Below are 72089 nucleotides of genomic sequence, written 5' to 3' on the forward strand. Positions count from 1 at the left end.
CACACCACACTATACTGGTGCTTTGTGATGCCTCACTTTTGATTTGGAACAAAATTGAGAACCTTCTTGTACCCTAAAAGCAAAAGGAAAAAATTAAATTCATCTCACTGTCAAAGGGTCAAGAAAACCTTGCCGCCAGAATATGATAAGATGAGAGACGAATTTGCATACACAACAAATTGGTGACATATTACATTATTTTATCACTTTTTTGTTACTTTTAATTTTTTTTGGGTGACATATAAATCTTATTTTAATTAGTCTTCGACAGTACAAATGCTTGTTGCTTTAATATAATTGACTTTCGAGATACATTTTGTTAGTTTTCTTTCCAAAATATGAACCTGGTGAGTCGCGTCCTCTCCTCTTAAGAGGCCTTTATCTTCACGTTCTTTTCTGGGTCAGCACGTTACAGAGAGAATGGGGTGGGTACCTGCGAATACACTCCGACGCTCAAGTCAGAAAAAGGGAATTGTGGAACTCTCTCAGTTCAATAATTGAAGAAAATCATAAAAATCTCTCCTAGAATAAACGTACCTTTCTCTCTCTTCTGTTTTTCATATTTAAAACGATAAAATAAACCGTTTACCTAAAAATCGGGTTGGTTACAGAAGTTGACCATCTGGAAAATACAACCGTTAGGTCGTGTTTGGTACTGGGTCAGTTAATCCCGCGATTTGTGGCCCTAACTATTTGATCTTTTGATTATTAAGATTTAATATGTTCAACTTGACTAAATTTGACCAGATGTATTCACCTCGACAATTGATTAGTGTAAACGATACATACGATCGCTACATTACGACCGCAATATATCTCGGCCTCTTAATGGTCGTCTGGGTTACCAGTCGACCGTTGGCGAGCTTAGGCTACACGTCCTCTTAAAGGTCGTTCGTGTTCTTGAATCGTCGTGACATCGCTCGACAACTGTTTACTGCCATCGACACATGCATGAATTGTCGTGACATCGCTCGACAATTGTTTGCTGCCATCGACACATGCGATCGCTATATTACGATCGCAATATATCTCAGCTTCTTAATGGTCGTCCGTGGTACCAGTCGACCATTGGTGGGCTTAGGCATCCTATGATACACTTATTTATTGCTATGAGTAAGCATTGCACTGTACAAAGGAAAAAAATATATTTTAAAACATTTATACACTTATTTGATATATTATTTTTCACTATTTCATTATAAAAGCATGTCAAATGAGTGTAATGTGTTAACTTATCAATGTTCCTTTTAAAAATAAGTTTTGACATTAAGTTTATATATCACTAGTTGATGACATACTTCCTAGTCATGGCCAAACATAATCAAGAAAAATTGGAGTCATTTGTGGAAAGTGGGCTCAGGTTCAGACTCTTATCATCATGGATCACCAGTGAGTTCTTAGTAGATTATGTTTATTTTGGACCTTGTATAATAGAACAAGTAGTCTAGAGTTTCTTTTGGACCTTGTATTTGAGCTTAGGTTGTAGTGTAGGATTTTGGGTCTAGAGGAGATGAACCCTAAAGAGACACATAAATCTAGGTGTAAAATCCCTAGCTTGGAGAACAAACCTTCTAGAAACTTGTGGACCAAAGTGGTGTCCAGGTTGCTTTCTTTCGTGAGACATGTGCTCTTGTCATGTGACATGCTCTAAATGGAGATGATTTCTCCTTAGTAGTGACAATGTGTCATGCTCCTAACAGAGAGGATTTTTCTTTAGTAGTGACCATGTGTCATCCTTCTAATGGAGATGATTTGACCTTGGTTTCCAAGTTAGAGATTAGGGTTTTGCTTATACAATTTGAAGACAGTTTTAGATTTGTCTAAGCTTATAAATAGATGTATCACCCCCTTGAAAATTCACCTTTGAATAGAGTTGTGTTATGCTGCTAAATTTGTGACATAACTTAGGTCACCAAGACTAGAATATCCCTTCTAGGTTTTCTCTAGCCACCCTACCTCTTAAGTTAACCCAACCTCTCTTGAGAGCACATAAAACACCAATATAACATTTCTTCCCTTGCTTGAGTCATATAGCTTGGAGGAGTAGCCAACATCTTTCCACATCAAACCCACCATATGTGCACCATATTCCCACCATCATTAAGCTTCTGCAACCACTAACCTATTTGGAAGTCTCCACCTTACTTGAGTTATATAGCTTGGAGGGCTTATTTCATAATTTGGTAATCAGAGCTTATGTTATTGTGTTTGTCTTTGTTCTTAACCTTGTCTTGTTGTAGCTATCATGGAATGGTGCAAATCAACCTCCTTTACACACAAAACAATTATGGCAATAAACGGTAACAATTTTCAAAGTTAAACTACATCTATCTCAGAGTCTAGTTTCCAACAAGAAAATAATAATTGCATTTAGAGTTTTGTGAGAAAAGTTATGAGCAAAATAATCAACAAAGGTCAAAGCTACTAGAATGTTATTATCAATGTTTTTCGGGGTTTAATAATTTTGGCTCCTCTTTTGTGTCTTTTAAATGATTTAAATGTGTTGGATAAATATGTTCACATGTGCCTAGACTTTTTTGTAGTCTTTTCTTCATATTTTCCATTTGGTCATATCATAGGACAAATGAATATGCATACACATGAAATTAGTGACATATATTAGATTATTTCATCTCTTTTTATTACTTTTATTTTAATTTGAATGACATAAATCTTATTTTTATTAGTCTTTGAGAATATAACTGTTTGTTGATTTAACATTGTTCATTTTTAGATACATTTTACGTTAGTTTTCTTTTATTTGTTATTTACTATTATAAGTAGCCTTACATTGTTTAAAGTGAAAAACAAATACTTTAACACATTTTTACATTCATTTAATACATTATTTTTCACTCTTTCATTAAAAAATCAAGTCAATTTAGTGTAAATGTGTTCACGTACCATTGTACCTCTTTGAAAATAAGATTTGGAAACAATCCTTATTTCATAACATCATCAGTCTTGACAATCGTGTTGAACTCATTTACACTTAAGGACTGACATTCTAAATCTCACATAGTCAATTTTTCAAATGTCATATATGATTTTGAAATAACTCTCAAGTGTTATTGAATTTTTGTCTTTTGAACTAGCAAAATGCACAATCTTAGCTTGAATGGTAACACCATTGTTTTGAACTCTACTTCTGTCATCTTCTATCTTTGAATTAGAAATATAAGTTGTTTATATAATACCTACCATATGTTGTTAGGCTCTCGAGCTAGCCTCGATAGTGTTTTGGAAACTACAATTTAAGAGTTGTTGAATATAGTGAAAACTATGTATATGATTAATCTCCCCTTGTGTTAAATATACACATAGGGCTAAGCCCAAAATACAAATAATAAATAATAACAAACTAACTAAAGATAAATATAAAATAAAAATAATAATATTTAACACTCCCCCTTCAAGCCAATGCATACAAATCGTATGTATCAAGCTTGTTACTAATATAATCCATAAAGACTTAATGAAAATATATGCTTCTACACTCGATTGACACCAAATTGTTAATGATTTATGAAGACGACATAGAAGACGAAATATCAACCCAAAAGACTCTCCCTAAGCAACAAATCTGGGAGGTTGCTCCATGTAAATCTCTTCTTATAAATTGTTGTTGATGAATGCATTTTTGACATATAGTGGATAAAGTGATCATTGTTGACATCCAGTAGATAAAGAGGTCATTCTTAAAGAGTCACCACGGATATAAATACACGAACAAAAGCCATCTTTGCCACGAGAGAAAAAGCATATATAGACGAGTCAAACACAATGGTAAGAAAGGGAGGTCAAAAGAGACAGTAGCGGAAAAAGCCAATGAACATAAGAGAGAAACCTTAAAAATCCACGATTCTCCAAGCAAGGCACCTGAAAAAGGAAAAAGAGCAACCTCGAGGCTCTGAATAGTTGCTTGAGAGGAAACGGGATGTGCGACCATGTAGGACGAACCTGAAAGAAAAAAAAGAGTGACCTCGATACTTTAAATTGTTGCTTAAGAAAACGTGTCATCATCCATAATTTTAAAAGATGCTAAGAACGTGTAGAAGCTCCAATGAAGGCGTCATTGACGGCATGATGGTTGCCTGACCAAGACGATAAAAAATATGTGATCGTTAGTTGAAACTAGAACTCCAATAGTGGCGGCAACACTACTGACAATTTATTTTTCTCTCAAAAGAACCTTAGGATCTAGATACAATGTTGAATATAATGAAAACTATGTATAGGATCAATCTCTCCTTGCGTTGAATATACTCATATGGTCCTCTATTTATAATAGAAGAAATATGAGTTAAGCCCAAAATAAAATAAGAAATAATAACAAACTAACTAAAGATAAAAGATAAATAAAAAAATAAAGATAATATATCTAACAACAAAACATTTCTCTTAAACCAAGATTAGAAAGTTTTGTTATATTCATTAAGTTTCTTTCATTAATGCATTTCTTGTGTTCAAATTTATACTTACAATGTATATGTATTAATAAATTATGAAAATTCATTTTTTCTAACTATTTGATCAAACAACTCAAGATTTAATACAAACGATTAAAGTTTAATCATTTGTACTAAATCTCAAATGGGAACTCAGGTTCACACTCATTGCCAACATCTAAAATTATGATAAGTTTTAATATAAAATAAAAATCTACCTAGTAATAATTTATAATTTAATCAAATTACAAATTAAGCAAACATGCCATAGATCTAAAATTATATAAACATAAAACATCTAATAAATCTAAAATTAATTTAAAATAACTCACATTCTACACAACCAAAAATCTAAATTTAATATATCAACAAAAAATCATAAAACTCACATTCTACACAACCAAAAAAATCATAAAACTCACATTCTACACAACCAAAGAGAACATTCATGCAAATAAATGATTGAGTTCCTCCAAAAATAGTCATGTGCCTACACTATAGCAATGAGGATGTGAAATAACCTCAATGGAGAAAAATATCTGAAGAAAACGAAGTTTACTAATACACCATACACGAAAATGGCCAAAAATGCAGCAGATAGTCACCAATGGAAGACCTAACGCCCTTTGAATGTTTGTGGCCATTAATTGTGTAGTTCATACAAGGAAGAAAGTGAAAATATTTTAGATTGTTTTTAACGAGATTTACATTTGACTTTTAAACGCTAAATGCAAATTTTCGTCACTTAATTATAAAAATGTCATAGCATATTTTTTTACTTTTAATTTCTATGGATGATACGTCAATTTGGTTGGTGACGTGGAAGTTTTTTTTATTAATGACTCTTAGAAAACATCCTTGCTTTAATTTTTTTTTTCAGTTTTATCATATGATTTGTTTAGTTTTTCTTTATATGTTAGTTAGGATAAAAAACGTAAGCTAGGGATTAATGTGTATAATACTGTCAAATCATAAATTATTATACATGATAAATTTTATGGACAATACCATAGAAAATTTGTACTTGAAGTATGTGTGAAAATTAGTGAGACAGTTACAACACTACAATCTTATCTATTGTGTTTGGAGAAACTCACAACACCTAAAATTTATATCAAGAATAGTTTGTGTAATTAATTAAAAGTGTAATGCTTTTTTAGATACAAACCATTAATTTTTCTTAAAAAGCAAGTCTTTATTTTTCAAATAATCGTTTCATTCCATGGTTTGATTCTAAATAAGAATATTATTCCTATATTTAAAGATAAGAAATATTATTAGTTTTGCTGGTTTAAATGGAGCTTTGTTTACCCTTTTCAAGTTATTTGGTTTAATTAATATATTTGTACATCTTTAAAAACATAATGCGTTTCTTTTTTCATTTTGTTACATCAACTTAAAATAACAAAATCTCAGAGCATATATAATGATTTATAATTACATGTGGAAATGCCAAATAAAAATTATAGACCTGAAATAAATTATAAATGACAACAAAAATTTTTAAGAAACAAATGCGTGAAAATTAAGATAAGAATAAATATTTTAATTTAAAATGGTACTTAACATTTTAGAAATTTGTTTTAATTTTATGAACTGATGCCAACACGCTTATATTTGTAGGGCCAAAATTGTGCATTACGCAGTATAAAAGTAAATTTTGATATGCTATGCTTTTCTTTATCCTTTTTTCTCTTCTCTTGTGAGACATGCTATAAGTTCTTTTGAATAATAATTAAAAAATAGAACAGTAAGGTCTAATGGTTCCCTTAAGGTAGTAATTATTCAACTTGCAATTATTGAAAATCTGTATATTTCTGGAACAAAGTGTGACAATCCCTAATTTGCATATAATTTTGTTCTCTTAGTGGTCTAAACATAATCATAGTTTTTTGTTAATTAGTTTTAAATAAATCAACAATTCATTGCTTCCCTTTCCACTCCTCCATGGAACACTTTTATTGGGTTCAATAATAAAATATTTTATTACCAATTCAAAGAGTAAGATATTTGGATTAACTTTATGGTCATTTCCTCCACTGTATATGTATTAAAACGAACAAAAAAACAGAATTTTCTTTAATTTATGGTCCATCTATTATTATACATGAATTAAAATGAAAAGAATACTTCTCTAAATTTATTTATTTCCACAACAAAGAAAACATAAATTTTAATTTCTGTACAATAATATTAACTAAAACAAAGATTAAAAATAAATACAATTAATTAACTAGACACTAACTAAAATAAATATTAAAAATAGATGAAGTTAGAGTCACTTTAGTGAATACTAACTTTATTTTTTTAATATTTATATTTATTTAAATTAGCAATGACTTAGTCAATATTAAGTTATATATTATCCATGAGTATTGGTGAAAATGAATATAAATCGAGATTATTTTTAATTTAACGAGTCATATTTAAGAATGATAAATCTCTCAATTTAGTATTTTCTTCTCTGACTTTATATACAAATATCATCACACTCGTCTTTATCTACATTCATAAATTTCTTCATACTTTTCCTTTTCATTTATACTTATCAACTTCACCCAAAATCATCTCCTTCATCTATATTATCTCCTCATCTCCTTCATATATATATTCATCTACACTTATCTCCTTTATTTATTATAATTTTTTTCTTCTATTTTTTTCATTTATATTGGTTGAATATGGAGTCACTACAAGAAAAAATCGAATTACATACAACCAAAATTCGTATATAAGGCCCAAAATCTGTATATAATACTTGATTATATACGGATTACATACGGACAAAAATTCATATATAAAACTATCGTAGCTAGGTTATATACGGATATATCCGTATATAACTTACATACGAATTTATCCGTATATAACTTACACACGAATTTATCCGTATATAAAGTATATACGGATTTATCCGTATATAACTTATATATGGGTCTGTATATAATGATTTAAGAAGAGCTAAATAAATACCCTACATGTAGCAGAACATGCACAATTCATACAAGCAAACTTGGACATTATACTGAACATTCACAATTCATATATGCAGAGCAGATTTGGACATTATACTGAACATTCACAATTCATATAAGCAGACCTGAACATTCACTATTCATATATAAGCAGAGTAGACCTAGACATTATACTAAACATTCACAATTCATATAAGCAGACCTGGACATTATACGTTGCACATTGACATATAAAACCAATAAGCTTTTCACATACACTTAATCCACAAAAGAAACATTGTACATGAATACATAAATATTGTTTACATCAATATAAGTGCAAGAGACATTAGGTAAGTTCATAAATTGGCTCTAGTTCTAAATAAGTTCAAGAGTAATGGAAATAAATTCTATAAAATGCCTAATAATCCATATAATCTTCATTTCCATCTTATGGTTGTTGATCTGGTTGTTGCTGGTCTGGAGGTTGTTGTTCTGGTTGGACATCATTGGGTGCTTGATTTTGAACTTGAGGATTTTGGCGGTTGAAAATGTCTTGTGCAGCTGCGGCTGCCGAAGGCGGAAGGTATGGCAGGATGATACCAATAAAGCCTTCAAACTTTTGAAGCTGTTGACCATATTGTTGTAATTGCGATTTAAGGTTAACAATTTCTTCTGAATTTTGTTGCTGAGAAGAAGAAGATGCATGTGTATGTTGGATGTAACTATCGACACAATCATCTTGGGAATTGACATTTCTAATGTCGTATACGCGTCCCTTGTATTTTCCACCAGCATCCTCTAACCAACATCGGTTTCTCAATCTTTCCTCCTCCGCAGGGTCTAGAGAACTACATGCTGAGGCACCAATAGATGTAGTCTCAGATCTTATTTAAGAAAATTTTGCTTGAAATTGTTCCTATTAAATGAATAAATATTATCATTAAATGTAAGGTTTAAAAGCCTCATACATAATAGACAATGTATAATGTGATAGAGTTAGTAGAAACTAACATGGGTCCGCCTAGACCTTTCGTCCACAAATTCCCCTGTTGATTAACGAATATGTGTCTGCTGAAATATTTCATCAACATGCACTGACCGACCAAGCTCCTGTTACTGCAAACAAAATGAGTAGTTAATAAATATTTGTAAAGTTTATGATTACAAATTTAAGAAATAAAATGTACAAGTTACATACCAAACGAATAGCATGCTCATGCACGCTAATAGATCCTCCAGTATGCAAATAACCACCCTTTTTCAGATGTCTGATTCTTCTTTGTTGTTTCACACTTTTGTCTATAAAGTGGCATGTTCCACTTTTCTAGAAGACCATTCCAAGTATCGTCCCCCATCCAATTAGGGTTTTTTTTCCTTGAGTTCTAGCTGTTTTATACATCTTTGAGAATCTATGAGATGCCTTGGTGTGAAATTTTTTTTTACCTTTTCCTCAGCTTCAGGCTTCCATGAAAAATTTCTCTGTTATATTAGAAATAATAGGTTTGAATAAGTAGGAGTGTTGAAATCTTTATAACATATATGTGTGGTCTAAGGAATAACTAGTTTGGTGTATGAATGAAAACAAGAATCTGACTAATTGATCTTGATAAAGTTGCTCAGTGTAAAAGGATTGGGATTGAAAAGTGACTACCTTAAAATGGTCGAAGAAAACATCTTTGGCTGACTTAGGGATTTGTCCCCATGTTAGCCATGGCTCATCAAACTGTTGCTTGATGGTGGCTGTGATTGCCTTCGATGCAGTTTTTGTAGGATAAAACCTAAACCAAAATTAAACTCAAACATTAGAATAATACAACAATGAATTGTCTATATATATTAATTGAGTTAAACTTTTTGTTACCCTCCTCCAACGGGTGTAACCATTGGACGATTGTTGGAACATTCTTCCATGTCATTGACGACTGAACTAGAATGTGGATCTGCATCCTCTGTACCAGGTGATGGTGGAGTTGATGGGTTAGAACCAACATTAGGAGAGAGTGATGTCATTCAATCAGTAGGCACTTGGTATGGAGTAGGTGTCAAGTCAGGCACTTGTAATGGAGGTGGAAGAGATGTACCAATGGAGGTAGGTATAGATGTAGGAACTTGATGTGGAGTGGGAGTCAAGCCAAGAACTTTTAATAAAGATGGAACAAATCTACCAGTGGAGGTAGAGGTAGGTGTAGTTGGCTGACTGCTTGAACCAATTTCATTATTGAAACGTGTCATCAACTTGACTACATAAGATTTCTTCTCCTTCGCCCTTATCAGATTTTCTTGAAAGTGGAAGAGGAGGGCCAGAACCACCTGATGCCATATTCTTGAACATAATAAATCAAATTATAAGTCATGGAAATGCACAACACATTGTGACACGCTATCAGGACCAGCAAGAAATAGTACATTTAAAATAATTATATTAAAATAATTATTATAATAAATTATATTAATTATAATAATCTAGTTTCCATTCATGCACGTTTCAACTAAGAAACTTTATTATAATAATTATATTATTAGTTTAGGCACGTTGCAAATACCCCTCCAACCATCAATAATCTCACATTTTTAAAATAATATTAGGTGTGTTGCAAAATAGAAGCCTAAAAGGCCTACTACATTGGAATACTACATTTCTAAATTGGACAACATTATAAATGGAGCAAAAATAAATCAGGAACATGCCCTAACTCTATTCAGTGCTAGAACTTTGAAATTCATCTTCATTGTCATCTTCACCTTGTCCCTCTTCATTGTATTGTTCTAACTCAATTGTATCTTCATCCATTTGTCCTTTAAATGATGAAATATTGTTGGGGTCCACTTTTTCAAGACCAGCTTCTACATCTTGTAATCGGACAACTTCTTCAACTTCAATGACGTCATTTACATGTGACATTTCCTCCACTTGTTATGGCACATCGACTTCTACATCATTAGAATCAATGCGACCTCTAGGCTTCGTCTTTATCACAACACACCAACCACGTTTGTCCGTGCGTGATGTAGGATATGGTACATAATACACTTGTTGTACATTATGTGCAATTATAAAAGGATCAAACAACACATATCTTTTATCCATTAGAATATCCACAATGCCATACTTTGAATCCACCCTTCTACCTACGCTCGATGGATCAAAGAAATCGCAATAAAATAATACAATTTTCTTTTCACTGGTTGTTGAATTGTATTCCAACTCATAGATGTGTTTAATGACATCATAGAAATTATCTTGACCTTCATTGCAATTGATCAAAACATGAACATCAGCTGATCTTCATCACTTATCTGTATATAAATCATTTTTTAAATTCCATATACAACATTTGTATATAATACCTAATTTATATACAGATTTGAATCCATATGTACTATTCCGTATGTAATTCCATTATTTCTTGTAGTGGGTATTATACTAGATTTTTTTTGAAGTTATTGTTAGTAGTGTTAAGAAATTAAAGTCTAATTTAATCCTACAAAATCAGTTTGTAAGGGGAGGCTTATACTCACTGATATATGATGAAATTGTCTTATTTGTAATCAATGTGGGATCTCCAATATATTCGTTTACGCGAAAACATATACATCTCGAGCATGAGACGAGTATGAGACTAAATATTAATAGGTGGTATAATCAATAACCAGGTAACACGATAAGACCAACAAATAATAAATATTTCGATAGTGAGTGACACAATAGGCCGAACAAACAACAAATCAACAAATCTCGTTAGGATATACTTACTCATGATTATGTTAAATTAACTTAAAGTTTAACTCAACCCAACAAAATTTATTTATAAAGTGAGATTTGAATTTACTTGTATATTATGAAATCACTTTAACTATAGTTAATATGGAATCTCCAACAATCAACGTTAATCAAATCAACACAAATTAACTAATATTAGAAGAAGAAAAATTATTCAATATCAGCTTAGCTAACACCACCTAGAGTTAGTCTTAAAAAGTAATGCTAACAAATTAGGTGAATAATTTTGTGCCATGCAAATTCGATGGTAACCAAAGTTGATTTTCTTACCTAGTTTGTATGTAAGTTGTATCTTACAAATTCAATTTTATATTATTAATTGATTCTTGAAATTTACTATTCTTAGTAAATAGATTTCATGGTAATCTCTTCTCAATTATCTCTTAAATTTACCCATTTCAAAATAATATTTTATATTAAATTAAAAAAATATTATCAAAAGAATACCGACCATTTATTTATTTATTTATTTTAAATCCAAGTCATTTATTAACTTTAATTCATGTTTACAATTAAGCATAAAGCTGATGAAACTATTGAGAGGTATAAAGCACGACTTGTGGCTAAAGGTTTAACTCGGTCTTATGGTGTAGATTACCAAGAGACGTTCACACCGGTAGCCAAGCTCAACACCGTGAGAATACTTTTGTCGCTAGTAGCAAACCAAGATTGGTTTCTTCTACAATTTGATGTGAAAAATGTTTTTCTACATGGAGAAATTTTAGAAGAAATTTATATGGATTCTCCCCTAATCATAAACTAGTTGACACACCAATTGAACAAAATCATAAACTCTTTCAATGCTCAAATTCAACAAGCATAGAAAGAGGAAGATACCAAAGGCTGGTGGGAAAATTAATTTACTTATCTCATACATGTCTAGATATTACCTATGAAGTGAATGTTGTTAGTCAATTTATGCATGACCTACGAAAGCTTCACATGAATGTTGTTGAGAGGATTTTGAGATATTTGAAGTCCACCCCTGAAAAAGGAATTTTGTTCTCAAATCATGGAAACTTAAAGGTAGAAGGGTATACTGATGCAGATTGGGCAGGTTCAAAAGATGATAAAGATCTACCTCTAGATACTTTACTTTTGTAAGGGGAATCTTGTAACTTGGAGGAGTTAAAAACAACTTGTAGTAACAATATCTAGTGCTGAAGCAGAATTCAGAGGCATGACACTAGGTGTATGTGAACTTAAAAATGTGTTATCAGATTTGGGCTTTAAACCAAATGAAACTATGAGTTTGTATTGTGAAAATACGTTAGCTATAGAAATTGGTCACAATCCTGTGCAACATGATAAAACAAAGCATGTGGAGATTGATATCAAAGAGAAGCTTGAAGCTAGAATAATTTCTTTTCCCTTTGTAAAATCAGAATTGCAGTTGGCTAATGTTCTAAAAGGAGTGTCAAGCAGAGTATTTAATGAGTCTCGAGTCTCTATTCAAGTTGGAAATGTGTGATATCCATGCACCAACTTGAGTGAGAGTGTTGATATATGTAAAATATTCTGTTAGCTATAATTTAAGCATTATTATAATTTATACAGATATCATTCCTTTAATAGATGGGGAATCATAGGACCCTTGTACGTATATGGTACACTAATCTCTGAAATAATACATCATAATTATTCTTTAAACCTTTAATATGTCGCTTCATTTTTATGGAGGTATTATATGAGATTTTTTTTAAGTTATTGTCATTAGTGTTAAGAAATGGAAGTCTAATTTAATCCTACAAAACCGGTTTGTAAAATGAAGTTTATACTCACTAATATATGATGAAATCATCTTATCTCTAATCAATGTGGGATCTCTAACATATTCGTTTATGCTAAGATATATACATCTCGAGCATGAGACTGGATATTAATAGGTGATCTGATCAATAACAAGGTAGTACGATAGGATCAACAAATAATAAATATTTCGATAACGAGTAACACAATAGGCCGAACAAATAACAAATCTCGTTAGGATAGACTTACTCATGACTCTATTAAGTTAACTTAAAGCTTAACTTAACCCTACAAAATTGACTTGTAAAGTTAAATTTGAATTCACTTTATATATTACGAAATCACTTTAACTATAATTAATATGGAATCTCCAGCAATTAACGTTAATCAAATCAACACAAATTAAACTAATATTAGAAGAAAAAATATTATTCAACATCAACTTAGCTAACACCACCTAGAGTTCCAAAGTTTGGTTTTCTTACATAGTTTATGTAAGTTGGATCTTACAGATTTAATTTTATATTATTAATTGATTCTTAAAATTAACTATTCTTAGTAAATAGATGCATTGTAATCTCTTCTCAATTATTTCTTAAATTTATCCGTTTCAAAATAGTATTTTATATTAAATTAAAAAAAATTATCAAAAAAATACCGACCATTTATGTATTTATTTTAAATCCAAGTCATTTATTAACTTTATCATAATTCATGTTTTAACCAAATATAATTTATAAAAATAAGTACATCAATCATTACATAGGAAATAATACTATTGTATTTTTAAAAAATGGTGAGAGTTGATTGAATCTTGAAATATTATAGTTTTAAAATTGAAAGACTTAATTAAACTGTGTATTAAGAAATAGAACAAAGTTAATAGAATAAATAATAATAAAAATTAAAACCTTTTTTTATATATATAGAGAGATTGATAGTTATGTTTATTTGTAGTAAATAAGATTCTTTTTGTTTGTCTGTCCACATACTCTAATATAATGCTCTTTGAATAAAAACTCACCCAATTCTTTTTGTTTAGTTCTTACATCAAATTATATGTGTATATGTACACCTTCATTTATTATCGTTTATTACACCAGCTATATGTGATTAAGTATCAATTATTTATTGCACAGTACACTCACACGAGATATCTATATATTGTAACTCTTTAAATAATTAAAAGATGTTATTGTGATGTATAAAGGGTTTTAATAAGTATTTTAAAAATAATTAAAGAAGTTAGATAGAAACATAAAATTGACGTATGCAATATGAAAAAAGGGACACAAGATGTTTGTGTAATTTCGTGAGAGAGAAAAAATTGAGGTGGGTAAGTGGTTGATGGTTGTTATTGACAAGAAAAGAGAAGGGAGAAAAGTTTCTAAAGATGCTTTTTCTTCATAAATCGAAGTGATTCTTACTCTTTCTTCGCTTACTCACTTTCTCTCTCCAATCTCTTCGCCTATATTCACGCCGTGCTCACTTCCAAAGGCAAAATCATAACACAATCCACACACAAAACAACACCATTCCTAGTTTTCTATTAATCCAAACAATCTCCTCTCTTTCTCTCTTCTGCTTTGGTCACAAGCACAAAGAAAAAAAGAACAAAACATGACTGAGTTATCCTTCTCAAACACTTCCACCAAGAAGAATGAGTTATCCAGTAACCTCTTTTCCATCTTCTTCAACTTCTGTTTCTCCATTTGTTCTCATCCTTTGTACTTCTCCTACTTCATCTTCTTCTCCCCTTACCTCCTAAGGATCCTCTCTTTCCTCTCCCCTTTGTTCATCACCACAGCCCTTCTCCTTGTTGCCCTTCTCACTTTTACTCCCAACAATCTTGTTCAGGACAAGTGCGGTTCTGAGCCTTCTGAGTCCAAATGGGGCATTCTTCTTTCTGTCTTGCAATATTTTCTTGCATGGCTGCACTCCAAGGCTGATGAGATGGATGAGGACATGGGGTTGCTAGGTGAGGTTGAAGCATATCTTGTCATGTTCCAAGCATCAATCTTTGAAGTGTTTGAACCCAAGTCAGTGGAAGAATGTTCAGAAGGATTCGAAGCAGTTGATGTTGAGTGCTTAACTGAAGAAAGAGAAGATTCTTGTCCAATTGGAGATCCAAAGGCTAGTGCCAAATTGGATGAAAACCCTGTTCCACAACCAAAGTTCGATTTTCCATTGGAAGATTTGCCTATATTTAGTGCCCGACAGAGTTTTGAACAAGATTGTCCCCAGAGGAAGATACATGTGGAGAAGCAAACAGTGTTGGATGAAGACAGTGTTGAAAAAGTTGATGAAGTGGAAGCCAGTGTGCCAATTGTGGAAGTCAAGAGCCTAGAAAGCTTGTTCCAAGAAAATGAAGGGTTGGAAGATTTGTGTTGTGAAAAGGAGCAGAAAGAAGTGAAGCCACTGATTGCTGAGTTCAATAAAGTTGAAGAAAGTAAAGAGAAATTGGGGTTGAGAAGTGGATCCAAAGTGAGTCCTATGAGTGATGGAGAATTTGGTTTTGCTGCATCAGGGAGGGTGAAGTCTTTATCACAAAGACTGGAAGCAAACATTGGGAGTCCAGAAAGCAACTGGGTGTACAGTGGAAAAGGCATAGGAAATGGTGAAGCATTTGGGTCCAATCATGGGGGTTTTGGTTCAATGAGAGTGGAGAAAGAGTGGAGGAGGACCTTGGCCTGCAAGCTGTTTGAGGAAAGGCACAATGCAGATGGGAGTGAAGGAATGGACATGCTTTGGGAGACTTATGAGACAGAGTCCAACAAGGTTCTGCAGAAGAGCAAGACCAAGAAAGGGAAGAAAGGTGAGGTTGAGAAAAATGAGGATGAGGAAGAGGAAGAGGAGGACATGGAGGGTAAGTTGTGCTGCTTACAGGCTCTCAAATTCTCAACAGGGAAGATGAATTTAGGAATGGGAAGACCTAATCTTCTCAAATTCTCCAAGGCCATCAAAGGCATTGGATGGTTGCACCATGTTGGCAAGCATGGCAGAAAAAGTAGCCATTCAAATTAGATTTTGCTTTTTTTTTTTTTTCACTTTGATAAGACAGAAATTGTGCATTTCTTTGATGATCATCAGAAGTAAATATTTTGTATGTCAATATAATGCCTTTTCCTTTTCATCTTCTTCACAATGTCATCCTTAAAATGACAAGTTCTGCTGTTGTCATCATAAGCAACTACCTGTCTTACACAAGTTTTAGTCCAAACTTGTTAACATGTTCATTGAATTCTGTGTTCATAATTTGGAAACAGTTTTATCTTTGGAGTTTGAAGGGGAAGAAAAGGGGGTGAATTTCATTTTCATATTTTGATAATACTTGTATATATTAAAGAGAGAAAATGGTATAAATTTGGTTAGGATGATGCATACAAAGAAGATAACTGGAAACATCAATCAGAAGAGTATGTATTGTGTATATAGTATGAATTTTAGTTTAAAATAAAAAGAGAAAGACTTTGAAGATTTGATGTGTTTGAAGGAGTCTCGTGACACTGATTCATATAGGCATATTCACTTGATAGAGTAAAACTTGTTGTTATTGTTTTATATTTATTTTTCAATATCAATTTAAAATATAATTGTTAAAATGAAAAGTAATGTTTCTACTTTCTTTTTCTACCCTACAACTTAATTCCAATTTTCTCTCTAAACACTAAGAACAAAGAAAATTAAAAAATTTTAAAAATATTTATAAATATTTATAAATTAAAATTAACTTATATATAGATTAGTTTGTAAATAATTTATATTAGTTTTTCCAAATTTTGATTTTTAATCTATATATAAATAAAGTTTAATTATGAAAAAACATATTTTATGTTTTTCTTTCTATATGGGATACATTTGATAGGAAAAATAATTAGTTTTCAAAATATTTATGTTGGAAGACATTTTTCTCAAATTTGTTTTACTTTAAAAAATTATTTTTAGTGGTAAATAACGTTTCTGAATAATGATTTTTGGTCAAATTTCTTATGGAAACATTCTTGTAGAAGAAATCAAAATCTAGCTTTTCGGAAATTAAACTAAAATTTTCACTAAAACAAATACCATATAGTATTCTTACAAGGTCATTTAATGTGATAATGAATTAAACATTTAGTAAAAGCAAAACATTTCAATTTATGAAAAGCTATACAAGGGACATTTACGGCAGTATATTTCATCAACCTAGTAAAAGCAATAGTTCATACTTAACAAAATTTAAACATTGATTAAAATTATAAATCTCAAAAGATTAATGATTTCTAAAAAGAAATAGAACTTAACAACACAAGTTAGTTTTGTCTTGAAGACTCAGTTTGAAGGAAGAATATTATTGTGGTTGATGATGAAGAGATAGAAATGATTTAGCATTTGCAGGGTTGAAAGAAAGATATAATTATAAGATGCATGCTTTTGGCAATAATGCATGTAAGGTATATCTCTCTCACATGCTATGCTGTTGTTATGAGAGGGTGGTTGCATTTTGAAAAATCTTTATCAAAGTTGTTTTTGTAGTACATTAATTCATGCACCCAATTTCTGAAAACGGTTAAGATGTCATTTCCTTCTATCAAAAACACTTAATGATGTGAATTATGATGTAGGGTAAGATCAAAGTTGCATCTTCTCACTCTCTTTCATTTTCTCAAGGATCTCAATCATCTCATCTCATTGCCAAACACAAGTTCCTTAGGAGATCAAAAGGAATCATATTTCTTACAATATATATATATATATATATATATATATATATATATATATATATATATATATATTTGAGAATTTATTTTGAAGAAAAAAATAGGTTAAGTATTTTTTAAAATTATTTTTATAAATTGTGTTTATCCCTAAACTAAATTAAATATATATTTATTTTATTAGTGTATTTTATGAAAGTCATGGAATTTACTATATGACAAATAGAGTTTTACATGTATTATAACAAAATTTGCACATGTTGTTTGGTTATAATAATATTTTATTTTACTTTCATGAATTGCATAAATGAAATACATTTATAATTTAATTTAAGAACCAAACAATTTTTTCGAAAAATAATTTAAAGAAAAAAATATGTTTAAAAACTAAACTTTTATATACAATGATATTATTATATATGTTATGTTTTTTAATCGTTAATTTAGATTAATTTTAATCTTCTTATAATAATAGTGTACAATAGTATCAAATGTCTTATGTACGATGGTATCATATTTTTAATACAAGTTAATGAGATATATAAAGAGATAATTATAAGAAAAGCCAACTATTGAATGAAAAAAAATATATTTAGTTACTAAAGAACAAGAGATATTGTTATTCTTTGTCAACTTTAAATAAACAGTAATAAAGAACTATTTAAAATTATTACGTAATTATTCGAAACAAATCTATCCTATCTCAATTTGACGTTAAAAAAAACTACTATCACTCATTATAACATTTAAAATAAGAATTAATCACAACGAAATAAAAATCACTAAAAAGGAAAAAATACAAGCAAGTTTGTCTAATCCAAAATCTTTTAGATATAGCAATCCAAAACAATAATAGAACAAGCACTAGTACAGTAAGGCAAAACGACAGCGGTTGATTTTCGTTATAGGCACCAGTTCTTGAACCGAGGCATATGCAGGCGAGGAAAAAAGTGTACTACTTTTGGCCTCGGGTCACAACCGAGGCATAAAACGAGAGGATTTGACATCGGTTCTACCATAACCGAAGCAATAAGGTTTTTGGTTTTTTTCTTTTTTTTTTCGAAGGACTATAGGCCTCGGGTTAGGGGAACTGAGACCGTATGTTCCACCCTACTGCCTCGGTTGTAGCTTGAACCGAGGCAGTAGAGGTCTTTTTTTTTTCTACGCAGAACTTTCTGCCTCTGGTGTGGTCATAACCGAGGCATAAGTTTCTTTTCTACCTCGGTTTTGACACTAACCGAGGCATATGTGCTTGTTTTTTTTTTAAAAATCAGGTCTGTTTCTGCAACATTCCCAACAACAGAAACAGACCTGCATATATATTTACAGCCAGAACAGTCGAAAATAATCCAAAACGCATATTTTTAATGAAAATTATAATAAAACATAAATACATTCAATTGAATCATAAATCAACTTCTTATAAGCATAAATCAATCCAATTATAATCATAAATCAAGTTTGAAGCCTAAATCAATGTAATGTACAAAGTTAAACTAATAGTAATGTAGATAAGCATCAAACAACTTAGAAACATAAACTTAGAACTTACTATATCCTAATATCTACTATATACTATTATATAAATGAATTACATATTTAGCCAGTGCTTTCCTCACTAGTTGAAGTGACTTCTCTGGAATTGGAGCAGTCCTATTGAATCTCTGCATAAAATACAATGATTTAACTTAGTGTATTTGAAATCTAAACTATAAGGAAAATAAAATTGAAACCTAAATAATACCGTTTCCCATCCACTGGTGTAATGTGCACGAATAATGGTCATCATCCAAAACATGACGTAGTAACCACATTCATATGACCCCGTTTGTATATTGCACTACAATATATCATCATAATTATAAAATGTTAAGTAACATCAATTGAATGGAACCAAATGTAACAAAGTATGGACTAAAAAACCAAACCTTAAGGGCAATCCATGCAAGCTTTTTAGCTGTAGCAGTAGATCTCCCAGATAACATCATATGTGTTGCAAGGGAACTATTAAAAACAATTCCTTTAGCATACATTTATATAAAAAAAAAAGTCGAAACATTGAGATTCTTACCAATCTACTACATGTCTAAGAGGGCTGGGAGGAGACTTTTGCAATGAACAAAACCAGACAGCAGTGTTCTCCGGTATGGAGATCACAAGTAGCTGCCAATGACACCTGAAATTGGTAATAACTTATGAATCATATACCAAAATTAATAAATGAATGTGTTGAAGTTAACAAACTTCACTTACCCATGTATATAAGGGAGAAAATATATCTCCTTCCCCATTCCAAAGTAGGTGGTGATTTGGATATCATCAAATTTATTTCTTTCATGAGTCATAGAGGGGTCAATGAACCCATATACATCGTTGAACCCCTTCTTGTTACTAACATCAAACATATACCTAAAATGAAGAAATAATCTGATATAAGTAAGCTGATGAAATAAAATTATATAAAAATGTTTGCTAAAATATATTGGGTATTGCTCCCTTCACTACCACCACTTCTCCCTCCACCTCCCTAACCTTCTGCAAAAAAAAAAATTTAATTACAAAAATAATTTTTTTTACTTTTAACCCTATTTATTTATTTACTTTAAACTCAAACCCTATCTTTCTACCCATTTTCACTTTTCACTCAGCCCCACTTCCGAACTCTCCTTCTCTCTCTATTTTTAGATTCTCACCCCCCAACTCCACCACATCTGTTCTTCTCATCTCCCATCTCTTATTTCTCTCCTCCATATCTGTTTACGCAGCCCACCCCAACTCTCCAAGTCTCATTTTCTTGCTTCGGTGGTGCAGTGGTGCGACGGTGCGGAGGTGTGTGTGATGGTCAGTGGTGCTTCGCGTTTTGGGTCTACGAGAGGTTAGGATCTTCCTTTCGTTTCTTGCTTCGCATGATAATTTTAATTTTTTTTTTTGTAAATGTATTGAATATGTTGTCTTTGTTGTGGATGTTGTGGTGGTTCGTGTTTTGTTTATGCTTTTTGTTTTCTCTGTGTGTGCGTGTGTTCGGAGGGAGGAAGAAGATAACAGGCCATGAACGGATGTCTCATATCCGTTTGGCCCTGAAACAGATGTTGATATCCGTCAACGGATATCCACATCCATTTCCGGGCCAAACGGATATGCGACATTTGTTCAAGCTGGATGTTTTTTTTTTAGTTTTTAGTTTATTATTATTTTTTAGTTTTTAGTTATTTTTATCAACTAATTTTATTTTAATTTTTTATTTTCAATTAATTTGTTACGTAATTATTTTATTTTAATTTTTTTAGTTTATTAATTTATTGTATTTTTAATTAATTTATAGAGTATTTAAATTTAGTGTTTTTTTATAATTTTTTATTTATTTATATCTAAATTAAAATTATTTTATTTAATGAAATAATTATTATTAAATTAATGAAAAAAATAATATTAATTTAATGAAATAATTATTAATTTAATTAAAAATGTTTTTGTCAAAAATGGCAAGAACACGAGGTGCATCTTTTAGTTTTCGTGGAGAGAGTTCTCGAGGAGAGAGTTCTAGAGGAGAGAGTTCTGCACAGGGTGAAGGTAGAGACGACCTACAGCTTTAGCTCGGAGAAGACGTGCAACTCCTATTCAGGATGACCCTATAACCGAGGATCGAGCATTTGAGGAGGAGACATATCAGGCCTATGAGGGTCCTGTTTAGGAGGAGGCATTTGAGGCCCCTGACGACGATAATGAGGAGGAAGAACATGTCGATGTTCCTGACATACGGGAGGAGGATGTCGGTGGATTTCCTGGAGGTCCACGTGATGCTTCATTGCTGACGCACTATGTTCAACATGTTGCTTATGGTATTTTGCAGGGTCGGGTGAGTGCATAACTTAAATTTTAATTATTAAGTTTTTTTCGAATACAATTGATATTAAATATTGTTGTGTAGGATCGAGGGGAGATATTGAAGTTGATCTCCCATGGTAGAAAAGTGAATAAGTTAGGACCGTGCGCCGAATGTGTTGAATTCCTCTTTGATGCCTCTCATAGATATTTGTTATGATTACGTTGATAAGGGCTTGTTGCTCGGTTTCATAGAGAGATGACACTTTAAGACGAGTAGTTTCCATCTTCCTGTAGGGGAGATGTCGATCACTCTTGACGATGTCTCCACTTTACTTCACCTCCCGGTACTAGGACAATTATGTGATTTGGAGGAGTTGGAGTTTGAGGAGGCTCGTACAACCCTTGTAGACCTGCTCAGCGTTGATGGTGGCGCAGCTGGTGCTGAGATGGAGGATGCACGTGGTCCAAAAGTTAGACTCAGCTGGCTTAGAGAGATATATGTTCAGAGGTGTTAGTCGCAGCATTGGGACTATGCTGCCAGAGCATATCTGTTGCATCTAGTAGGATGCACGATTTTTGCAAATAAAAGTGTCACTTCTATATGCGTGTCTTACCTACTATTATTTAGAGATGTACACGCGTGTGACAGATATGCTTGGGGTGTTGTTGTACTCGCCCATTTGTACGAGCAGCTCGGGGATGCGAGTCTGGCTTCCACGAAGTAGATGACTGGATTTCTAACTTTGTTTCAGGTATAGACATATACCCTTCACATTTATTTGATGTACTTATTTTCATGTTCAAAGACGAAAGATATTTAATTGAATAATTACATTTTTAGAGTTGGATATACGAGCATTCCCTAGCATGGGAAGGAGGCGGTTGGTGTCTTCTTATGATGACACCACACCACGTGCGGCTAGGTGGCAGGCCCTCGGCAGAGTTCGACTCTTGTAGAGATTCGATCGCAGTTGGATGGCCTGACATACAGTAGAGTTGTATGGCATCCATACATGGGACATCGGGGCATTCGTCCATTCTTCGGCATCTGTACGTATTCTAGATGGATTCGGATTGGTGACACCTTTTTCCGTCATTTACCTGAGCGTGTGATGAGGCAGTTTGGGTTTACCAGGAGATTCCACGACCACCCACTGCCGTTGCAGATGCAGATGTAGTCGCTGTTGATTATGCGTGGTTGCACTTCATGAATCACGTTATTATCAATGTGAGACAGGCATCATACCCTTCTGAATGTGTCGATGGATACATACAGTGGTTTAGGAGAGTTTCACATCGCTATATTATTCCTGCTCCACTTGACGTGAGACCGGCTCTTGCGCTTACACAATGCCCCGATGTTCCACAGGAGGCACGACCCCATCGTAGATCCTCTCCACCTTCACCATCTGGCATCGTGGTATGTTATTTTTCACTGCTTATGTTATTAAATTTTCTCAACCATGTTTATTTATTTGTTTGATATAATTATAATGCAGGCTAGATTTAAGCGAATGGCGAGAATGTTAATATCGTTGATATCCTGTCGTCATGTGATCGAGGGTACTATTGCACATCAGGTGTTGGTGGACCTGCTTCAGATTGCTAATGAGGGCATCGACGAATATTCTCCGACTAGGAGAGGGCAGAGGCATATGCATGGTAGATGGTCGACGTCCAATTGATAGGACTTTGTATTTCATTTTTTTAACAAGTTATTACTCACGAGATTATGTGTTATTTGGGATACACTAATGTTTACCTTAAGTGTTCGTTAAATAATTTTCTTTTCCAAAATTTGGCCTTAAGTAAATTACTACATTTTGTATGTTTTACATTGTTAATGTAGTCGTACTTTTTAATTTTAACATTTGTATGATAATGCATTTAATATTTTAGCATTGTTAATGTAGCTATACATTTTCATTTCTTAAAATTTTTTGTATTTCCTCAATATAAAATTTAGATCGCATAACCAATGTTTCCGACAATTAAACATATATTATCGGAGTTTATATCGAGCTCATAATAATGATATTAATTATGTTCCATCATAGTCAGTTGCCTGGATTTCAAAATTATTGGTTCATAAAACTTAAAATTGAATTTACACCTTAACAAAAAGTAATAGTGTATTTTTACATATCTTCATAAATATCACGAATCACCCAAGTCAATATAAGATGTCGTTACGCCCATCAACTGTGCAAATGCTTGCATCCTGCTAGTATAAATAGATGACCATGCTCGTGCCTCAAGATAACAGTGGGTTGAGGATATGATATTCACCATGGGCAAAGGACAACCTTCTTGTAACTTAACCTGCCATAATACAAATTACAATACTTAATTGAGTCATAAGTAATTTTCAAATGAAATCACAAAATAATACAATTACCTGCACGAAATGACATCCATGAACATGTCCTATACAAATTAATCGATGTTGAGTTTATATCAAAAAGTGGTATGGAACGTAGTGGAAAGATAGTATAATTTTGAGATGATGACATACACACTAAGATGACATTATATCGGTTAGAAATTGCATAACCAATGTCTGGTAATGTCATCCACTTATTCCTGTTAGCCTGTTATAAATAAAAGAAGTTGTTAGATAAAATAAATATAATAAATAAAATACATAAAACAGTGTCGACTGTGACTGCACCAACAAAGAGTTCCTTAGGTCTTCTAGTCTATCATACCCTCCTACTAGGCTTGCATATTCATCACGCCATTGACTGAGTTCTTTGTACAAATCATTTCTGATAACGGGCCATGAATCTTCTCTGAGTCCCAACGACACATCAATGCATCTATATCCACAATGACCATCAGCCACAACATCAACAACATCCACAATGAAAGGGTGAGTAATAGAATGAAACTGGTCTATCATTGGAACTCTCTTTTTCTTCATTACATTTGGCTTTGATTGTAATTTACTTTTCACAGTTGAAGATTCTATGGTTGAATGAAAGGCATCGACATACTCAAAATATGATGGATCCCGCGTCGTAGACCTTTCTCTTCGTTGAACTTTACTTTTTTTAGCACCCTTTGTCTTGACTTTATGTAGTGGAGGGACCATTGATGTCAATTTAGGACAAGTAATGTCAAGTAACTTCTGCTTGATGGTGACTTTACCTCCAATGTCAACCTCATTGAATCGTTCTTCTACTTTTTTCAACTCATCTTTAATGGATAACTCGGGCTCAGTTTCATTTAATTCAACATTTGAGAAATGCAATCTTCGCCACATGATATGAAATTCACCCAGAGGGATCAATCCAACATTATACCGTGCTAATTCACATGCACAGGGGACACCAAATGTACGTCTCAATGCGCATCCACACTTTGATGAGTCCAATCCTATCTGTTGCACTCTTTTCAATTCCTTAGCAATAAGATCCAATGGATATCGAGAGACACGCCCAATAAGTTTTCTATATTTGTATCCTTTAAAAGGGTCACTCGTGAGCAACATACTTCTTTCAAATTATGCCTTAATTTTGTTGTGTTGTAGGATAACGACGTTATGAATGTTATCCCAACAAGAACACAAATCACCCATATTATTGCCCAAAACTTTCTTCAGAATCCAATGAGCATACTCAACCCTAAAATAAAAAAAAAACATCAACAAGTGCAAATAAATATTTATCTACAAAACAAATAAATAAAATAACATTACAACATACCTATTTGTGGTTGTGTTCCCTAAATGCACTACTCGGTTCGTCTAGAACTTTACAAAGTATGTACTATACGGAATAATCCAAGTCTGATTCACATATTCAAAGAACAAAGGCCATGAAATGCTCGCGTATTGAAGACCATTCACATACTCAACAAACAAGCTCTCATCAGCACAATCCATCACATTTTCCCATGCATCCATCAACACATCCCAAACCTCACTAGAATAAACTAACATTTTGCATTTAGCTTTAACATTTTTAAGGATGTGGAACTGACATAACATCTGATATGACTCAGGGAATACATTAGCAATGGCATTCATCAAAGCCAAGTCTCGGTCAGTGACAATGACTTTAGGACCACCCTCAGATGTTAAAAATAAACCTTTCAGCTTTTCCAAAGCCCATATGAAATTACTCTACCGTTCAGTAGACAAGAAAGCAAATGTTGTAGAGAAGTTTAACCATGTAGACGTCTTGCCCACAATCTCAAGCAACAGAAGTCTATATCTGTTTGTTTTATATGTGGAATCCATAAAAAATACAACATTAAATGAGTTTAACAATTTCACTGCATCAGGATGTGTCCAAAACAGGCCAGTAACAACCTTTGAATCATCGGCACACCTACTCCAATGAATGTACTTATCTCGGTCCAACAACATCATAAGTTGTTGTAGTTCAATTCTGGACCCTCTCAATGATTGTTTATACGCTTGCCTTGCGTTGTAGATTTGTTTAATCGTTGTGACATTTCGATCATTATTTTGTTTGAGGGTTAATAAAATATTTACAGGTGTAACTTTACTCTTTGTCATATCAACCAGTAATGACTGCTCACTCATATTTAACCTGCCAGCATAAGGATGCCTAACTAAAGTTTCAGCCAACTCATGGTTATGATGTCCACACATCACCTTCAACACCCATTCATCCCCGTCTGAACATGGTTTACCCTTTAATCTAAATGAACGGTCACATTTACGAGTGTCGTATACACTAGGCAACGCATCGGCTTTGTATTTCCGATATTTCCCTCCTCTTTCACATCCAAGTATGACGAACATTTTTCTTCCCCGTACACCAGTAGCTATATCAGATCTTACTATTACCACAACAAATCCTAAATCATAAGTCATCCCTCTTACCCAATCAATTAAGTGCTCTCGTGAACGAAATATTTCATTTGTGGTAAATTTATTTGTTAAATCTCCCTCTCCAACTTCGCTAATGAATGAAGAGAAATCGGATATCAAACTAGAACCAACTTGAGAATCCATATGAAGATATTCATCCATTTTAAACAATAATCACCTATAAAGTTATAATAAGTCTTATTAACATAATTAATAATTAACCAAACAAATATAAAAATATTAATATAATAAAATTATATATTTCATATAATTAAACTAATAAATAATTTTTATATAATTATAAAATTGTTAAAGAATACAAAAACCATATATAAAAAATATATATTATACAATAGCGTGCAAAATACATAAAAATATAAATATAAACTAATAACAATAAAGATCTTCAAAAATACATTATTAAAATACATCAAAAATATATTCAAAAATAATACATCAAAACATATAAATTACATTATTAAAATATCTCCAAAATTAATATAAAAAAATAAACTAATAAAAATAAATTGAAAAATAAACATGTAATCTTTAAACGGATGTGAGCATCCGTCAGCGGATGTCAACATCCGTTTAAGGCAAAATGGATATCGACATTCGTTTTCCCTTAAACGGATGTTGACATCTGCTGACGGATGCTCACATCTGTTTAAAGATTATACGTTTATTTCTTTTAGAGTTTATTACGCACCTTCGCGACGAATCCTTCAAGCACCACCACGCACCACCACACACCGATCTTGACACGGCTGATCAATTGCTTCCACCACCACTTGCAATCTCTGCACACCAGCTAATGAAAGTCCACCACACTCTCAGACCACAATTCTATCACAATTAAAGAATGAGAGGAAGGAGTGGAACGTGAAAGAGAGGAAGAAGAGCTCAATAAAACAATGAGGGGACGAACGATAAAGAGGAAGAAGAGTTGTCGCTGCATACATGTAGAGGATTGGAGTGGGTAGAGGTTAAAGAATATTAACCCTAAAATTTTACTAAGGGTAAAATAGGAATGAGAAAATAAAGAGAGGGATAAAACAGGAATAGGGTGGTGGAGGGAGCAAGGGGTGGTGGTAGAGGGAGCAACACCCAAATATATTTTATACTTACCAGTGAGCTAAGTTTAACACCTTCAACTCTACCAATCCTCTTCATATGCAACAAAGAAAAAAAATATTATAAGAGGAGTTTTTTTTCTTCTTGTAAGCCGTTATAACTAACTGCAGTTCGTGCTAACAGAAAAAGACTAAAATATCCTTTTTTATTGCATCATACCACTGTCACCATTGCATCGGAAGAAAAAGAGAGCAAGAACACATTGAGAAGAAAATAACTCGTTTTGGAAAGCTCATTTCAGAACATATATAGTGTCTTTTAAAAAGCTTGTTCCAAAATTTCTGTTATGAAAATTTCATTCCAAAATACATTTTATGTGTTTCCAAAAACTTGTTCTATAAATCATATTATAGTAAAAGTGTTTCTTCTTGCACTTCCCCCATATTTCAACATTCTACATCTCACTTCTTTTCAATAAATTTTAAAATTTATTAAAAAAAATCCTTCAACAAATTCAAAATTCGTTAAAAGATTCTTTTTAACATATTTCAAAATATGTTGAAAGATTTTTTTTAACGAAGGTAAAGATATATAGAAAGATGTAAAATAATATAGAGAGAAACACTCTTCCAGTAATTTTGTCATAGGATGCTTATTCCAAAAATCGTGTTTTGAAACTTTTTGGAAAACATTTTACAAAAAAAAAAAATCATGCAACCAGTAATTTAGAAGTCACTTTTATGATGGTAAAATGCATATTTTAAAGAAATATAAAAGTGTAGGTAGAAATTATGGGGTGCAGGAAGAAAAAGCCTATGAAAGTCCCATTCAACAAATCTCCTTCAGAAGGGTTTTTGGGTCTCCTTCTTGGGCATATTTTAGGCCCGCCTTGTAAGTCTCTGATGAGGTAGCTTCTTCCTGCGCCACCATAAATTTCTTTCTGCATTCCTATAAATGATTGTATTTCAGATAATCCGAAAAATAAGTTTTGTATCCTAAAATATACAATCTAAAATATATCTTTTATGTTTTATTATGAAATGTATAATCTAAAATATAAAAAAATAATTTAAAATAAAAAAAAATATTGAATTGTATAATCTAAAATATATTTGTATTTGGAATATATTTTTTATTTGATGAATATAATTTAAAATATAATTTTTTTATTCCAAATACAAAAATTAATGAGATTGCAAAAATGGTCCTCTATGGTTGAGATGGGTCAAAAGGCTAAGTAGCCATTCACTAATGGAAAATTTTAATAGCACACCCTTTGGTTCTGAGGTACTGCTAAATTCTGCATATTTGTTGTTCCAACCTTCTTATATAACTCATTTATTTTTTGTGTTTTTCTCTTCCCCTGCAAAGGAAATGGTTCACACGTCTAATCTATAACTACCAAGACTTTTTCTACTATTGGAAAGTTTGCTCACATTCCAATATCATAAAAAAAAAAAAATAACTGACTTGTTGAATGTTGATAACTTAATGTTTCAGTCTTTTCGTTAATGCTGCTACACCCAATTGGAGTACCAACCATGAATTTCATATATAATTTTAGGTATAAACCATTTGCATGCCAATTGGTACTCTAAAAAGTCAAAATAACACTAAAAAAAAGACAAATCAGATTCATAATGGGCCCAAAAATCTTTTTTTACTTTACAACAACATCAAACAATAATGAAACATTTTTAAGGTTAATCAAGCCACTTGTATCATGTTTGGTCGTAAGGCAATACAGTTATTTCATGTCACTGGAACACAAGAACGGGACAATTTTTAAAAAATGGTTACTCTTGATGTTTTAAAAATTACTTTTATTCTGTTAAAATTCAAATTTGTATATACAATCATTCTTTGTTTATTACTTTTAAAATTAAAAATTAATAATAATTTTGGTATTTTAAGGAAGGTTATATATTTACATGTTAAAATTAAAATTTGTAGTGTAACCTCTAAAATTCTCAAAATATATTTGTGAGTAATAGCTAATAATATATATATATATATATATATATATATATATATATATATATATATATATATAACTCAACTTTGTCAATTAGGATCATTATAAACAAAATACTATAGTAATTTAGGGTGTGTTCACTTGGGGGAAAGGAATTGGGGAAGAGTGAGTTGATGGATTTCAGGGGATTTGAGGGTGAATTAATTGTTGTTTGTTTGAGTGGATTTAGAGGTAAATGAAAGTGGATTTGGAAGTAAAGTTTATAAAAATTAGTACAGGATTTGATTGATGTGAAGGATAAGAAAAATGTGTTTAACTGGTAGAAATTAAATATTACCAAAATGTCCCTAATTATTAAAGTAATATAAAATGATAATGATTAATGTTATATTTAATTGTAAAAATGTTTATAAAGAGTAAAAAATTAACATTAATTATTAAAATTAATTTTAATATTGTACAAAAATTTTATTTTAGTAAAATGAATTTATTTTTAATTTTCATATTTTTAATTTTCATATTTTTAATAATTTAGTAAATTGAAATAATAATAATAATAATATTAATAATAATAATAATATTAATAATAATAATATTAATAATAATAATAATAATAATTATTATTATTATTATTATTATTATTCATTTTATTGAATCCATTTCAAACAAATAGGTTATTGATTCAAGGGTAAAATTGAAATTTGTGAAAGGATTTGTACGTAATTGAAAGCGCTGATTTGCTATGACAGAATTCAAATGAGTTTTGCGTTTGCTTTAAAGGATTTGCACGTAATTGAAAGCGCTGATTATTGGAGAATGAAATTTTCTTATCTTCCATCCACTGCGAAGATTTGCAACGATTCATGTCAATTCTCAATTTTATCCTTACAGTATTCATCACTTTTGAATGTAAAGATTTACACACATAAAATAATAATAATAATAATAATAATAATAATAATGGAATTTTATTTTTTATTTTTTTCTCTCTTTATAATAATTTCTACAATTATATATAATACTAATAATTATCATTTTATATTACTTTTACTACTAAGGGTATTTTGCTAATCTTCAATTTTTACCAAATAAACCATTTTTTTTATCTGTCACATCGGTCAAATCCTACTAATATTTACAAACTTTACTTCCAAATTCATTCTCACTCACCTCCAAATCCACTTAAACAAACAACAAAAAATTAACTCTCAAATCCCTTCAAATCCATCCACTTCCTCTCCCTCAAATCATCTCCCCAAAGTGAACACACCCTTAGGGAGATGATTTGGGGAGAGTGATTGGATGGATTTGAGAGTAATTTTTTTGTTATTTATTTGAGTGAATTTGGAAATGAATGATAGTAAATTTAGAGGTAAAGTTTGTGAAAAATAGTGTAGAATTTTATCCATGTGACATAAAAATTGTTTTAATTGATAGAAAATAAAGATTACCAAAATGTCATTGGTAACAAAAGTAGTGTAAAATAATATTTATTGAAAAAAATATTATAAGAAGGAAAAAAATTAAAATTATTTTTTAAATAAAATAAATTTTTATTTAAGTAAAGTCAAATAAAAAAAATATTTTTTTATCTTGAAAGTACATTGGGGAAAGAGACCGTTCTCTTTGAAGTGGAAAACAAATTTTTTTATATCTTGACAATAACAAATATCAATATTAAAAAAAGTACCCATTTCAAACCAACAAGATGAAAAATAGTGTGTTTGAATGATTATACTTACAACAAATTATAAAATAAAAGTAGGGCAAAAATGATATTTTATATCAATTTCTTGCAAATCTCTTGTCATCCACGAATGATAAATTAAACATACATCTCGTTAATCTTCACATTTCCTTCCCTTCAAATCACTAGAAGTGAACATTACTGTATACTAAAATCTGTCTTTGCCATTTCTCTTAAATAGTGAAATCAATGCCAATGAACACTACTAAAGAGAAGAAAATAAACAACACACAAATAAAAAATATCAAGTTAATGCATTTAAAGAAAAGTAAGGAAAATATAATTTATAAATGAATAAAGGATATAAAATTTAAATGTCGGTTATTCATTAAAGTCCAACATAAAAACTCACAAAATTCTCAATCAATGAACATGTACTATTCAACGTCAAACTATACTACTCTATCCAAACATCCCAATTTACAAAATTTACCCCAAAGACATAAATAGTTCACATTCATCAAATCATGTATTAGGTATTAGCCCACATGGCTCAACCTAATGGCTCAAACAACTATCATCCCAATGATGCTCAAACAACTATAATCCCAATGATGCTCAAACAACAAAAATAATTCTAGACTCTTGCTTCTGGTAGACTAGTATATTGAATGGACTTGTGAAATTTTGTACCTATCCTACTTACTACCAAATCCTCCATTGATATCCCATCACTCAAGACCAATGTCTCCAAACAAGTCATGTTAGGGATAATTCCACCAACTCCTTATGATCCTATTGCATATCATATCGTCTTCCATGTGGAGTCTCCTTTGACTCACACCACCTAGATGTTGTACTTTATGTAAGTTAGACATTAATTGAGTCAACATAGTCTGAGTCTTCAAAGTCTCTTTCAATACACTTTGACATCCTAAATAGTAGTATTTTTTCATGAAAATAACTATTGAGACTCAACGACACATCATTATTTCAAGGAATGTTTTAAAATTAATCATTTACAATATTTGTATTTAAAGTTGTCGCCCAATGTCACTCCCTTGGAAATAACTAATTTGATTACTAATATCACATAAATTTTCAAAAACATTCCTACACTAACTAGCCTAAATCAATATAGTCATCAATACAATTTGTGGTATTAGAAGAATATATATATATATATATATATATATATATATATATATATTAAATTATAAATCACTTATAGTCAGAAAGGTTTTCACAAAAACTACCGTCTAACGCAAATAGCCATTGTTTAGTGCCACAAAGTCAAAACTCACTATCATGACAGTGCTTGAATGTACCTAAGCGTCGCCTGACGGTGAGACCCTTGGAACACTTTGTTAAAAAAAATCATGGTAACACTCAACGATGCTCACTTGACACCCAACGATATAGATGATGCCAGTACAAAACTACACTTATAATCAATCAAAGTCTCAATTCTAATGGTTGAAAAACTCATAATCAATCCATATGAGTACCAAACATAATTCAAAGCATCAATTCAGTATCCTCATTTTTTCCTAATTCAAGTACACAAGTTAAATAAATCTCAACACAATACTATCTTTCCCATTGTTACTCTAAGTTATGCAAAATGTAGTAAAACTTATCACTTCAAAACACAATACCCATGATTCACAATATAGTTTAGTTATACAAATCGACCTAATTCAAACCAACCAATAACTCAAATCACAAGATCTGTTAGCCCAACATAACTCACCATCTTAATACCTTTCTATCATCATTCAAACCAATTAATAACTCAAACCATAGGATATGTAAACCAAACATAACTCGACTTAGAGAAAGAAAATATGAAGTGTTTTAACCTTAAATATAATTAACACCTTAAATGACCTCATAGTGCCACATTAATAATAACTGTACAAGTCATCAAGTTTCCGCCAGGGGGCAAGTCTGTCTTTAGCCTTTTTAACAGCAAAAATGATTAATGTGAACCGTTTTTGTAAAATATAGGTTAGTGAACTTTTAAAAAAAAGGAGAGCAACTTTGAACAAACCTTACAAACCGAGAAACCAAAATAAGTATTAAACCTAAAGATAACAACTTATACCAAGTTTCACTCACCAATAATACTTAGATATAATTTACAAGAAAATTAAGAAAATAATTTATAACTCTAGTAAAAACTTCAAATGTAAAAAGAACATTTACTTTTCTTAAACTTTCAACCGTTACAATAACTTCAACCAAAACTATATTTGCTCACAAAAATTTATATAACTAAAGTTCTAAACTTTTTTTTTAATGATTCCAAAAAACCATTGTAAAATTAACATCCTAAAACTTTCATGATGACCATTAAACCCAGTTTGAAAAGCATTGATCTGCCCTGTGCCTACAAAATTGTTAAGCATCTTTAACAAAATATTTTCTCCACTTGCTCTTAGGTTTGGATTCATTGATCAAGTGAAATTATCATAGTAAAATTCATTTCCTCTTTTACACAAATTATTAGATGGTTGGGAGATCCACCAAACAGAATATGAAAAAAAAATGAAGTTTTACAAAGTCCCCAATTACTTAGACACCCCAATTTGGTACTTTAATCTATGCAACAACTTTCAAAAGCATCTATATACGTAACTTCACTATCAAACATCAATAACTTATATAATCTCTTATGACCATTGCATACCCCGTTAGTCAAAACCATCTCATACCATTTCTCTAATCTAAAATAATTAAATTTGTCTTAACCTTTCTAAATTAATTTCAACCTAAATGGTTCACACCAAAACATCTTACACACTTGATTCCATTAACTGTTCCAAATCAAAACTGAAATCAATATTATCATAATACAATCAAATATAGTTTATAATTTTTGAAACCCAATCAAAATTGCAATAACCAAAAGTAAATACATCCTTCTTCCATTAACAGTAAAACCACAACTATATTCAAGCTTTTTAAACAATTTTCATAATATCATATGGAAATTAAGACAACAATTTATAATAGTTTCATCAAATATTTTTTAAACTCAATCGAAAGGACTTTTATGACAACGTAAATCAATCTACAATTAACCAACTTAACATTAAATAATCTTGAGTCACATGTCCTTGCATAAAATACAATTAATGTAACTAAGTCATAACTAAGCACAAACACTAAGATCTTCTACCTCAAGGTTTTATCAAACATTTAACTAATTTTTCTTACCTGAAAATCTAATTACTCTAAAATTCCAGCAACCCATGATTCATACAGAAAACTCAAACCTGCCCATGAAAAACTTTGGTCATCAAACCAACTATACTACAACTTCAAACTAGCAGAAGTTAATCTTTACCCATCAATCTCCACATGCAAATAATTTAAGAAAAACAAAAAGACAAAACTTTCCTCTAAAACAAAATTATGATAAGATGAATATTTTTTATTCTATGTTAAGTTCGTTATGGTAGATTCGAATATTAATGAAATACATTATTAGTTCATGATCTTAAAAAGAAATGGAAAAAATAAACTTTAGAGAGATAGTGATTTATTTAAATTATTATATTATCACTTTATTCAACTTGTATATATATAATTTCTCATTTAATATACAGAATTTTTGACCCTTAATTATATTTAAAAAATAAAAATAACTGTCCAATCACAATTTTCTATACACGGCTACTACTCTTTTATGTAAAATTTGTTCTCATTTTTTTTAAATAGGTTCAGAGGTTTTATATGTTATTATTGTAGATACAAATAGTAATCTAAAGTTCATTTTTCAAAACACATGTTTCTTAGGTTATTATTATAGGTACTAAATTTTTATCGATTTTATTTGTGAAGAATCTGATCAATTATATTAATTGAAATTTATGTTCTTAATATATATTTTATTCTATTTTACTGTGTTGAAATGTAATGCGATTTAGTTGAGTAACACTCCAAATATAATTTAGTTAACAAATATGTGATTTAAAAGTTAAAATGGTAAAAAATATCATAATTAAGAAATTAAATTTGAATTAAAAGTCAAAGAATAAAATATTGTAAGTTTATGTTTTGTTTTTAATATAAGCTGCTGACTTAACAATCAGCTTAAATAGATGTTTCCTTTCTGGAAAATAGAAAAAGGAAATGACATTTGGTGGGTAACAGGCAACCGGAGAAGAAAGTAACGCGGAATTGAAAGTGAAAAGGTGACAGTGAGAAAGTGGAGCCGACACTACCGGAGATCACAGGTTGAAGTCCATTAGTATGTCGGCACCACACAGAATATAAAATTATTTATTGAGATAATATACGTTAAATAATATTCTATAATAAAATAACACTCATACTTTCTATATTTTCCAAATGAATATTTATTTATTTTATATTTTATTAGATAATATTTATATTTTTTGTGTTTTTAACAAAACCACACCCATTTTTTATTTTTGATAAAAGCTAAAATATTTCAATTCTATTTTACACAAAACAATCATTAATTTTATATTTTAAAAATTTAATATTTTATTTAATACGATTAGTATATTAAAATTTAGGAAGGTGAGTATATTTTTTAAAAAAACTTAAAAGATAAATAAAGTAAAGATTCATTTAAAATTAAAAATAGTGGAGATTATTATAATTTTTCTTTTTTATAATAATTATTTAAATATAAAATTAATTAATTGTCAAACCTGTTAACTCGTTTTTATTATTTGATAATGTTTCTTTTATTCAGTAAATATAACAAAGTAATAAAGGCTTAAGCTGTCCTAGAAAATACTAAATAAATAGTATAGGTTTTACCTTCTTTTTTGTTATATTTCGTATAGTAACATTTAAAGTTAAATTCAACTATAAAATGTCAAATCCGAGTCTTTGTTTCTGTCTCTCTTTGAGAAGAAGGGGAGCGAAAGAGAGAATCAGAGTGCATGTTTTTGGGAGTCCACTGGAGTTAAGTGCTGCCTCCTCTCTCTGATTTTGGAGTTCTCTCATACCAAAATGGTGAATCCTCGGATTCCACTTTCAAGGATCCCAACCTTCACACTTTTCACTTCTGCTATAACATTAGCTCTCTGCACTTTCTTCCTCCTCTCTTTTCTCTTCACTACCCATTCTTATTCTTCTCATCAACACCACTTAACGGTAAGCTTATGCTCTTTCTGTGCTTGATAAATTTTCAACCTTTTTTATGTCTTTTTTTTTTCTCTACTGTGTGCTTTCTCGTGGAACAATATTGTTTTTTTTTTTGCAATTTCTTGATTTCTGGGTTTTTTTCTTTTTGGGTTAGTTTAATTGGGAAAAAAATTCGGTGGGGTGGGGTTAGTTTTGGATCTTATTGCACGGGTTCAAATGGGTCGGATCCGATTCTTTCTGGATCCAGTGAAGGTTTGATTCTGCTGATTTTCATGGCAATGTTACTAGAAGTGAAAAAAGTTTGTGCTTTCTATTATGGGAAAGTACGGAGATTTGATTAAGCAAGGATGTTAATCCGTTGTTGTGCTTTTGAACTGGGCTTGAAGTGTTCTAATTTTCTTGGTAAAAATACAGGGTTTGATTTGCTTTTGTAGTCTGGGAAAAATTTAATGTCAATGTCGCTGCTTAAAAGGGTAAACTTTTTTGGGGGAACATACAAGATTGTGGTTGTGCTATTGAGCTAGGCTCGGAGCTAATTTTGTTGAGAATCAAATAGGGTTGTTTCGTTTTGATTTGATTTGGGTTGTTCTTGTAGTATTAGTAAGGGGAAAAGTTTCGTGGTGTCATTAAATCGTTTATGTTTCTGAGAAAGGAAAAAGATTTGACGAAGCAAGGTTACTGATCTGTTGTTGTGGTGGTGAACTAGGGTTCTGAGGGTGGTATTTCACATGGATTTGAGTCAATAAGAAGATCCATTCTAGCTCTGAAAACAGATCCTCTGAAGCCTCGACTGGACCAGATTCGTAAGCAAGCTGATGATCATCGTTCTTTGGCTCTTGTGTATGCTTCCTATGCACGCAAACTGAAGCTCGAGAGCTCAAAGCTTGTCAGGATTTTCGCAGAGCTATCAGTAAACTTCTCAGATCTAATGAAAAAACCTCAATACAGGACTCTTTTCAGCAGTGATGGATCCCCTGCTGATGAATCAGTGGTTCGACAATTGGAGAAGGAAGTGAAGGAGCGCATTAAGACCACACGCCAGGTGATTGGCGATGCCAAAGAATCCTTTGATAACCAGCTCAAGATTCAGAAGTTGAAGGATACGATTTTCTCAGTGAATGAGCAGTTAACTAAGGCAAAGAAGCAGGGTGCTTTCTCGAGCCTCATTGCGGCCAAGTCGATTCCAAAGAGTTTGCATTGTCTCTCCATGAGGTTGATGGAAGAGAGGATTGCCCATCCTGAGAAGTACACAACTGAGGGGAAGCCTACCCCTCCAGAAGTTGAAGATCCTAACCTTTACCACTATGCCTTGTTCTCTGACAATGTTGTTGCAGCATCTGTTGTGGTCAATTCAGCAACAAAGAATGCAAAGGAGCCATGGAAGCATGTGTTTCATGTTGTGACTGATAAGATGAACCTTGGAGCAATGCAAGTGATGTTTAAGTTGAAGGATTATAATGGTGCACACATTGAGGTCAAGGCAGTGGAGGATTACAAGTTCCTGAACTCTTCTTATGTTCCGGTCCTTAAACAATTAGAGTCTGCTAACCTCCAGAGATTTTACTTCGAGAACAAGCTTGAGAATGCTACAAAGGACACTAATAATATGAAGTTTAGGAATCCCAAATATTTGTCCATATTGAACCATTTAAGATTTTACTTGCCAGAAATGTATCCAAAGCTGCATAAAATTTTGTTTTTGGATGATGACATTGTGGTTCAGAAGGATCTTACCGGGTTGTGGAAGATTGATATGGATGGCAAGGTTAATGGAGCTGTAGAAACATGTTTTGGATCATTCCATAGATATGCACAGTACATGAACTTCTCGCACCCCTTGATTAAAGCAAAATTTAGTCCAAAGGCTTGTGCATGGGCTTATGGAATGAATTTCTTTGATTTGGATGCATGGAGAAGGGAAAAATGCACGGAAGAATATCATTACTGGCAGAATCTGGTAATTCTCTTATCATTTTACCTCAACTTTACAGTTTCTCACTATTTTGCATTCTCAAACATGTATTATAACATACAGCCCCAGGTTTAACTTTGAAATTAACCCCATTTGGCATTGTTTGGTACCTGTTAATGCTGTTAAATTCCTTGTCATGTTAATCAGTGCATCACTAGAGGCTGCATATTTAGAAACTAAAATAGAAACAAAGACTATACATGCTATGGAATCATTCTCATACAATCCATTTCATTTCCAATCATTGTTAACTAATGATGTTTTAACATGGTGTGCTCATGCTGCTGCAGAATGAAAACCGAACACTATGGAAATTAGGGACATTGCCACCAGGTCTGATCACATATTACTCAACAACTAAACCACTGGATAAGTCATGGCATGTTCTGGGACTTGGCTATAATCCAAGCATCAGCATGGATGAGATTAACAATGCAGCAGTGGTGCATTTCAATGGCAACATGAAACCATGGCTTGACATTGCAATGGCTCAATTCAAGCCTCTTTGGACAAAGTATGTTGACTATGAATTAGATTTCGTTCAGGCATGCAATTTTGGTATCTAAATGGGCGAGTTTCTTTACACTTGGTGATGCTGTGATAGGTGCCTCTGCAGTTAATCTGCTGTTATATAATGCTTATACCTTTAACGAAGTTCCGAGCTGGTGCAAGATAAAATCTGGCTTCTTCTTTTAATTGTAAAATACTTAGTGTAGTAATTCTCTCACGTCCTCTTATTTATTTTAACATTTATGAAATAATCTTATTTAAAAGATGTGGTTGATCCTGAACAATAGTATTACTGAATTAAATGTTGTGCTTTTCACTTTTTGTCAGTTTTTATTTGTGATAAACATCTGAATTGAGGGTATCAATATCATACTTAGGGATTTCAATGCCTAAAATTACTTTTTAGATTCTTCCAGACTGATGTTTACCTGTTAAAGTGTAAGTTCGTTGTTTGAATAGAGGTTTAATTGGAAGCAAAATGTTCTATTTTAATTATTAATTATCCTGTTGTTAAATTTAAAGCCTTTATAAATATTTATTTTTTACGAAATATTAAATTTTAAATTTCAGAGCAAGAAATTATATTTCATTATAACAAATAATATATTTCTTAAAAGTATTAGCAAATAATTAGTGCTTACAGGAAAATTTTAAGGTTGCGTTGGCTTGGATTTAAATTAATATTTGGAAAACAGAAGTTTGATTTGAAGGGGTTTTGAAAGAGAGATTGAGAGAAATTGTGGATTCAATTTCTTTTATTAACAAAAAATTTAACAACTAACATTAACATTTGATAGAAAAAAAAATAGATTGACGATATAATGATTAATAGAGAGAGTAGTTAAACAAGCTCTTTTAGTAATATCATAATTAAGAATAATATCGATCTTAATTTAATCTATAATAATTTAAATTTATATTATTTTAAATCCATTTAAATAGATTTATTTCAAATTTAAATCTATATTTTGGATTTTAATTCAATCTATTTAAATAAATTGGATTGGATATTATTTTTTTTATTTTAAAAATATAAACTAGATCTATTTAACTGATTTTGGATTCAACAAATTATATTATATTTTAGATTTTAAAAATTTAAAATCAAGACACAATTAAATCAATATAAGATAATTAAGATTAGAATAAAAGTTGACATGAATTGAACTTGACCAAAAGTCAGTTGAATTAATTCTAATTAAAAGTTAATTTTAAGTAAAAGATGGTTTGAGTCGATTTTCATTGACGATCAGTTTGAGTTGATTTTGAGAGAAAATCAATTTTAATTGAAAGATGTTTAAGTTAATTTTAATCAAGGATTGACGTGAGTTGAATAATGATCGACTCAATAATTTTTGATTAAGAATTAATTTGTTTTAGGTTGAAAATTGATTTGAGTTGTTTTTGATCAATGTCAATTAAGTCATTTTTAATCATGAATCAACTCAAGTAATTCTAATAAAAAAATTAATTAAGTCATTCTAAGTTAAGTGTGAGTTAAACCGTATAAGAAATGTCAGAATATATATTTATATGTCTAACACACTATTAAAAAGAAAAGTAGTTATTAATTTATTATTGTAGTTATTAATTTACTATTCTTTAAATTAAGGACAAAACTTAGTTATTTCTTAATTAAACCATACATTTATACAATAAATAAATTATAGGATAAAATTATTATTGATAACCATCATTTATTAAATACAAATAAATTAAACAAAAAGATAAATGATGATGAATTAATTATTAACATATATATAGTGTAACTTATAATTACATTTAATGTAAGAAACAATGTAGATATTTTTATGGGATTTATGAATTTCATTCCATTTTCTGATACTTTTTAAAAATTTGAGGTTCAAGGAACCTGTACAAATTAACATTTTTTATATTTTCTACAACAATCTCGTATTCACCCACAAAACAAATATGAACTTCAGCACACCAAAACTTTATAAAAAAATACATAAGAAATAACCTTAATTTTTTTCCCTAGATCATTTAATTGGACATTGCATTGATATTTGATTAACATTGCATTGAATCTCCAACAATAACTTCAAATTAAGTGGTATTGTCTAATCTCTAATGAAGTTGTAGAGTGTCCTTTATTTTTGGACTTTACTAATTACCAAAATAAGGGTATCACAATATACAACAGACAATAATAATCAATAAGAGCATATATATAATCATTTGAGTGATTCAATATTTCTAACTTTACTAAGTAACTTAATTAAACTTAATGAATACTATATTATATTTCTACATACCATACTAACTAATTAAATCTTAATATATACCAATTATTATCTAACTAATAAAATATAAAATAATTATAATTAAAAAATATATTAAAAAAATTATCTTAAAATTTAACTCTCATGGAGGAGGGAGAAACATTAATAGAGGAGAAGACACAACGAAGAGAAGAGTATGAACATATCATGTAGTGTTTTCCATTTGGTCATTTTGAATTTTCAGAATCTTCACGTATAAAATAATTTTTTTTTATTATGTGTCAAGTTGGATAATAAGACTTCGACATTAACGATTCTAGAAGATTTGCGCCTAAAATTCTCCACTTATTTAAGTTTTTTTACTCAAACATAAATATTGTAAAATTTAAGAGAAAAATATGTTTTATTGAAACCTTATATCACTATCTTTGTGACCTAAATGTTGAATCTTGTTAGACAAAATGTCAACTTAATTATTTATGTTATTAAGAAGGTTACATTTATATAGTCAACAAGTTTCTTTCCTTTCATAAAGGTCTGTTTGTCATTATATTTTAAAATTTAAGAGAAAAATGAAAACTTAATTATTTGTGTTATTTAGAAGATGTACATTTAGATAATCAACAAGTTTCCTTTAATAAAGGTATGAGTATGTCATAATATTTTAAAATTTAAGAGAAAAATATTTCTTATCGAGACCTTATAGCATTATTTTGTGACTTAATCCCTAATGGTGTTTATTTTTTATGAATTATTTGGAGGAAAGTGAGTGGATGAATTTGAGAAGATTTGAGGATAAATTAATTTTTGTTTATTTGAGTTGATTTGGAAGTGGGTGATAATAGTTTTGGAAATAAAGTTTATAAGAATTATGATAGTATTTGACCGATATGACAGATATAAAAAATTAGGTTTAAACCTTCGTTTGGTCTTCGTATTTGTGTGTCAATCTCAAGTGGGTCATCGTTTTTTTTTCGGTCTCAATCGAGTCCATAAACTTGTAAAAATGAGCCAATTAAGCTCTCTCCGTTAAGTTTTCATTGACGCCGTTTACAGTTGCTGACATGGTGCCCACTTAATATGTTGATGTGTACTGTTTGATTATGTAGAATTTTTATTTAAATTAAAAGATTATGAAATGGCAAAATTTAATTGATTAATGTTAAAATTATAGGGTTTCCTCTTTGTGATTGGGGTTTCGAATCTGTGTTCAGGTTTCGAATGGAGGTGCAAGCTGCCATGGTTGCGTGAGATTGATGATGGAGGTCGCGATTGAGAAGATGTTCGCGAGCTGGTTCTCTCTGTAAATGCGTGTTTACGGTGATGTGCGAAGATGGTGTTCAAGCATGGTGGAGATCGCGAGTAGGGTGGTCTCTACAGCGACAACTTCTATTGCAATTGAGTTTTTAGATCTCTGTATTTCTCTTGCAGGTTGAAGGCTTGTGCGCGGAGGAAAGATAATTGTTGGTAGCGTTGGAGCAACAGAAGGGTTTCAGTGGATTCTTTACCAATATCTGGGAGGACTTCCCCAAACTCTGAGGATGAAAATTCCAACATTAAAAACTCCCATAACTCAACATTAATATCAATAACTCAACATTAATATTCAAATTCTTATCTGCATGTGGCTTCTGGGTGTACAAGAAAAGTGGCAATTCCTCCTAGGAACAACGTTCTTTGCCTCAACCTAGCGATAGACGAAACAATATTGAAGATGACCCAATATCAGAAAATAAAAAGTTGTTGAAGATCTATAATCCTTATTCTCTAACAAACTACAATTGGTATGGACAAAACTTGGATACAATTTTCCAAGTGTTAAATACAACACAAGTCCAGTATCTAAACCACAAGTTTAATTTGACAGTTAAACTTCTGTCAATCCATGATTGTAATTTTGTATTATCAATTTATCAACCCAGTTCATACCTTACTGTCAATACTTATATACGAAAAGTTTATCCTACAAACAATCAATATATGAAAAGTTACCAACGAGTCAAAAGAATTATATACGAACTTGTATATCATGCGCAAGAGCAATGGCTAGCTAAATCACTCTCTGTAATGTCATAACTCACAAGTTTCTATCCACAGGATAGACGTCACACAGGAATACATTTTTATTGTAAGTTTATATTTCAATTCGTCAACATAGACCAAAGAATGATTTTTACATTCATATTCATATGACCTGCATTTTTTAGCATAGAAGAAGCTTTTGTTTTGATGTGGTTTTGTTTTCATAGTGTCTAGATTTCATTCAGTATTTAAATCCAAAGAAACCATCTAATTTAATTTTAATCATGATCTGCTTATTAATTTAAGCCAAATAAAAATGAGACATATATGCCAAATGAAATGAATGTGGTGACTGGTATATCAATATTTTTGTTTATGAACAATATATACTATAAGAACTCCTCAAATTACAACTTAGAGAAACCAGTATATGCCCAACATAATTGCAATTAATACAGCAAACTGTGAATTCAAATTAATTGTACTTGCAGTATATCCCTTAAAGTGGCAAGGAATTTTGACTAGTTTTGGCTTCTGAAATCTCCATGTACATATGCTTTTGCACTTCCAGTATTTCTTTTCTGTAGCTTCTATCAATGGCTGGCTGTACCCATCAGCTCAATTTTGATTAGAGTGTATGATTGAATTGATCAACTAGGAAGAAACAAGTTCAGGATTCTCAAGTGTTGATTCCTTGTTGGGAGACCAAACAAATACATCAAGCAAAAAAAGGAAAGGGAAAATCCCCAAAATCTCGCTCCGTCTTTCCTTTCGAACCTCTTCTCCCACTGCTTCAAAATGATACAGTTCTGTTGTGACCGGCGACGAGCTTGGCGACGACCGGTGGCGCTGGTGGCACCCTGGCTCGTGGCTCGCGGCGGTCAGCCTCGCTCTAGAGGCAATTGATGGAGGAACGAGAGAACTTCTGTCTCACGCGTGAAGAGAAGAAGGAGAAGGAATGATTGATTATACATTAGAACACTCATTCAATTTAATACACATTGTCACGTCAACTAAAAAAAAATATAGTTCAGCATCTACAGACGACGTCAATGAAAACTTAACGGAGAGGGCTTAATTGGCTCATTTTTACAAGTTTATGGACCCGATTGAGACAAAAAAAAATGATGACCCACTTGAGATTGTCACACAAATACGAGGATCAAATGAGAGTTTAAACCAAAAAATTATTTAATTGATGAAAATTGAAGATTATCAAAATATCCGTAGTTATTAAAGTAATATAAAATTATAATTGTTAATGTTATATTTAATTGTAATAATATTTATAAAGAGAAAAAAAATTAAAACTAACTATTAAAATTAATTTAAAAAATATAAAAAATTTTAATTTAGAAATATTCATGTTATATTACCAACATGAATATCTACATCATTTATTAATTTAACATCACTTGTAAAATGTAATGGTTGTAAAATTTGTGATATCTATATTTGTTATCAAACCACGTATTCTACATTTCTTGTGATCACAACAACTATAAAATATGACGTCTTTTAGAAAGTGTGATTTTATTTTTATATGTTCCTTCTTATTATAGTAATAATAATAATCAGTGGTGTTCATATTAGGTTAGTTAGAATTGGGACAAATAAATTATTCTGCTATCTAAAAATAGTATCAGAAAAATTGTATTTCTTTTATGTTAAATTTAATCTAATTCAACCCTTCAGAAGTAATTTGGATGGGTTAAGTTAATTGAATAAAATTTTGGATTTCTTTTGTGCCAGAAGTTATAAATTTTAAGAAAAAAAACTACAATATAATAATTTTAATTTTATTCGTTTTATTCGAACTTTATTAATAGTTACTATGATTGATCATATGTTTGGTTTTAGTAATTATTATTTAGATTTATTACAAGAAAAATTAAGTTAATATAAATTAAAAAGTTCTTTCAAAATTAATTGAATATTTACATTAATTTTTTCTAATAAACACGTGCGATCATTAAGAAAGACCAAACTAATATTTAATTAATTATTAATGGAGTTCAAATAAAATTAACATAATTAAAAATTTTATATTAAGTTTGTAATTCTTTTGTTCTAATAAAAATGATATATATTAATAATTATACTAAATAAAGGATAGCTCAAAAGTTGAGAGGCAGAAAACAAATTTAAGAACGAAATATTTTTTAAACCTTTTTTAGAGGTTTAAAGCAATTAATACTAAAAAAATGTAATATCCTTTTTTCTTGAAGGCTTAAAGAAATTAGTACTATTTTTTTAGGTCTTTTGTTTTAGATATAAAACAAGGATTCGGACCTTGAACTAACCCTACATTGAATCAATTATTTACCCAATAAAAAATGTCACAATTTAATATTACGAATAAGTCAATAAAAATTATGATAAATTTGTCCAAACTAATTAAAAATACAAAAAAAAAACACAGCCTCAGTATTTTATTTTATTTCGAAGTTATTTGTATTAAGTAATTGTGTTAAGGCTTTAAAGTTGTCTCAGAATTGTTTTTTCATTTGTTAGTAATCATTTCTTCAACTTGTAGTGGTATTGCTTAATTGTTATGGATAGATGCAGGATCAAAACAAATTGTTTTTCTTTTACGTTTCAAGTAACTTAATTAAACTTAATGAATATTACATTATATTCCTAAATAGCAATAACAGCTAATTAAATCTTAATTCTAACTATCATCAAACTGATAAACAATAAAATAATTATAATTAAAAAATATCTTAAAATTTAACCTCCATGGAGGAAGGAGAAACCTGAATATAGGAGAGGACACACGGAACAAGAGAGTATGAACATGATTTGTCGTGTTTCCTATTTGGTCACTTTGAACTTTCAATCTGTTGAATATTGGAATGCGCGTATAACAAATGTTTTTATTCAGTCTCAAGTTGGATAATAAGTCTTCAACTTAACGATTAAAAAAAGAAATTATGCCTAAAATTGTCCACTACGAATGTTCCTCAGTCAAACATAATTTTAAAATTTGGCAGAGAAATGTGTCTTTATTAAGACTTTTGCACTACATGTTCAATTTTGTTAGACAAAAAAGTTGAACTTAATTGTTTGTGTTAAGAAGGTGTACCTTTATATAATCAACAAGTTTGTTTTGTGTTTGCTATGATAGTGGTTACTCACATTGAGACCAAGTTAGGCATCAAAACACTTATATGATACAACTTTCTAAGAGTTTTCAAATATCTTCATAGAGCCGTAAAGTCAGTATGTTCAATTGAATTCAATTTCTTATAATTGATTCGACTTATACACATATTCTGTAAGGATTGAAATAGATGTATTTTGTTTTGTCGGAAAAGAGTAACCAGTGTACAATATATAGACTATACAAAATACCTAGATCTTATCAATAAGGAAGGAATATATTAATTATTCATGACAGAATCAATTATGCAGAAGCTAAATAAGGTAAATTGCAATTAGATATATTATTTCCTATCATCCCCCTCAAGCAAAGCGTGAGATTCGGTCCAATGTGAAGCTTGGCTCTGAAGAACTGGAACAATGGTCGAGGCAGACTTTTAGTGAATATGTCTGCTAGTTGAAGATTGGAAGGAATGAATTGAGTGACCAGTTTGTTAGATAGAACAAGCTCTCGAACAAAGTGGTAATCAATATCAATATGTTTAGCTTGTTTGTGAGCCACTGGATTTTGGGAGAGGAATATTGCACTCTTGTTGTCACAAAAAAGAGTTGGCGCTTGATAGGAAATATGCAGATCATGTAGAAGATGAGTAACCCATATTAGTTCAGTTGCTGCGTTAGCCATGGCTCTATATTCTGATTCACAGCTTGGTCGAGCTACGGTTGGTTGTTTCTTAGCACTCCATGAGACGAGATTTCCGCCTAAGAAGATAGAATAGCCATAGGTTGATCGTCTAGTCTCAATACAACGAGTCCAATCTGCATCCGAGTATCCAAGAACATTAAAGGAAGCTCCACGGGTGAAGGATAGGCCATAGGACATGGTGCCCTTGACATATCGAAGGATGCGTTTAACTGCTTGAAAGTGATCATTTGTTGGAGCTTGAAGAAACTGACTAACCAAATTTACTGCGTAGCACAAGTCAGGACGAGTTATAGTGAGATACTGGAGTGCACCAACGAAAGAGCGATACTGAGTGGGATCAGAGAAAGGAACTCCTGTGGTTGTCAGCTAAATATTAGATGGTAGCGGTGTGGCTATTGGTTTTGCATCCAACATCTGGGCTCTGGATAAGATGTCTTGAGCATATTTAGTCTGACTTAGAAAGACACCATTGGTAGTGTAGTGAACCTTGAGACCAAGAAAGTAATTTAGATGACCTAAATCCTTGATAGCAAACTCAGTTTTGAACCTTGCCAAAAAATTTTGAATTGAAGAAGAATTATTCCCTGTCAAAATTATGTCATCAACATAAACAAGTATATAGAGAGTGGCTCCAGTGTTGTGGAAGACAAATAAAGATGGATCTGCCTTGCTCCCAAGAAACCCAAGACTGAGCAAAAACGAGCTGAATCGTTGAAACCAAGCAAGAAGGGACTGTTTGAGACCATAAAGAGCTTTCCGAAGTCGACAAACATGATTCGGGTATCGAGGATCAACGAACCCCGGAGGTTGTTCCATATAGACAGGATGTGTCAGTTGCCCATTCAAGAATGCATTGTTGACATCCAATTGATGAAGATACCAATTATTCATTACTGCTAGAGTGAGAATGACACGGACAATGGCAACCTTAACAACAGGACTGAAGGTGTGATCACATTCAAGACCAGGAGTTTGAGTGAAACCTTGTGCAACCAACCGTGCTTTTAATTTGTCAATTGATCCATCTGAAAGATATTTGGTGCGAAACACCCATTTGGACCCTACAATGTTGGTGTTGGATGGACGTGGGACAAGATTCCAAGTATTGTTGGAGTGTAGGGCCAAAAGCTCTTTATGCATAACATCCAACCAACCAGGATCTTTGGCAGCGGATTTGAACCCTTTGGGTGTAGAAGTGGCGAGCAGAGCATAAAGAAGAGAAGATGGTTGATAGGTGGTAATGTCAGCAAAATGACGGGGCCTGAAAATACCTGATTTGGCACGTGTGACCATAGGATGAGTAGATTGGACACCACGGTGTATTTGTGGTTGAGTGTCAGGCATGGGAACATCAGTTGAAGGAGTATCTTTAGCAGGACATAGACCATAGGGTATAGTTGGTGAGTGCGCAATTTCCTTGGATAGTGTCAAAGCAGAAGCTGGTGCATGAGCTGGAGCAGAAATTTCAGGCGTTGAGATTGGTTCAATAAATGAAGAAAAACCCAATCCAGAAATTGAAGATATAGTTCCTGTATTTGAACATGGAAAATAAAGTTCATCAAACTTGGCATGTCTTGTTACGTATAACCGGGAGGTTGAAGGATCCAAACATTGAAATCCTTTATGGTTGCTGCTGTATCCAAGAAAAATACAAGGTGCACTGCGAGGAGACAATTTTTTAGTGGCATAGTCACGAAGACAAGGATAAACCCGACAGCCAAAAGGATGAAAGTGTGCATAATTAAGAGGAGTATTATATAAGATCTCAAATGGAGAAACACCATTTAGAAGGGTGGTGGGTAACCGATTTATGACATAAACAGCACAACCAAAAGCATGTAGCTAGTAGGGAGCAAGGAGATGTGAATGAAAAAGCATTGCAAGTCCCGTTTCAGTAATGTGACGATGTTTGCGTTCAGCTCTACCATTTTGGGCAGGTGTATGAGGGCAGGACATAAGATGAAGAATACCATTTTCATGTAGCAAGGTCTGGACTTTGTTGTTGGTGAATTCAGTGCCACCATCACTTTGGAATGTTTTTATAGATGTATTAAACTGATTTTCAACAAATTTCTTGAACTGAACAAATACAATATAAAAATCAGATTTCAGGCGCATTGGATATAACCAAGTGAATCTGGAATGGTCATCAATAAAAATCACATAATATCGAAAACCAAATTTTGAACAAATAGGAGCAGGTCCCCATAAATCACAATGAACTAAATCCAACACATGTGATGCGCGTTTCTCATTTAAGGAATAAGGTAGTCGTTTGCTTTTAGCTAATTCACAGGAGCCACAAATAAATGGAGTTGGTAAAATAGAAGATAAAGACAAAAGACCTCTTTTTCTTAAATGGGAAATAATATCAAAGTGAACATGGCCCAAACGATAATGCCACAATTCAAATGATCCTCGTAGCTTATTGGAATTTAAAACAGAAATAATAGCATTTTGACCATGCTCTAATACATATAAGTTGTGTTCACGCCTCCCTTTTGCTAGAATTTCCTTTGTACCCCTTTGCTGAAGCAGAAAAGATGTGTCAGTAAATATAGCATCCACAAGAAAGTCACGAGTAAGTTTGCTAATTGAAATGAGATTCTTTTGTAGTCTAGGCACAACAAGAATATCAAGAAGGTTTAAATTATTTGTCAAACGATGAGATCCAATATGGGAAAGAGGGAGAGCATTACCATTTCCAACCGTAACTGTGTGATTACCAGAATAAGGCTCAATTGAGTCTAAATCAGATGAGTTTGCTGTCATGTGTGCTGAAGCTCCAGTATCGAGATACCAATCAGACTGATTTGAGTTTGATAGAGTGCAAGAATTCGCAAATGATTCAGCAAGATTTGCAGATTGAGATGGGCCACCTTCATAACGTTGATGGCAAAATGTGTCATAATGACCTTCTCCTCTCCAGATTTGGCAATGGATAGGACGACGTCCTCTGCCACGACCACCACGACCTGAGTGTTGGTGACCACGACTTGTTTTTCCATTTGAGAAAGAATGCGACCTAGATGGAAAACATGTATTGGATGATTGGGAGGAGCGTTGAGTGGTGGTATAAAAAGCAGCTTGAGAGGGAGTAGATTCAACGACATGTAAATACATTTCAAAACTCTTGGCAGCAGAAAGAAGATCACGAAAAATAGGGAGTGGTCGCATGGCTAATTGAGATGCACCAAAGCTAGTGAAAGTGGGACTTAAACGCCGTAAAAACCAGTGTAATTTATCTAAATCATCTACTGGTCTACCTATAAGGCTAAGTTGATCACATAAGCCTCGAAATGTTTTGGAACACTCCCTAACAGTGCATGAGCCTTTTGTGAGGTGCAACAGTTGATCTCTGATCCCGATTTCTCGTTGCTTGGAGTCACCACCGTAGAGGGATTCAAGAGTAGTCCAGATCTGTTTTGCAGTGTCGCAATGCAGTACTTCAACTAGAGTTTCTTCAGTAAGAGAGGCTTGAAGGAGACTTACAAGTCTTTGGTCTTGTTGTTTCCACGTGATAAAGGCTGGATTAGTAGCCGTCAAAGATCCATCAGCAGCAAGCAATGTCGCAGAAGGAGTTATGATTGAGCCATCAATATGACCATAAAGAGCCTGTCCTTCGAGAAGAGGAAGGAGCTGACGACGCCAAAGAATGAAATTGGTTGAGGTGAAGCGTATGTTTAGCATGTGGATCACGGTGTTGAAAGAAAAAGCTCCATCAGTATTTGCCATGGGTAAGAAAAAAGAAGAAAGGGTAAGGAGGGATCGAGATTAGGCTGATACCATGTAAGGATTGGAATAAATGTATTTTGTTTTGTCTGGAAAGAGTAACAGCGTACAATATATAGACTATACAAAATACCTAGATCCTATCAATAAGGAAGGAATATATTAATTATTCATGACAGAATAAATTATATAGAAGCTAAATAAGGTAAATTGCAATCAGATATATTATTTCCTATCATATTCCCATGTACTACAAATAACATTAATAAATTATTACCAAGAAATTACATATATACAAAACAAGCACTATAAAAAATATTTATTTTTTAAAATTATAGATAGAAAATAACTATTAGTACTTTATTTATCTATTTTATATGTCTCATTTTCCTTAGGTTACCAAGCAATTACATTTTTATAGATTGGAGTGAAAAGAGGTTGTTGTTTCCGAAGTGTAAAAAAATATCTTTTCAACAAGTTTTGAAGGAATTCAAGGAAAAATCTTAGTGTTTTTATCATCCTAACTCACTTAGATTTTGAGAAGGGTGATACAGGTGTGAAGATATCAATTGTGAAGGAGTTTGTTGACATTTTTCCTAATGATGTACTAGGGTTGTCTCCTAAGAGAGAGGTGGAGTTCTCCATTGATTTGGTTCCAAATGTAGGGCCAATATCAATAACTCCATACTTATAGCTCCAATAGGGTTGACTAAGCTGAAGAAGAATATTGGGGAACTATGGGATAAGTAGTTCATAAGATCCAGTGTGTGACCTTAGGGAGCGTCGATGTTGTTGGTGAAAAGAAGGATGATAGTTCCAAGCTGTGTGTAGACTACAGGCAGCTAAAAAAATTGACCATAAAAAACAAGTATTATTTGTCAATGATAGATGATTTGATGGATCAATTGTATAAGGCTGTGGTGTTTTCCAAGATAACGTAAGATTGGGTTATCATCAGATTTAGGTAAGGCTAAAAATGAACAAGAAAGTTGTGAGAAAAAAAGGTAAAGAATATTGCATTGAAGTCAAACACTCGAAAGAATGATGATTCTAACACCATTCCAAATAGTATATGGCAAAGCTTGTCATTTGCATGTAGAGTTAGAATATAATTGATACGCTGTCGTTGAAGCTATCAAATTAATATTACTTTTCAAGGCAACTTCAGTATTGCCAAGTAGTATTCAAGAAAGTAGATAGGGTTAAAGTAACCCTGAGTCGTCTCCCAACGAATACGAAATTGCTTTTCAATATTTGAATCTTATGAATGCTATGCAATGCTCAAGAATAAAAGTGAGAAACTATGCTAATGAAGTTAATGTTTGGAGAATGTTTGAAGAACAAATAGGAAACTTAGAAACAATTATGATGAAATAGGCTAATTCCACTGCTTTTCCAAAATAGATTCATCATCGGTTATTCACAGATAATTGTTCAATTGATTATTTTTCAAGTTTCAAATTAATTAAAGTACATTCTTAATTAATTTGAGGACGATCATGGAGTTAATCAAAGTAGATTCTCAATCAAATGCAAGACCTTTCTAGATTATTCACAATGATTTCAACCAAAGTACATTCTCAATCAAATTCTATTGTGTTTAATCATGTTTATTCTTAAATCTCCTAACCAAATTAAAAGATAATTAATCAAAGTAAATTCTCAATTAATTATAGTTGAAATTATTACCACTAATCAAAGTACATTCTCAATTGCTAGCAAAAACTCATTTAATCATATGAAAGTTCCTAAATTCAATCAAAGTAGATTCTTAATCAAACCTAGAAACCCTTGAACTCATATGATTAATATGCATGTAGATTCAAACACGTTATGATGAAAAATCATTGCTTTTAATATGATTGAGAGATGAAAGACATAGAAAGAGAGCAACTTAAATCAGTAATCAAAAGAAACAATTGCATTAATTCAACTTAACCTCATAATCCATAATGAAATTATAATGAAATTACAGTGAAATAGCTCTAGAAGCTTAGCCCTCCATGAATGGAGTGAAACACATGATGAAATAAAAGTGAAAGGAGTCTGAGAATGAATGAGTTGTGCCTCCCCTAGGTCTCTTTATATAGGCTTGATTTGGGTTTGGACTCTGAATCTTCTATTGATAAGATCTTTTATCTTATATCTAATATCTTTCAAATATTCAATAGATTTAATCAGTTTTTGAGAATATTTGATAATATCTTTTCTAGATTCAAAAAGATTTGGCAAATATTATCTTTTGATTTTTATTGATATAGTTAAATAAGGTAATTATTTAATAATATCAAATAAAATATCTTAAGATATATTTTCTCCAAATTATCTTTTAAAATAAACTTGCCCAAAATTACATTTCAACCCTTTCTATTTTATTTAAAATTACACAGAAGTCCAGAATTTTCCTCTAATTGCATTTTAGCCATTTCTTTCTTTTCAAAATTGCATAGGAGCCATGAGTTGACCAGATTGGACCGGCTTTGACCATTCAATTTCTTGCTTTAAATGAATAAAATTCTAACTTCAGCTGCACAAATAAACATTAGAACATCTAGAATAATTTATGCAACTAAGAATCACATTTTAAGGATATTTAATTCTCAAACCCAATAAATTCAATCGTCACAAATTCACTTTAAGTCAATCATTTAAGCACAAGAATGTCTTCAAATTTTTGAATTTTAAAACATAAATGTGAGCATAAATATGCACTCATCAATAAGGCTTGGTGGGCACTCAAGACTTTTAACTTTGATATCAATGTTGCTGGAGAGAAAAGAAAATTGCAAATGCAAGAGTTAGAAGAGTTGAAAGCACAAGCATATGATTCCATGTGTATTTATAAGTTCAAAGTCAAGGCCTATCATGATAAGAAGATACTGAAGAGAGAATTTAGGCCAAATCAACTTGTTATACTGTACAATTTAAGACTAAGAAGAATGTTTCCCGAAAAACTAAAGTCTAGATGGTCTGGACCCATCATAGTCAAAACTGTAAAACCTTATGTAGCAGCTGAAATTGAAGATATATAAACTCAAAGGACATGGATTGTCAATGGAAAAAGGTTGAAGAAATATAAATGTGGTGATCTTGACATATTTACCACCGAAGCCCATCTAAAAGAGCCAAAATCGAATAAGGCGTCAAGCTAAAGACGTTAAAAAAGCGCTACTAGGAGGCAACCTATTATATTTACTATTTTCACTTTTATGTTTATTGTTCTTAATTTGATTTTAAATGTTTGAATGTTTGAATTAATTAGTTAGGATCGCATGATTAGAATGTTTGTTTGTTGTTTGCATTGCATAACTGCATTGTGAGAAGAGTTTAGAGAACATTAAAAGGATGGAATTTTGGGAAGTTTCATTGAAAATTTAATCAGAATGAATTTCTGAAATCTGTCAAAGAGCTTACGGGTCAACTGAAAAATTTGGCACTCAAGCTGCCATTCGCGGGTAACCTACAATGGGTTTTAAAAATTTGAAACTTTAAAAGGAAATAAAAGGCAACAATTGTTTCATCTAGAAAAAAAAAACTGAAGAAGTTAAAAATTTTTCATATAGCTCTTCTACAAGAAGCCTTGCACCATCACCTCCAATAACACAACTAAGGAGGATAATAAAGCACTTGGCACTAGCTAGAGGGAAGAGGATTCACAAACCAAACCTTGCAACAATGTCCAGGGGTAAGACTACAGAAACCCCTGCATCTTTGTCCAAATCAACTTCTGAAGCCACACTAGAAGAATCATCCTCTACAACTCCATTAGTTCAAATGAAGGAAGGAAAGAAAAAGGAAAGAATTAGCCTAACCTTCATCATAGTGGATTGAATAAGGTTCCAAACAAAGGCTAAGCAAGAGAGGTTTAATGACACTCAACACAGGTTAATCTTTACAGAAAGGAGGATTGAACTCCTAGAGGGGGAACATGATGAATTCCATAGAGCATTAGAAACTAGGCGTTGAAGAAAGTTAGCCAAGCCTGAAGATTACTTCATTGAGTTGAGCTATTAGTTAGGGAGTTTTATGTTAACGCATATCCTAACCACGAAGAAACATACTTAAAACAACATACATGCATTCAAGCCTCACATACCCTTATAAACAGACCAAAATACATACATCACATCCCTTGAATCATCCAAAACCCATCATTAAGAAGATTACAACCCAAACAAACCCAACAAAGCCATACCTACTTTCATAGGGAAAACTCAACACAAACATGATATAAACCCTATCACCATACATAACATATTCTCACATATGCACATACCCTTATCCAGCAATATTAATAGAGAATCATAACCCATAATTACATTCCCATGCATCAAAAGAAGATATAACAATAAAGATAATCAAGAACACATAACATACAATAAACAAGGTACGCTTCCTCATACATTGGCCAATACTAGGGCTTTATCTACACCCAAAGATCTCATCCAATGCAGTTGCACCTTAACGTTCACTCTCCCTCTTTTCCTCTCACCTTCAAAGTTTGTCTTATTTTCTTAATAGCCAGAGTTTCTATAGGAGGTGTCTAATATAGTTACAACTATATGTGAGATTAATTTTTCTTGTGTAGAATATACAGATAGGGTACTCTATTTATAATAAATGACCATAAGAAGTAATAACAACCAACTAAGATAAAAAATATAGATAAGATAAAATAAATTTATCTTTAACTTAATTAATTTTGATAAGTCCTTAGATATATATTTTATCGTAATATTTTTATTATAATTGATTATGATAAGTCTCTAAATAATGCATTATATTTTATTATTATTATTATCTAATAATAATATCTAATTATATATAATAATATCTCAAGATATCTTATAATTAACAATATTTGAAAATATCTTTTAAATATCTCTAAGCATATCCAATAATGATTTTTCTAATAATAATATCTCTTTTAGTCTCTAAATCCACTAAGATTATATCTCCTATCTTTTCTCAATTACAATAAAAATCGATATTAAATATTTTTTTTATCGACAGATTTTTTTTTGTTGGTAAAACTATTGTCGGTAAATTCTATCGTCAAATTTTTTTTCTGTAGGTAATTAGCGATGAACTTTTTCGTCGATAAATCCCTCGGGTAAATATCGTGATCAGATTCATCTTCTTCCTCCGCTCTCCTTCCTTCTTCAGTTTCGTTTCTTCATTATTTTTTATATTTTTACCAATATAGAAGATTGAATACATTAAACGCAGGATAAACTTTGCTATTGGTCGAACTTAGAACAAAACGTGTTGTGGTGACAGTGCGCGGTGGGACAATGTGCAGTGGCGGCTGTGCACAATGGTGACAGTGCACAATGGTGACAGTGCATAGTGGTTGTTGTGCATGGTGGTGGCTTTGTGCGGTAGTGGCAGTACATGGTGGTGGCAGTACATGGTGGTGGCAGTGCGCGGTTGTGCTAGGGGCGGCTTGACTGAGCTGAGCGACGTCCTTACTAAACAGAGATGGAGGCGGTCTTGATTTGTAGCTGTAATGAAGTGGAAGAGAAAAAAAAGATAGAGTGAAAGATGGAGAAGTAGGATAAAAATTCTTCCCCGCGCAAATGAGGAAGAAATGTGAGAAAGAGAGATATATAACGAGACTGATCTCGCTCATTTTACCGACAGATTTTAACGAAGGATTTTTCGTCGGTAATGTATATTTCATATATTGATGGATTTACCGACGAACTTTTCTGTCGGTAAGTCAAATACAAGAATTTTCCTGCCATTTTGCCAACTGATTTACTGACATATATTTTTCGTCGGTAATGCATGTCTCATTTATCAACAAATTTATCGACGAACATTTTCGTCGATAAGTGCAATATGCATTGCTAACAGATTTATCAACAAAAAATCCGTCGATAAAATCTGTTGGTAATAATTTCGTCGGTAAAATTTGTTAGTAACAAAAAAATTGAAGTCCATAAGTAAAATCCGTCGGTAAGTCAAATTTATCGACAAAAATATATTTGTCGATAAAAATCTGTCGGTAATTTCAAGTAATATATTATTTTGCATGCTTCTCCTTCCTACACCTTTTATTTTAATTTTTGCACATAATTAATAAAAGGGAAAGGACTATTTTACCCCTAGGCGAAAATATAAATAGAATAAAAGAAATAACATAATAATTATGTTCTAACAAAGATATACACTCAATAAAACTAATTACCAAACAAATGTATCCTTCTTCCATGGCTTAACTCGAATAACTGTGGCTGAGCTTCCTTCTTGCTATTTTCTCTATTTTCACTATAAAATAACAAAATATTACTAAAATTCACAAGATTGATTTTTCCACATTACTCTCTTCAAATTTAAGCTAAAAAGGGTTATTTCTTTTCTAAATTTACTCATTGGATATATAATTCAAGGAATGCTAGTCACATATCCCAACTTTAACTTTGTTTATCCTCAAACAAGTAAAACAGAAAAGAGTGGCAAAATTTGATGGGTTATCAAAGAACTAGTTCCAATCATGATTCAACAATGCAAGTATGGTTCAATAAAAGAAAAATCTTTATTCAAATATATACCATAACAAATGCATAGTAGTTTACAATTTTGCAACCCTTGCAAACTTTTCTTTTGATTTCCAATTTTTTTACCCATGATCCTCCTTGTTTAATTGTTTAAACCTCTAAACAGCTTTTGCAAGCCTTCACTCAATTTTGTATTTCCTTTCAAATTACCATCTACACCCAAATAACATGGATCACTAAGGTCTTTTTTGATCTTGTATTGTGGCTAGGCTGTGAAGGAATTTTGGTTTTTCAGAAAGACAAAACCCAATGATAGATTAGAATAGAACAATTTACAAGTTGTTGGAAGTCCCACATCGACCAGAGATAAGACCAAATTATAATATATAAGTAGGGTGCAAACCTCATCATATATGCCAGTGTGGGATTGAGTTAGGCTTAAAAGCCCACTTCTTAATACAAGTATCATGAGTTTATCTTTTTAGCTTAGCCTTAACCTATCCCTTTTCTTTTTCCAGCGTGCCTCTGGTGCAGTTTTTCTTTCTTTTTTATTTCTTTCTTCCTTTGTTTCTTCTTTGTGTCTGCACAAGACTAATTTTCCTTAATTCTTTGAACCGTGGTTCAGGGATCTTATAGGCCTTAATTCTTGCCGCTGTTTTTTCACATACATATTGTTTTTATCCTTCCAATCACTAAGAAAAGGTGGGATACTAAGATATTTTATGGGCTAAGGTGGGCAATTTGGCTCTAGGTTACATATTTTCAACAAAGAATTTGCCTTCATCCTTTCCGTGTTTGCTTAGGTGACCATTTGAAGTGATTTGCGAGATATCTATTTCTTTGAATCACATATAGTATGCAGAGATCTAAACTGGTTTAAATTAAATCTTATTTTCAACCTTTTACAATTTTAATAATTTCAATTTCCATACATAAAATATTATAATTAATATGTACTGAAATTCAGTTTTGGTTTCTGTCACGTCGCAGTAAATGCACTGCTGAGTCACCTGGTAGCTCTCATAAATGCACTCACATCATTGCTCAGAGGCATTAAAAACCCACTACACGTTCCATGCATGCACCCCACTTGTCAAAATAGAAACTTCTGAAATCAGTAGTGGGGGTGCAGGTGTCGACAGGGGAGACGCTCGTCCGTTTGGAAAGGGGAATTGAACAAAACTGATTTTTTCTGAAAAACCTTTCCACTCTCCTGCGCGCACCTTCTCCCTCCCAAAACTCAGATTTCAATTCCTCCTCCTTCTCTCTAGAACCCTCTTCCCCTTCTTTCTACTGAAACTCATCACTTATCTTCTCCTTTCTCCGTTCAGACACCATAGAAGTGCTCCCGGCACCGTAGATAGCAGTTTGGACCGAACAGTTTCAGAATCTGAAGCTGGTAAGTCTTCTTTTCCAAAACGTCGTTCATGAGTGACATGCAAAACCAAGACTTGGTTGCATGCAGTGATATTATCTAAAGCTTTTCGTATTTTGGTTATGGTTAGCCTGAGTGGAAGAAGTAAGAAACCATTGGGGTAGAGAACTGTAGACGGACCACCGAAATTCCTACTCTTAGAACGTTCATCACTGATCCAGGTAAGGGAAGCTTATTAAAATTTAATTCTTTTGTTATACTGTGCTGTATGGATGTTCTGTGAATTGTATTAAGTATGATCTGAGATAATTGATTTTGGTATATGATTTTTGAGAATTTATGAAATGTGCTATGATATGAGTAGTTAAATGTATGAAAGTTTATACTGGAAAATGAGTTTACTGTAAGTGAGATTTTGAATATGAAATTCTATGATAATGAACGTTCGTTATCGAACGGTCCTTGACCGTTCGGTATTCTTAGTAATTCCTTTGAAAAATAGAATTCTTTCATTTGGAAAGAATACTTATTGAGGACGAACGCCCTCTTATATTAGTCTTACGTTTGAGCGTTTGGCCAACGTAGATATCCTGAGTGTTGTGTGAGAAATTGAGAAGCTTGAAAGTATACATTCGGACACTTAGTCATTCTGTTAAAAACATAACTTTACCATCTCGCCATATATAAATCCCTCTTTCTATAATTTTGAATCAGCGATGGGTCTCGACTCAAAGCGTACGTTATGAGTGGCGCTCGGTCTTATACCGAACGCTCGTTCTTTCCTTTAATTGCCAAGCGAGAGAAATAGCGTTCGTCCAAAACTTCAATAAATATCCATTACCGCGTTCGGTCATTTACTGGCGGTTAGTCTCTTTGATTAAATCGTACTCTGTATCAGTATCTAAACACCTTGCGGTGTCTCTATCCATTTGGATTCGATCTATAGTTATTGTACTTAAATTATTCTAAGTATCATTTGAATTGTTCTAGAATCAGTTCATTTAACTGATTCAAGTGGTCACAACGTCCGTCATTGGAAAGGTGTTCGTTTCCTTCTGTTCAGAAACGAGGATTCCTCTGTATCGTGTTAACGTTCGTCCTCATTTTGAAGAGGGCTGAACGCTCGTCATTTTGTGAAAGTGGAACGAAAGATTGAATTGATATTAATGTGGAAAACCGTAATGTGCGAACGGTATAAGAAATGAAATTATGGTTGTGGATTTTGAACGAGCGTTCCAGGGAGGAACGACTCTTGGATGAAAGTTGAGATTTGTAAAGTATGAATGTGGTAATCTTAGCTGGCGGTTCATCCTGATGTTCCGTGAGTGCTCGTTCTCAAGTAGAGAGGAGTATGTCATGCGTGGGAACGGCAGGAGGTCCTAGTCCATAACTGTAACTTGGATGGAACGGACTAACCTCGGGAGGTAGCTGATGTAATATTCCAGTTATTATATCACCGGGTGCACGAACGTCATAGCTACACAGATTCATACGGTCCGGACAGTCAGTCTAGTAACAGGAAATTGTTTGAATTACAGAAGTTGATTGAATTATATGTTGTGATTTAATTAACATGTTTGATGTGTTATGAAATGCATGTTGTTACTTGAATTAAATTCAATAAGCTTACCCTTTCGTTTTCTTTGCGTTGTCTATCGTCCTTGTACGTCCGTCCTGTCTATGCAATGATCATCCGTGTGGATGTGAGCAGATGGAGAGGCGTTGCTTGAGGAAACGCTGGAAGAAGAAAATTTGGAGGATGCAAACCTAGTGGAGGTAGAAGTGAAGGCCGAACAGTAGTGCGTTCGGTTGAAATGTTTAGTTTAGTCGTGTTAATATGCTGTATTAGATCGAACCTCTTCTTTTGTTTACTTTGACCGTTCGGTAATTATATTTTGTAAACCGTTCGGTCATCTATGTTTATTGAACGTCTGTAATATTCGTATTAGTGGATTCAAGACCGTTCGGCCAGTTTCGAGCTCTACTTCTTAGTTGTAAAAACTGAATTGATATATTAATATATGTGATTTTCTATGATATATGGTTTATTACTGTATTTTATGGGATGTTACAGTTTCATTAATACCAATAATATTGGAATAAAAATAACATAAATAATAAGATAATAATTTCGAATTTTTGACATTATTTATGTTTCAAACAGTATCTAAGCAAAATATTTTTTTATTAGATATAAATTATGTTTAAAAAAATAAATTTTAAACATTATTATTTGATTTTACTTAAATATAAGTTTATTTATTTTTAAAATTAATTTTTAAGTATATTATTAATAAAGTTTAATACCTTATTTTGTCCCCAATTTCGCTCGAAAATGTCAAATTAGTCCATCTTTTAAAAGTGCGTCAATTACTTTTTTTGTGCAAAGCAGTAGCTTTTTTTCTCTCTTCTACTCTCTCTTCTATACCAATCATTGTATGTTCCCAATGAAATATGAAAAAAAAAAAAATCAGCCTTAATTTCATCTTAATGGATTTAAAAAAAAATCCCCGTTTACAAATAAATATTTTAAATTTTTTATATTTTAGTTAACTGATTTACTTTTGTATATAGACATCTAAATATATATATATATATATATATATATATATATATATATATATATATATATATATATATATATATATATATATATGTTATTGATTGAGACAATTTTTGTTTATTTTTCGACTGATACAAATAAAACAACTTCCCAGGTAAAATTTGAAAATAAAAATAGTTAAGATTGACCGACAAACTAATACTAGTAATATTGATAAAAGCAATTATCAATATCAATGAAAAGAAAATAATCGCGAAAGACATCAATAGGTCAAGAATACTCTAACTAACATTAGTCAAGAAATAATATTGAACTACATTAATAAAAAATAATTCTATCAACATTAATTAAAAAAACTCAAACTTACCTAAATCGTTTTTCATCACCAAAAATAAAAACCTATAGGTATTAATAAAAGAAAATAGACTTGTTAATATTGAGAAAAAAAAACTTTACTAACATCAATCAAAAAACAACCTCAGATTTGTGTAAAATAACTTTGACTCATATTAAAAAAAAATACCAACTAACATCCATTTAAAATGACCCTAACTGCTAATGAGTTTGATATCGACTCAAAAAAATATTAAGAAAAAAAATCTTGATTAAAGTCAACTAAAAGATAATACTAGTTAACATTTGAAAACAACAACCTGACTGTGATTGAGTTTACCAAGTCTCAATTTTAGCTAAACTAAAAATATGTCCACTAAAATCGATCCAACAAAAATATGAAAAGAAAAATATAAAAAATAAATTCTTGCTTTCTTTAAAGTGAAATTTAAATTTTATAATTCAAAGTAATTAAATTATTAATTTCTAAAATTACGTTATACCAAAACAATATATTTTATCATAAAATATCTAACATATTTTATAGAAATGGTTTCGTTTTTAAAGATTGTCCATATAAAATAGTGTAGAAACATTGTTGTGGTTGTGTTGGTAAACTTACAACGTCTTTGCAGAAAAAGCTGCTGCTTTGCACAGAAAAAGCAGAAAAAGTAGAAGAGAGAGAAAAATAATTAACACCGTTTGTACGGATTTAACGGAAGAGATTTCATTGATATAAATTTTATTAAGTAAGGACGTAATTGACGCACTTTTTAAAGGATGGACTAATTTGACATTTTTGAGTGAAACTGGGGACAAAATAGGGTATTAAACCTATTAATAAATATCATTTGTATTATTTTTATCAAAAAGGTTATTTCGTTAATTTTTATTCTTTATCAATTAAAACATTTTTTTATCCATTACATTGGTCAAATCCTTCATAAATTTTCAGAAATTTCACTTCCAAATTCACTTTTAATCACTTCCAAATCCCTGAAAAAAAAAATACTCAATTTACTCTGAAATTCCTTCAAATCTATCTACTTCCTCTCCCTAGAATCCATCTCTCAAAATGAACACCCTGAAGAGAGTATGACGTATCAGTTCATGATTTTTTATATATATATTTAAATATTTTTATCTTTTATATATTCTTTAAAACAAATTTTGTCGTGTTAAACTGACATTGTGTCACGCAACAATGATAGTGTGACGTGATAGTGAAAGTGTCACGTTACGCTATTATATCACATGTAATTAGTGTTAAGTTTTTTAAAATTAAACAATTTTGTATCTTCCTAAATTAAAACGAAATTGTACTTAATACATAAAAATTATACAAATATTTTTATTAAAATTGATATTTTTATTAAATATTTTTAACAAGATTAAGTTTATTTATATTTTAGATTGAATTAATTATATAAATATTAATTATGTTTTTTAAATATATTTATAAGTGTTTAAAAAAAATTACATGGTATGCTTGTATGAATTTTTCAAATGACGTGGCTTAGTAAACAAGTTAATGATGTGAGATTTTATTTTATTAAAATAAAAAATTGAAGAAAATTTCATTTATGTTGCTACTTTTTCTACTTCCATGCATGCTCTTCTACACTTTTTCACATTTTATTTCAATTCTTACTTTCACCACTTGTTTTTTTTAACTCTTCTAGGTATATTTAAATAACATAATTTACATTTATATAATAAATTTAATGCAAAATATAAATGAACTTAATTTTTTTACAAATATTTAATAAAAATATCAATTTTAATAAAAATATTTGTATAATATTTATATATAAATTGAATTTTGTTTTAATTTGGGAGGGACAAAATTGTTTAACTTAAAAAAGAAATTAAGACTGAATTGAGACTAAATAAAAATATAGGAACCATATTGAGACCAGTGCACTTACGTGTGACATAATAATGACATGTGGCACACCATTGTTATGTCACACTATCATTACCACGTGACGCAATGTTAGTTCGACACATAACAATTTTTTGTTTTAAAAAGAAAATTATAAAAATAATAATTAAAAAAATATTTTAAAAAAACACGAATTGATATACAACATCCTCTTTAACAATGTTAGTACTGTACTAAAGGAAAGGTCTTGATTGTTTCAATTTTTTGAAAAATAGGCATAAATTGAGATAAGAAATTAAGGGACTAATATGCAAATTGAACCCAAAAACAGGGACCCAAAAACCTTGTTCTAAAATGTTATTAGGGATTAATGCACACTTAAATGCTTGAAACATGCTTTCAAAATAGTTTTTTAAATGCCATTTTCAATTTTGGGTTTTTGCCTTATCTAACTTGTTTGCCTCGATTTGAAACTTAGAATAATCATAGTAGGCCTTGATTTCACTTTTGCCGATATTGGATGAATTGTAGGTTTGCAGCCTTAATTGCTCTTACTCATGATTCAAGGCTTTTAAGTCCTAAAAAGCTTTATATTCAAGCTCTATTGGTAAGTGACATGCCTTACCATAAACCAATTGAAATGAATTCATTCCTATTCGTGTTTTAAAAGTTGTTATGTATGTCCAAAGTGCTTAATCTAATTTTAATGACCAGTCTTTTATGGAGTTAGTAACTAACTTTCCCAAAATTTTCTTCAACTCCCTATTTGAAACTTCCGTTTGGCCATTTGCTTAAGGATGGTAAGGTGGAGTCACCCTATGTTAGACAGGTAGTGCTCAAGCACCTTTCTGATTTACTCATTGAAAAAAGGGGTGCCACCATCAATGATCAAAACTCTTGGTGAGCCAAATCTACAAAATATGTTTCTCTTTAGGAACTTGACCATTATTTTAGAGCCAACTCGTTGGATTTTTGTTGCTTCCATCCATTTTCACACATAATCTACAACCACTAAGATGTAGTCATGTGAATGAGATGGTGGTAAGGTTCCTATGAAGTCAGTACCCTGAAAACCAAATATTTTTATCTCAATGATATTCTACAGTGGTAGTTCATTATCACATTTTTTGCAATATTAAAAAGCATTTCTAAAGATAGAGGGCCAACAAAAACCTTCTTCTAATACTTTTGTAGTAGTCTTTTCTACATTGTAGTGGACTCGATATGGTGAGTCCTAGCAATGCCATAATATGTATTTGAGATGCACCTGTGAAAAATTTTCTTCTCTGATGCCAAACATATCCTTCTGGAATTACATCAACCGCCTTGAAGTTTTCTATATCGACAAACTAGGGTCTCTCTTTGATTATAAACAACTGTTCATAAGGGAAAGTATCATTAATCTCTAATTCCTTGCATGTGATATTTTTGTTGTCCTTTTTGGATAAATGGTCTGATATAAAATTTTCACTTCCTTTGCTATCTTTAATCACTAAGTCAAACTCTTGAAATTGTATGCTAATCAAGCCATGTTTCGAGTCAATCTTTGTGATCATATATTTAATGGCTAGCAACTCTTTTTCGTAGTTGAATAGTTTAGTTGAGCCTCATTTAATATCTTTTGGCATACTACATTACATGGAATTTCTTTTCTTTTCTCTGGCCCAGTGTTAAGACACCGGCAAGTGTACCGAATCGTATCAAGTAATAAATATGGTAAGACCAAGTATCGTTTCCCTAGAGACTCACGACCTAAACAATTATGTGATATCTTGATTAAATAGGACTTGAAAACAAGCTCTTTTGGGTTTAGAATGCAAATACTGAAAAGTAAATATGCATGCAATTAATCAATTGGACAAAATTGCAAAGATGAACGGTTTTAATATTATGAGATGATGATGTTGTTGGGGTTAGATTTTACCTAGTTTACTCTCGTGTATATATGAATTCTACTTCTTCATTAATGTCAACGTCACTTTCTAAAACACTTAAAACCCAATTCCTCAGTGAAAAAAGTCTATACTTAACTTGTATTCCTAATAGTTAATTCTGAAGAACAGAAGCTTAAGACAACCAGAATTCATATTCCCCATTCTTGAGTAATACTACTTCTGGGAATAATTCTCTGGATCATGAATTGTAAAATACCTTCCGGTACTCATGCAAATCATACATCGTGCTAAAGAATGAGTTAAACGAAGTAATCATTACGCAAAGAAGAATTATCCTAACGATTAATGAAAGAAGCATATATAATAAAGAATCAATTCAATACATGAGAGTTTACAAATGTTACATCATCACCAACAAAAAATAGAGTTTAGTTCACCATTGACATGGTGAAACTAGATGAACCATGGAAAAAGAATGAAAGATAAAACCCTAGAAATTGAAGATAGGAGCTTCCGCATCCAATTCCGCCTTCAAGGGAGCAAATAGTGTGTTTCTGAGCCTATTCTGTCAAAAGATGTGAACCCTAGGACGTCCAAGTCCTTAAATAGAAGATAAAAATAATAGAAAACGGGTCCAAGCCCACAAGACTAGCGCTCAGCGCCCTAGTTATGGCGCTCAGTGGTGTGCGAGTCAAAAGTTGCGCTCAGGGCCAACTCAGAAGGCAAGCAAGCATGGTGCGACTCAACGAAGTTTCGCTCAGCACCCCTAAAGTGGCGTTCAGCGGTGTGCGACAATGTACTTTGGCGCCGAGGGCTCCAAAAAGGGCAACCAAGCGTGAGACAGTGTACTTTGGCGCTGGGGGCCCCTAAAGTGGCGCTCAGCGCTGCTGCGATCCTCCTTTCCGCTGCTTTTCCATCTTTTCCTGAGTTCCAACTCCTTACTACTTTCTAAATCATCTCAATTCCTATTGAAAAACACTGAAATCTAGTAGAAAGCCATTAAATTCACCTTCAACTCTTTTATTCATCAAAACTATGATTCCAAGCTAGTTTCTAAGTCAAAAAGGGTGTTTTTAGTATCAAAACTAAGTATCAAATAACGGTAAATTCAACCATTATCACAACCCCAAACTTAGAACTTTGCTTGTCCTCAAGCAAACAAAATGTAACTTAGCTTTCAAACAATCCATACACTGGTTTCAACATATTTCAAAACCTTTTCTTTCAAGACAAGTAATTGCTTAAATCAACTTATCATAAAGAATATCAGTCAAGATTCAATTAAGCTCATTGTGGTGCTCACATACTCACGGAATGTTCAACAGATGCTATAGTCATGAATGATCAACCAAGCAAAGATGTAATCATGCATACATGGAACTACTCCTCACCAAGAAAAAGTGTTTCTCTCAAACACACAAGTGTATATAAAGGTGACTCATTCACTCTACTATCACAATGTCACATAAATCAACTTTGCCTTTCATTTAACCACAATAAATCAAACTCACAAGCAAGTATCATCACAAGGGCTTTTCTATGGCTTGTAACGTGGCTGGGCTAAGAAGAAAATTGGTTTTTCCGGATCACAAAATTCTTGAGTTAAGAGAGTCATTCATAATTTCATCATTTAAACACACTCTCTCACTTCAAGAAACCATTCTCACTTCTTCCCAACTTTTCCTTGCATTGAGCTTTTCTTTTCTTTTCTTTTTCTTTTGCTTCTTTTTCATTTGCTCAACACTTAGCTCAATGCTTATTCTTTTCCAAATTTCCCAACAACCACAAACTTGAACCTTTATCAATACCACACAAAATATTCTCAACTTAACTCAAGGTAAAGAATTTCAAAAAGGATTTTCTTTCATGATTTAAAGGTAAAGGTTCAAAGGATAAAACACATTGTGCTCTTTTTATTGGGCTAAAATCATGCATTGGCTAAAAGGGATAACAATATATGGCCTTGATCATATGACACATGCAAGCAAGTGATTCAATCATAGAAACCTGGGCAAAGTCATTCATGCTTTCAAAGTAATAACAATCATTCACAAAAACTCTGGAGCTCAATCCTTACACAAGTTAATTTCAAGTTCCAACATTCAGATAAACATCCTGCTTAGTAACACAATCACAAATCATCATGCATCTGTTTCACAATATTATGAGCAACCACTTGTATATCAGTATCATGCATCATCTCAACATCAATCAATATAATCAACATCATGAAGCAATACTCATCACCAACATCATAGCACCATCAACCATTGCATCACATATTAAGTTTTAAGCCAAGTACATCAAATCCTATACTAATAACAGAAGCAAAATTGCAAAAACAAAAGGAATAAGGTTAGAAAGCTGGGTTGCCTCCCAGTAAGCGCTTGTTTAACGTCCCGAGCCTGGCCTAATAACTCTTCCAGCACCTATCAGTCAGTGCAAACCTTCTCATCAACACCCCTCAGTAAGTGTCTGGTAGCATAATATCCTTTAGTAGATACTCAATCAGCTAGCATCCATCAGTAGATGCTATGCCATAGCAGGCTCAAAACCAAAACAAAACAAAATAACAAAAAGTTTTGAATTACATCACCCAATAGCAAAAATTAAAGTGTTCAAATCACTGGGCTGCCACGCAGCAAGCGCTTCTTTAACGTCACTAGCATGACCCAATAAAGCTCACGTCACTTCTTTCATGTTGATGTTTTTCTTTTTCCTCTCACCACACATCATCAACATCTTCTTGGTCACCTTTTTGACTCTCCTTGAGTACGGAGCTTCAATCTCTATGACTCAATTATCTTTAAGCTCTTTAACAACCCACACTTTGCCCTTGAATCTCACTGGTGCACCAAGTTTGAGTTGTTCATCCACCGAGTCATGATGAACCATCTTTCCTTCACCATCTTTTCCTTCTCCTTCCTTAACCTGTGACAAAAAACAATTTTTACCTTTGATACCTGGCTTGACAACTTTAAGGCTAGTCACTGGTGCATCTTCATCTGCAACTTTGTGACTAGTCTTCCTCACTTGATTTTGCTGCTCCGCATTGAAGACATCAAAGATCACCTCCTCTTCTTGGTCTTTAAGTGCTATCGTCCCATCATCCACCTTGATGATTGGCCGTTTTCATGAATGACCTTCTAAGAATAATAAGAGTCTTCACATCTTCCTCCATCTCCATCACTACAAAATCAAATAAGAATCTAAGATTTCCTCATCTATATATCTCTTCTTTTTGAGGAATCCCTTCAATTGTGCATATACAGGAACCTGTTGTAATGCCTCAGTCAAAGGAATTTTAATTTCCAATTTCTTGAAGATTTCTTTAAAACACCCTAATTGCTTCTCCTTTTCTTTTCTTTTGCTACACTCCTTAGGGTAAGGAAGAATTTTTTCAACTTTTTCAATTTTTTTCTCTCCCCTCTTCTTCTCTTTTTCTTCTCTCTCAACCTCACCTACTCTCTCTTCCTTTTCTTCTTTTAACTCAACTCTTTCTTTTCTTTCCTCTACTCTCTCATCACTTATGCTCACAATAGCTTTACATTCTTCCTTGGTGTTAACCTCAGTATTAGCCCCAAATTGCCTCTCAACTTTATCCTCCAACTTCTTGGCCAGTTGGCCCACCTGCATCTCCAAATTTCTTATAGCAGCTTCAGTGCTCTTGTGGTTGGAGAGAGTTACCTGCATAAATTGTTGAAAGGTCTCTTCAAGCTTTGAAGTTCTGTCAAATAATGCAGATATCTGTTGCCATTGTGATTATTGCTGCGGTGGCCTATTGAATTGTCCTGCTTGCCCAGATTGTCCAAATTGACGACCCATACTTGGGTGAGGTTTCTGTTAAGACTCCGGCAAGTGTACCAAATCGCACAAGTAATATAAAATGGTAAGACCAAGTATCGTATCCCAAGAGACACTCGGCATTAGACAGTCGTGTGATAACTCGATTAATTAAGACTTAAAAAAATGAGATCATTGGTTTCAGATGCAAAGACAGAAAATGCAAGTTGATCGATAGCAAAGTAGCACAATGATGAACAAATGTTGTTTAATATGAGATGAGTATGTTGTTGGGGTTAGATTTCGCCAAGTTCCCTATCATGTATGTAAGAGTTCTTCTTTATGCATTAATGTTAACGTCACTCACTAAATCACTTAAATAGGATCTCTCGGCAAAATAAGCCTGTCCTTAATCACTATTTCATGCAATTCCTAGCATTCCTAGTAATTAAATGTGAAGATCAAGAGCTTTAAGACAACCAAGACTCATACCCTCATCCTTGAGAAATATTACTCTTGGGAGTGATTCAATAAGAACCTAAATTGTTAGGAACCTCCCAACACTCATGCAATTCATAAATCATGCTATTGAATGAGTTAAACAAAGCAAGCGTTGTAACAGATGAATTACTCTAACAATTAATGAAAAAACATATATTGTTAAGAATCAATTCAAATACATGAGAGTTCACAAGGTTACATCATCCCCTAACAACAAATAGAGTTTAGTTCACCATAGACATGGTGAAACTAGATGAATAATGGAGAAGAATGAGATAGAAAAACCTTAAAAATAGATGATGGAAGCTCCTGCATCCAAATCCGCCTCCAGAGGGTGAAAGAGTGTGTTGCTGCGCTCCTCCTGCCAAAGATACAAAACCTAGGGCGTTTGGGTCCTTTAAATAGAGCGAAAACAGAACAAAAAAAATAAGGCCCAGGCCCGTGTCGCTAGCGCTCAAGCACCCAAAGTGGGGCGCTTGGGCGTCGAACGGTACTTTCTGGCGCTTAAGCGCCCAAAAGGGGCGCCCAGGCAGTGTGCGGTGCACTTTTGGCGCTCAAGCCCCCCTGAGGGACGCCCAAGCCTTGCAGATTTTTTCAGCACTGCATTTTTTTCTCTTTTTCTACAGTATTGCTCGCTCCTTGAGTTTCGACTCCTTCATACTTTGACTCCTCTTCCAAATCACTTCATTAACCTACTAAAACAAGGGAATTTAGTCATAAAATCATTAAGTTCAACCTCAACTCTCTTATTCAAACAACTTAACAGAAAATCATGATTTCAAGCAAGTTTCTAAGCAGAAAAGGGTGCATTTAGTATCAAAATTACATCACAGATAACAGTATTTTCAACCGTTATTAGTTTCCACCCTTGGTTGAAATAACCTTGGTGGAATTGATTGCCCATTTAATTGACGTCTTCTTGGGCCTCCACTGGAAAAACACATTGACCATTGATATGACCACCACCACATAATTCCCAGAGTTTTTGTTGAACATGTGAAACATTCTGCAGCGCCTTTGGCAATTGAGATAGTTTCTTCGTCAAATTCTCCAATTGTTGAGTGATAATCTTATTTTGTGCAAGCAAAGCATCATGAGATTGTAACTCTAAAAATCCCTTCTGTTGAGATGAAGCTCATCTTTCATTATGCATCTCATTGTCATTAGTAGCCATGTTGTCAATCAATTCATATGCTTCCTCTAGAGTCTTGCATTTGATATTACCTCCAGCCGAGGCATCTAACATCAATTTGGTTTGTGAACCAAGACCTCTAAGGAAAAGAATGACTATTGTGGCTTGATCAAAGCCATGTGTGGGCATCTTTCTCAACAAGCTCTTGTATCCATCTGATAACGGTTGAATTTACCATTATTTGATATTTAATTTTGATACTAAAAACACCTTTTTTGACTTAGAAACTATCTTGGAATCATTATTTTGATGAATAAGAGAGTTGAAGGTGAATTTGATTGCTTTGTGCTAGATTTTAGTGTTTTCAACAGGAATTGAGATGATTTTGAAGAAGATTTGAAAGTAGTAAGGAGTTGGAACTCAGGAAAAGATGGAAAAGCATCAAAGAAGGGAGATCGCAACAGCGTTGAGCGCCACTTTGGGGGCCCTTAACGCCAAAGTACACTGTCTCACGCTTGACTGCCCTTTTCAGGAGCCCACAACGCAAGATAATTCTGGGTCGCACCCAGGCGCCCTTTTTGGGGCATTGAGCGCAACTATGACGAGACGTACCACGCTTGTTTGCCTTCTGAGTTAACCCTGTACGTAACTTCTGACCTGCACACTGCTGAGCGCCATATGTGGGGCGCTAAGCGTCAGTCTTGTGGCCTTGGACCTGTTTTCTGTTATTTTTATGTTCTATTTAAGGACTTGCACATTCTAGGGTTTGTATCTTTGGATGAAATAGGCTCAGAATTGGATGCGGAAGTTCCTATCTTCAATTTCTAGGGTTTTATCTTTCATTCTTTTTCCATTGTTCATCTAGTTTCATCATGTCAATGGTGAACTAAACTCTATTTGTTGTTGGGGATGATGTAACCTTTGTAAACTCTCATGTATTAAATTGATTCTTTATTATATATGCTTCTTTCATTAATTGTTAGGGTAATTCTTCTTTGCGTAATGCTTGCTTCGTTTAACTCATTCTTTAGCATGATGTATGATTTGCATGAGTACCAGAAGGTATTTTACAATCATGATCCGGAGAATTATTCCCAGAAGTAGTATTGCTCAGGAATGGGGAATATGAATTCTAGTTGTCTTAAGCTTCTGTTCTTCAGAATTAACTATTAGGAATACAAGTTAAGTATAGACTTTTTTCACCGAGGAATCGGGTTTTAAGTGTTTTAGAAAGTGACGTTGACATTAATGAAGAAGTAAAATTCGTATATACATGAGATTAAACTAGGTGAAATATAACCCCAACAACATAATCATCTCATAATATCAAAACCGTTCATCTTTGCACTTTTGTCCAATTGATCAAATTGCATGCATATTTACTTTTCAGTATTTGCATTCTAAACCCAAAAGAGTTTATTTTCAAGTCCTATTTAATCAAGAAATCACATAACTGTTTAGGCCGTGAGTCCTTTGGGATACGATCTTGGTCTTACCATTTTATATTACTTGATACGATTCGGTACATTTGCCGGAGTCTTAACAAGTTTTTGGCGTCGTTGCCGGGGACTCCTGGTTTAACTATTCTATTTGTGTGATTATTGATTAGCTTTGACTTGATTGTTTTTATTTTTTTTGTTTTGTTCTAACAAAGTTTTCT

The 72089-nt window shown here is 32.2% G+C and overlaps 4 protein-coding genes across 4 annotated transcripts; 2 read left to right on the plus strand and 2 right to left on the minus strand.

Moving 5' to 3' along the window:
- The first annotated feature begins 14555 nt into the window (after positions 1-14555).
- On the plus strand, positions 14556-15959 carry LOC108327395 (uncharacterized). Its single transcript, XM_017561103.1, has one exon. The coding sequence runs from the start codon at positions 14556-14558 to the stop codon at positions 15957-15959; it is 1404 nt and encodes a 467-aa protein (XP_017416592.1).
- A 7655-nt stretch (positions 15960-23614) lies between these two features.
- On the minus strand, positions 23615-24950 carry LOC108327396 (uncharacterized). Its single transcript, XM_017561104.1, has 2 exons — positions 24102-24950; positions 23615-23779 (listed from the first exon to the last, which is right to left on the minus strand). The coding sequence occupies exons 1-2, from the start codon at positions 24948-24950 to the stop codon at positions 23615-23617; spliced, it is 1014 nt and encodes a 337-aa protein (XP_017416593.1).
- Positions 24951-25205: 255 nt separating this feature from the next.
- LOC108327397 (uncharacterized) lies at positions 25206-26462 on the minus strand. Its single transcript, XM_052872561.1, has 2 exons — positions 25737-26462; positions 25206-25583 (listed from the first exon to the last, which is right to left on the minus strand). The coding sequence occupies exons 1-2, from the start codon at positions 26460-26462 to the stop codon at positions 25206-25208; spliced, it is 1104 nt and encodes a 367-aa protein (XP_052728521.1).
- Positions 26463-35904: 9442 nt separating this feature from the next.
- LOC108329382 (galacturonosyltransferase 8) lies at positions 35905-38974 on the plus strand. The gene is made up of 3 exons (XM_017563558.2): positions 35905-36175; positions 36873-38123; positions 38429-38974. Exons 1-3 carry the CDS (start codon positions 36032-36034, stop codon positions 38702-38704), a joined length of 1671 nt encoding a protein of 556 aa, XP_017419047.1. The 5' UTR covers positions 35905-36031; the 3' UTR covers positions 38705-38974.
- The last annotated feature ends 33115 nt before the right edge of the window (positions 38975-72089 follow it).

This window comes from Vigna angularis, chromosome 2 (assembly GCF_016808095.1).
Source record: "Vigna angularis cultivar LongXiaoDou No.4 chromosome 2, ASM1680809v1, whole genome shotgun sequence".
NCBI lineage: Eukaryota > Viridiplantae > Streptophyta > Magnoliopsida > Fabales > Fabaceae > Vigna > Vigna angularis.

Bases quoted from the DNA above. Each gene is read 5' to 3' on its own strand.
- LOC108327395 (XM_017561103.1), top strand. From the start codon at position 14,556: ATGACTGAGTTATCCTTCTCAAACACTTCCACCAAGAAGAATGAGTTA.
- LOC108327396 (XM_017561104.1), bottom strand. From the start codon at position 24,950: ATGTTGCTCACGAGTGACCCTTTTAAAGGATACAAATATAGAAAACTT. The intron at 23,780-24,101 runs GTATTTTATTTA...GTATTATGGCAG, and splicing joins CACAGTCGACACTGTTTTAT to GTTAAGTTACAAGAAGGTTG.
- LOC108327397 (XM_052872561.1), bottom strand. From the start codon at position 26,462: ATGGATGAATATCTTCATATGGATTCTCAAGTTGGTTCTAGTTTGATA. The intron at 25,584-25,736 runs GTGAAATTGTTA...ACTGAACGGTAG, and splicing joins TTTGGACACATCCTGATGCA to AGTAATTTCATATGGGCTTT.
- LOC108329382 (XM_017563558.2), top strand. From the start codon at position 36,032: ATGGTGAATCCTCGGATTCCACTTTCAAGGATCCCAACCTTCACACTT. The intron at 36,176-36,872 runs GTAAGCTTATGC...GTGGTGAACTAG, and splicing joins CTCATCAACACCACTTAACG to GGTTCTGAGGGTGGTATTTC. The intron at 38,124-38,428 runs GTAATTCTCTTA...ATGCTGCTGCAG, and splicing joins ATCATTACTGGCAGAATCTG to AATGAAAACCGAACACTATG.